We start from the raw sequence: 54,020 nt of genomic DNA, 5'->3' as shown, positions 1-54,020 counted from the left end.
AATATCCTCCGTGTAGAACACCAAATAATGCACGCAGAGCAGAATTAGGCCGATACCCACTAATTATCAAAATCCAGAAAAGAGCCGTTAAATTCTACAACCACCTAAAAGGAAGCGATTCCCAAACCTTCCATAACAAAGCCATCACTGACAGAGAGATGAACCTGGAGAAGAGTCCCCTAAGCAAGCTGGTCCTGGGGCTCTGTTCACAAACACAAACACACCCCACAGAGCCCCAGGACAGCAGCACAATTAGACCCAACCAAATCATGAGAAAACAAAAAGATAATTACTTGACACATTGGAAAGAATTAACAATAAAACAGAGCAAACTTGAATGCTATTTGGCCCTAAACAGAGAGTACACAGCGGCAGAATACCTGACCACTGTGACTGACCCAAACTTAAGGAAAGCTTTGACTATGTACAGACTCAGTGAGCATAGCCTTGCTATTGAGAAAGGCCGCCATAGGCAGACATGGCTCTCAAGATAAGACAGGCTATGTGCTCACTGCCCACAAAATGAGGTGGAAACTGAGCTGCACTTCCTAACCTCCTGCCAAATGTATGACCATATTAGAGAGACATATTTCCCTCAGATTACACAGATCCACAAAGAATTCGAAAACAAATCCAATTTTGATAAACTCCCATATCTACTGGGCGAAATTCCACAGTGTGCCATCACAGCAGCAAGACCTGTTGCCACAAGAAAAGGGCAACCAGTGAAGAACAAACACCATTGTAAATACAACCCATATTTATGCTTATTTATTTTATCTTGTGTACTTTAACCATTTGTACATTGTTAAAACACACACATATATGTGTGGGTAGCCTAGTGGTTAGAGCGTTTGACTAGTAACTGAAAGGTTGCAAGTCCAAATCCCTGAGTTGACAAGGTACAAATCTGTCATTCTGCCCCTGAACAGGCAGTTAACCCTCTGTTCCTAGGCTGTCATTGAAAATAAGAAGTTGTTCTTAACTGACTTGCCTAGTAAAATAAAGGTAAAATTAATATATATAAAATATGACATTTGTAATGTCTTTAATTGTTTTGAAACTTCTGTTTGTGTAATGTTTACTGTTATTTTTTATTGTTTATTTCACTTTTGTATATTATCTACCTCACTTGCTTTGGCAATGTTAACACATGTTTCCCATGCCAATAAAGCCCCTTGAATTGAATTGAATGGAGGAATGTATAACGCCCCACCCAGCAGAATGTCGACCAATCGCGTTCACTTCATCATGCTGCGTCATAAGGTTGTAGTGATGGTCATCCCGGCTCTTTCAGTGAGCCGGCTCGTTCGGCTCAGCTCACCAAAAAGATCCGTCACTTTTCGTTCCCAAACGGCTCTTTAAAAAAAATATATGTTTTGTATTTTTTCAAGTCTTGACTATGATTGGTGTTAAAACAATTCTAATGAAATGATTAAATGAAATCATACTCTACCTTAACCACAATGTATTTAAAAATGCATTGGTTTGTTATGAAGTATAATGCTATTAAACATTTGCATTTAAAGTATAACTTTTTAATGTATTGTAATGAAACAGGCAGGGAAGCAGGTCGCGAACCGTCAACCTTCTAGCCCGAAGTCCAGCGCGCTATCGACTGTGCCGCAAAAGCATGCTCCCACGGGCAGTCGATATCTGCGTTTATAAAGCCAGGGTCGTTTTTCTACTCCCTCCTTTCAAAGAGCCCGTCCTATAGGAACGCGCTCACTGGCCAAGCATACGCACTGTCGTGGAAGCAAGCACTTCTGACACCAATGTAATGAAACGGCAGAGAGCAGGCCTCGAACCCTCAACCTTCTAGCCTTACGTCCAGCACGCTATCGACTGTGCAGTAAAAGCGTGCTCGATATCCGCTGCATAAACCCAGGTGTCATTACAACAACAATTTGCAAAACTGCAGCATCCCACAAATTGAAATAAATGTAAAAAAAAGGATGCTATTACACATGTGCATTTAAAGTACAACTTTTTAAATGTATATAAACAAAGTGCATGTAAATATAACAATTCAAAACGAATACGATCTGAGCAACATAATAATGGAATATTGCACCATATCAAAAATAAATAAATAACAATGTGCAAAACTGCAGCATTCCACTTAAAACATTAAACTGGTCCCTCTTTTCTCTCTCTTTATTGCCATGTTATAACCAGCGGCACTCAGCAATGCTGACCAGATTTTGCTTTTATGGGAGATTTGCATACAAAAATGCAAGCTGCATCACTTTCGAGAGGCTGATGCGGTTTCTTCTCTCAGTAATTATTTGTCCCGTTTTCGAGAAGACCCTCTCAGAGGGAACAGATGTGACCACTATGCAGAGTCTCCCTATCATGACTTTAGTAAGCCGTGGGTAGACAGATGCCTTGTTCTTCCACCAGCTCAGAGGATCTGCAGATCATTGGAGGGGGGGCTCCTCCAAATAGGATCGGACCTCCATTATGGCATCTGCTGAGGGATTCCTTCGTGCTGCATCCCCAGTTGCTCTCTCGTCAAACAGCATCCAAAAAGCAGATGTTTGTGGCACTACTGCTGGTGCTTCTGCTCCATCTGCTCCCTCTTCTTCCTGTTGCCCTGGTGTCTGAGCCAGCTGACTGCTGGGGCTGTCCCTCCCAGCTGCTGAGTTTATTATTTGAAGAGCCTCATCAATCGCTCTGGCATCACTGAAGGCTAACTTCTTAAACCTGGGGTCAAGTGCAGCGGTTTCTGATAGCACGTGATTATAATCCATTCTGTGTAACTTTCTGTCCATTGATGAACATAGGGTGTCCATCAACTATGTCACATATCCTGTGGTTACATTTGCTTCTCTCTGGTGGCTGGCTGTGATTCACTGCAGACACTTACACAGGAGTATCATTTTTGAGGCTGTCACATAGCTGAAAAGAGAGAACAGTAACTTATTAGTTCAGGTTCATGTTTTGTCTACTTATACTACATTCTCATCTACTGCTCATATACATATATAATACTGGTTTAAATAATGATGTAGTAATAACTGCTTACTGTACCTCTCTCCACTGATCTTCACAGTGACCTGCTCAAACGGTTCCAGGACTGCACACCTCCTCCACCACCTTCCATTCCTCTTGGGTCAGAGCATCAACAGGTGCATTGACAATGGCCAGGGTAAAGATGATGGCATCCTTTGACTCAAGAAATCGCTACAACATATAAAATGTTGAATTCCACCATGTAGTGCAGTCTTATTTTGGCCTCAGCTCAGGCATCCCAATCTGGCGTTGTGTAGACTTTAGTTTTTCAGCATCTACTGTGCTCCTATGGAAGTATTCCACAGCTGCTTTCACTTTGTCCACAGTGGGCTTCATCACCTTCAGAGCATCTCTTACAATCAGGTTGATTTTGTGGGCAAGACATGGATGATGGGTCCAATTTAAAACTTTCATGGCTTTGGTTATGTTAGCTGCATTGTCGCTAACACAACATACCACTTTTCCATCTACTTACAATTCTCTTGCCACTCTCAAAAGTTCCTCTGCCAAGTTCTATGAGGTGTGTCTGTCGCTGAACTCAAAGCAGTCCAGAAGACAGCTAGACATTGAAAAATCTTCAATGAAGTGACATGTAACCGACATGTAATAAGTGGTTACCCCTGATGTCCAGCAGTCAGTGGTAAGGCAAACTGTAGTAGCTTTTTGGACTCTTTCCCGCACTGAAGCCTGTGTGCTGTCATACAGTTGTGGAATAAGTGATTTTAATTTTCCTGCTTGGAATTGTGTACATTGGATTTAGACTATTGCTATAATTTCTAAATCCTCTGTCCTCCACGATTGAAAATGGCTGGAAATCGGTGGCAATCATTTAAGCTAATGCAATATCAATTTGGCCTTGTTTTGCTACAGACATAGACTTTGGCATAGACTGGTGCATAGAAGACTGCGTTGCTGTGGGTCACGGAGTAGGCCTACTTGACTGAGTGGATACATCTCCATGTGTGGAGGTGCTGGCTCCACCACTATCACTAGCAGGCCCGCTAGTTTCTCGAAGCTCCGCTACAGTGAGCTTCACAGTTGGGTGCACAGTTTGCATATGCCGGTGTAGGTTGTGTGTAGAACCGGCTTTATATGAGATTTTGTTTTGGCAAATTCTACACTGTGCTCAAACATTGTCTACATTATTAAAATGCATCCAAATGCTACTGTGCTTCAGACTTATTTTCCAGCTGTTGTTTTCACACCTGTCCTTTCTCTCTCTCCTCGGCTGCTAAGTGTGTGACTGTGAATGAGTTGGCTCGGCCCTCCCTCATGCATCTTTGGTTCATTGGTTGACACTGCATGTCTGATTGACAGGAACAACAGATGAGGCTGTTATTCTGAGCAGACAGAACGAATGTGTGCGCTTGAGCATTTAGGCCTATATTATTTTATTTATTTTTTCATTCTTTGAATTAGTTAATTCTATTCATTGAAATCTTTTGATTATTAAATCTTCTGATATGTGAGCCGGCTCCCAACATTCACCTACAAGAAAGTCAGGGTATTAGTCGAGAAGTGTGCCTATTTTCCTCGAAAGTACGTAATGTCACGATTCCAAAACTATACAGTATTACATAAAAGTTAATTGCCTCACATCTCTGAAAACATTTGTAATGTTGTACTAAAGCTCAATTGACTCCCATTAACTCCTCGGTAGCATTCCAAACACTTAAAAGACACACCCTATCACCTCAGCCCTCAGATTAAATGGACACTTCTGATGACGTGTCATGACGTTTGACGAGTAGACACTTACAGAGCATGGGGTGAGGGAGGAAGGAAGGATTTTAAATGGACCACTATTTCCCGGAAATTCCGGTAGCTTGTGGATGCTTTATATGCGCTACAGTCAATTATGATTGCATGTCTACTTATATTAACTATATAATTATGAATATACACCTATTGTATGATAGCTAGAACATTAATTAGCTAACTAACGCTACCCTGCCTAGCTACTTCTGAAGAAGGAAAATGCTTTATTTCTACCATTTCCAAAAGCTTACCAAACACATACATAATTACATTTATGAAACGTGTTTGTGCATTAGTAGCACAATTTCTAACTTATTTACATTCAATTCTACTTACACTTGTATGTTGAGTCAATATTGACGTTGAGGTTTTGCAGACTTTTCTTAGCAGATGTACAGTCATTGCGAATTGAATTATGGGGTGTTTCAGGCTCCGAAGTGAACATAACGCTACACTCGCAATCTCCATTAAAAACGAGGGCTGAGGAGATTCCCCAAGGGCTGAGGGTTTAGGGCCGGGGTCTGTCTACTTTGAGTTTGAAACGCACCCGTTAAAACCTCTTTGGGATAGGGGGCAGCATTTTCACTTTTGGATAAATAGCGTGCCCAATTTCAACTTCCTGCTACTCATGCCAAGAATATAAGATATGCATATTATTAGTAGATTTGGATAGGAAACACTCTGAAGTGTCTAAAACTGTTTGAATCATGTCTGTGAGTATAACATAACGTATTTATGTAGCAGGCAAAACCCAGAGGACTAACCATTCAGAATGATTTATTTTTGAGGTCACTCTCCGTTCAATGGGTTCTCATGGGGAAACGATATTTCTTAGGCACTTGATTGCAGTTCCTACCACTTCCACTAGATGTCACCAGTCTTTGGAATTTGGTTGAGGTTATTCCTTTGTGCAATGAAGAAGTACGACCATCCTGAAAAGGGTAACGCTGTTGAGAGTTGCCAAGACTTGAAAAGTAGTGTTAGTTTCCTCTCGTCCTCTATTGAAAACAGATAGACCCATCTTCAATTTGATCGATTATTAACATTTAAAAATACCTAAAGTTGTATTACAAAAGTATTTTGAAATATTTTGGCAAAGTTTACAGGTAACTTTTGCAATATTTTGTAGTGACGTTGCGCAATTTGGAAGCTGTTTTTTTCTGGATCAAACACGCAAAATAAATGAACGTTTTGGATATATATGGACGGAATTAATCGAACAAAAGGACCATTTGTGATGTTTATGGGACATATTGGAGTACAAACAAAAGAAGCTTGTCAAAGGTAAGGCATGTTTTATATTTTATTTCTGCGTTTTGTGTAGCGCCTGCAGGGTTGAAATTTTATTTATCTCTTTGTTTACTGCTGTGCTATCATCAGATAATTGCTTCTAATGCTTTCGCCGAAAAGCCTTTTTGAAATCTGACAAGTTGGCTGGATTCACAACGAGTGTAGCTTTAATTTGCTATCTTGCATGTGTGATTTAATGAAAGTTTGAATTTTATAGTATTTTATTTGAATCTGGCACTCTGCATTTTCCCTGGCAATTAGCCAAGTGGGACATTTGCGTCCCCCTATCCCAGAGAGGTTTTAAAGGAGAGCGCTCCTTGCCCTAACATCACCCAGAATGCACCGCGAGGCCCGTTGCCATAGCATGGGCAATAATACAATTCCAATGGAGTTTCCCTCTCTTCTAAAATGTATCTGATTAATCGCGCCCATGTAGGCGTGTTTTGCATCAGCTAAAAGTTTAGTGCATTCGATTTGGATTCGGTCTCAATGCCACTAGATCTGACTACCTACAGAATTGGACTGACCGTCACAAATAACCGTTGCGGATGCTGCTTCTCTCCCACAACACAGGTGCCAAGATTACCGAGCTTCGCACCAAACTTCAGAAAGATTGTGAAATAAACAAGTTTACAGTCATTACTATTACTGTTTTTATTTGTTCATAAGAACTTTCCTGTGATTGGAATAAGAATTGGATAATTTGTTTAGGCATGTCCATGCGAAGTCGGGACAAAAAAAAGAAAGGAAGAAGCTAGCCTTTGTATTGCTAATCAACAAGAGAGAAACGCGCTTATAGACAACTGCCATAAATACGCTTTCCCTATGGATAATATCATGCTTTCGAATGCTGTTGAAAATGACGAATTCCCCTCTTTACCGGTTACTCTGTGCAAACCTCCACCCTCCAAAAAACCCAACATGAACTCTGACATCGTGGCTACCCTTACTCATCAAATCTGACGCCATTGAGAAAATGGAAGGCTCAAACACCATGGTTATCGAAAGCTTGAAAAAGACTGGAGTTTGCATGTGGTGAAATCAAGGATGTGAAAATGAGTGTCAAAAGTTTTAAAAAGTGTGGAAAAGGTTGAAAAGAATAACAATGTCTACCATAGACGTCTCACTGATCTAAAACATTACACAAGAAGATGGAACCTAAGACTCTACAGCGTGCCAGAGGTGGAGAATGAAGGTGTGCGAGGAGGGGCTATCCGCACCGCATCTGCCAAGTTGCAGATGTTATGCCTGCAGAGAAGAACAAAGTTGGTGAATCCATCGACGTTGTGCATCGCCTTGGCAAGAAGCAACAGCAAAATGATTCAAGACCGAGGGGTATCATCATCCTCTTCACTGCCAGATTCTACAGGGATGCTGTCTGGAAAGCTGCTAGGAAGAACGCCTTCCTCCAGAGCCATGGCATGCATTTCGCCGAGCATCTCAGCCCGGAGGACATAGACAGAAGGAACAAGTTGTGGCCATCGATCAAGAAAGCACGAAATGAGGGAAAGGCTGCTTACTTTGTCAGAGGACGAGGTTTCATCAATGGTTCAGAAATCCATATTTGTCCCTAAAATCTCACCAGAAGGAACAGATTGATGGTTTCGGCCATGGTATTCTCATTTTCCTTGTATTGTTTAACTTAACCTAATAAGCATCAGGTGACTATTTTTCGGAATACTCAGGTACTTCAATTTATTAGTTTGTTCTTGTATGACCAGAAGGCCTATTTTGTTTACAAACTTACGAAGAAGACTGAAAGCTGTATTTATTTTTTATGTATACAGTAACTAAGACACTGTTTTAAAGGGCATACAGGTCTGCTTTGACTTTACACGGTTATTGTTCTATTTAGTTATTAATACTTATTTCCAAGTGAAAAAGGTCTTAGGAACATTTATACGTAAAACATTTTTCATTCAAATTGTTTTTGTGATAAGTTTTCATATGCACTTAAAATAGTAGGTACCCTTTTATTTAAATTGTTATTTTGTATTTTATATCTCAGAATAGATCCTGATTACACTAAAGAGGGTTTTGAGTCTCTCTTACTACAAGAACCCTTGGTTGGGTCTTGAACATAATTTTCAGTTGAAAATTTCAAAAGCCGGATAACAAAGTTCAAAGTTTATGGAATAAGCTATTTTCACTTTAAATTGAGTTAAATGGTGCAGATCTCGGTTCATTATCGCTTACCTTCACTGCTCCTACGTTTCTGACTCATCCTACTACAGTTGATACTTTTATATAATCTTTGTTGTTTTGTCTTTGTCTATAGTTTCTCTTAATGCTAGGGGATTATGAAACAATGTGAAGTGCAAGGCCTTATTTTTAATTTGCTAAACAATTTCGAACAGATTTTTACTTGAGTCTCACTCAATTTCGGCTGATGCCAACTTCAGGAAGTCAAATCAAATCAAATCTAATTTTATTTGTCACATACACATGGTTAGCAGATGTTAATGCGTGTGTAGCGAAATGCTTGTGCTTCTAGTTCCGACAATGCAGTAATAACCAACAAGTAATCTAACTAACAATTACAAAACTACTGTCTTATACACAGTGTAAGGGGATAAAGAATATGTACATAAAGATATATGAATGAGTGATGGTACAGAGCAGCATAGGCAAGATACAGTAGATGGTATCGAGTACAGTATATACATATGAGATGAGTATGTAAACAAAGTGGCATAGTTAAAGTGGCTAGTGATACATGTATTACATAAGGATGCAGTAGATGATATAGAGTACAGTATATACGTATACATATGAGATGAATAATGTAGGGTATGTAAACATTATATTAGGTAGCATTGTTTAAAGTGGCTAGTGATATATTTTACATCATTTCCCATCAATTCCCATTATTAAAGTGGCTGGAGTTGAGTCAGTGTGTTGGCAGCAGCCACTCAATGTTAGTGGTTGCTGTTTAACAGTCTGATGGCCTTGAGATAGAAGCTGTTTTTCAGTCTCTCGGTCCCAGCTTTGATGCACCTGTACTGACCTTGCCTTCTGGATGATAGCGGGGTGAACAGGCAGTGGCTCGGGTGGGTGTTGTCCTTGATGATCTTTATGGCCTTCCTGTAACATCGCAAAAGCAAAACAATTAAATAAAAGACGACGATATCGACGAGATACACATGGATCTACCCGCAAAGGGGTAGCCTACGATCCACAAGCAGGATAAAGATAAGCACACCTCGACGATTTCCTGTCCTGGAGGGCAGGTAGTTTGCCCCCGGTGATGCGTTGTGCAGACCTCACTACCCTCTGGAGAGCCTTACGGTTGTGGGCGGAGCAGTTGCCGTACCAGGGGGTGATACAGCCCGCCAGGATGCTCTCGATTGTGCATCTGTAGAAGTTTGTGACTGCTATTGGTGACAAGCCAAATTTATTCAGCCTCCTGAGGTTGAAGAGGCACTGCTGCGCCTTCTTCACAATGCTGTCTGTGTGAGTGGACCAATTCAGTTTGTCTGTGATGTGTATGCCGAGGAACTTAAAATTTACTACCCTCTCCACTACTGTTCCATTGATGTGGATAGGGGGGTGTTCCCTCTGCTGTTTCCTGAAGTCCACAATCATCTCCTTAGTTTAGTTGACGTTGAGTGTGAGGTTATTTTCCTGACACCACACTCCGAGGGCCCTCACCTCCTCCCTGTAGGCCGTCTCGTCGTTGTTGGTAATCAAGCCTACCACTGTTGTGTCGTCCTCAAACTTGATGATTGAGTTGGAGGCGTGCGTGGCCACGCAGTCGTGGGTGAACAGGGAGTACAGGAGAGGGCTCAGAACGCACCCTTGTGGGGCCCCAGTGTTGAGGATCAGCGGGGTGGAGATGTTGTTGCCTACCCTCACCACCTGGGGGCGGCCCGTCAGGAACTCCAGTACCCAGTTGCACAGGGCGGGGTCGAGACCCAGGGTCTCGAGCTTGATGACGAGCTTGGAGGGTACTATGGTGTTAAATGCCGAGCTGTAGTCGATGAACAGCATTCTCACATAGGTATTCCTCTTGTCCAGATGGGTTAGGGCAGTGTGCAGTGTGGTTGAGATTGCATCGTCTGTGGACCTATTTGGACGGTAAGCAAATTGGAGTGGGTCTCGGGTGTCAGGTAGGGTGGAGGTGATATGGTCCTTGACTAGTCTCTCGAAGCACTTCATGATGACGGAAGTGAGTGCTACGGGGCGGTAGTCGTTTAGCTCAGTTACCTTAGCTTTCTTGGGAACAGGAACAATGGTGGCCCTCTTGAAGCATGTGGGAACAGCAGACTGGTATAGGGATTGATTGAATATGTCCGTAAACACACCGGAAGTCACAGTGGGGCAACGATATTTGGCTTTCTCATGGATCTGAACGCTCCGCTGGTGTCACTCAAATGAAAAATACCTTTGGTGGTAATATTCTACACTCGGAATGTGACCACTTTGGTCACTTTATTGTCTTGTGATCAGTTACAATGACATTACGCTCATTACTGTAAACTTCTATGGGTACAACACCAAACATGATTATGATGAGTTGCTTGAATCTATAGAGAAACATATACTTCATTGGTTATCTAAATTTCCGAATTCGTTATTATTGATAGGAGGGGACTTTAACATTACTATAGATAATTCAATTGATAGATGGCCCCCAGGTAGGCCAACCAATCAGAATTTGGGTTTAATACTTTTTATGGAATAGTTTGATCTTACTGATATATGGAGAGAGAGGTTCCCGGCCGACAGATCATTCACTTGGAGTAACAAAACAGGTTCCAGACAATCCAGAATATAATTTTGGCTTATATCTAAATGTATTGATAGTGTGTTACTACAAATATTTGTACTACTCCCCTCACAGACCATAGGGACATTTACATTGATATCAAAATATTTACCCCTGATACTAACTTTGGTAGACCATCCAACTGGAAGTTAAATAGCTCGTTATTAAATAATGATATAGTTAAGTTTGAGGTTAAAGATCTGCTTTCACACTTTTGGGAAAGGGCTTGTGAAGAAAAATCGTATTGCAAGAACAGGGAGCTCTTTAAATTTGAGGTGTCCAAATACCTTAGAAAATATGGTAGTAATCTTGCTGAGATCAGAAGAGCTGAGGAGGAAAAGGTGATTATTAATGTCACGAAGTACCAAGGTGGGTGGAATCAGGCATAGAGAGCAGGTTACAGTAATAGACAGTTTATTCTCCGATTTACAAAAGACTACAGTCAACCCAGCACACAGGGTGAATGATCCAACACAGGATCATGAACTGCCCGGAGAATAAAAACCACAAGTACTCCACCAAATGACATAAAGACAAAACAATCCCGCACAAAACAAGAGCGGGACAACCTACTACATATACAGACACTTATTAACAAAAATACACACAGGTGAAACCAATCAGACAAAACCAACAGACAAAGGAAAAGGGATCGGTAGTGGCTAGTAGGACAGTGACGACGACCGCCGAGCACCGCCCGAACAGGCAGGAGAGCCCACCTCGGCGAAAGTCGTGACAATTAAGGTAACTTCTCTTTCTCAGAGGTCCCCAGCCAGCCTCTCAGGGGAAGAGAAGATGGAACTAATTGAGTTACAAAATAAACTGGATAATATATATAGATTAAAAGCAGAAGGAGCCTTTATTAGATCTAGGAAAAAATGGATTGAAGAGGGAGAACAATTCTTCCTATTTCTTTAGACTTGAGAAATTTCACTAAAAATAACACTATCCATAAGTTAAACATTGGTGTTATTACAGATGACCAAAAATGAATCACTAAATACTATAGCAATTTCTACAGAAAATAATATAGCTCTACGTACTGTCAGGAATCCACAAATATGTTTTTTGACTCACTGAATATTGTTCACTCTATCAGTGATATAGAATCTAAACAGTCTGATGAACCCATCAACGTTGAAGAGATTAGAGTCGATCAAACATCTAAAGAACAATAAATCACCAGGTGCTGATGGAATTACATCAGAATTTTACAAATTATTTTCAGAGCAAGTTGGAAGGGAGCTACTTGAAGTATTTTTAGAGAGTATTAAAAACAATGTTCTCCCTCCTACAATGAGTCAGGGGTTAATAACACTGATACCTACAGTGGGGCAAAAAAGTATTTAGTCAGCCACCAATTGTGCAAGTTCTCCCACTTAAAAAGATGAGAGGCCTGTAATTTATCATAGGGACACTTCAACTATGACTGACAAAATGAGAACGAAAAAATATCCAGAAAATCACATTGTAGGATTTTTAAATGAATTTATTTGCAAATTATGGTGGAAAAATAAGTATTTTTCTCCATACCGGTTTATATTAATCACCCAACTTCTTACAAATTCTTTAAATAATAGCCCTATACAAGGTATTTCCATACCTGGTTAAGAAATTATTATAAGCCAGCTGGCTGACGATACTACACTTTTTCTGAAAGATGCTAACCAAATTCCCATAACGATCAATGTGATACAATCCTTTTCCAAAGCATCTGGTCTATATCTTAACATTAATAAATGTGAACTCATGGCTGTGACACCTTCATATTATGGTATTCCAGTAAAATAAGAACTTACATATTTAGGCATAACCATTACAAAGGCTCAGAAGTCTAGAGATTTACTAAATTTGAACTATTTTACTAAAAACCCCAGAAGAAGCTAAATCCATGGCTACAAAGGGTGTAAAGTGTCAATGTGCAGCAGGGAGAACGGAGTCAGGCGCAGGACACAGAACTGAGTAACAAAAGTACTTTACTCGTATAGATAAACAACTAATTCCACGCAGGGAAAAATACTCCAGCTTACAATAAAGGTGACCACTTAACAAAGAACAAACATGCACAAAACCATGTGAAAAGAGGGTTAAATAAGGAATAAATTATAACGTAATAGAACCAGGTGTGTACAATCAAGACAAAACAAATGGAAAAAGAAACTTAGATCGGTGGTCGTGACAGTTACCCCCCCACCCGACACCGGCCTCTGGGACGACCCAGAGAACGAGGCGCCGGACGATCCGGGTGGAGACGGTGAAATTCCTGCAGTAAGGAAGAGTCCAGAATGTCCTTCACCGGCACCCAGCGTATCTCTCCTCAGGACCGTACCCCTCCCACTCCACGAGTTACTGAAGACCGCTCGCCCGACGCCTTGAGTGCATGATGGCTCGCACAGTATACGCTGGGGCCCCTCGATGTCCAGAGGGGGCGGAGGAACCTCGCGCACCTCATACTCCTGGAGCGGACCAGCCACCACCGGCCTGAAGAGAGACACATGGAACGAGGGGTTAATATGGTAATCAGGGGGGAAGCTGTAACCTAACAAACGTTGTTCAGTCTCCTCAGGACTTTAAATGGCCCCACAAACCACGGACCCAGCTTCCGGCAGGGCAGGCGAAGGGGTAGGTTTTGGGTCGGGAGCCAGACCCGTGCATACACTGGGGTCTCACTGCGGTGGCAGTTGGCGCTTGCATCCTGCCGCCTGATGGCCGGTTGCAGGTGCACATGGGCAGCATCCCATGTCTCCTCCGAGTGCCAAAACCATTCATCCACCGCAAGTGCCTCGATCTGGCTCTGATGCCATGGTGCCAGGACTGGCTGATAGGTTAGTGGAGGAGTGGCAGAGGGAGTTTTGGGCTCTCTGCCCAGGGGCTGAAAACCGCCCACTCCCCCGGCCGGTCCTGGCAATAGGACCACAGAAACCTACCCACATCCTGGTTAACTCTCCACCTGCCCGTTACTCTCGGGGTGAAAACCTGAGGTGAGACTGACCGAGACCCCCAGGCATTCCATAAACGCCCTCCAGACATGAACTGGGGACCCCGATCAGAAACTATATCCTCAGGCACCCTGTAGTGCCAGAAGACGTGGGTGAACAGGGCCTCTGCAGTCTGTAGAGCCGTAGGGAGACAGGGCAAAGGAAGGAGACGGCAGGACTTAGAAAACCGGTCCACAATGACCAGGATCTTGGTGTTTCCCTGTGATGGAGAAAGATCCGTCACGAAATCCACCAATAGGTGTGACCGCAGCCGTTGTGGAACGGGTAGGGGTTGCAATTTCCCTCTGGGCAGGTGTCTCGGTGCCTTGCACTGGGCACACACCGAGCAGGAGGAAACAAACCCTCACGTCCATAGCTAAAGTGGGCCACCAGAACTTCCCACTAAGACAGTGCACTGTCCAACCAATGCCAGGATGACTTGTGGGCCAAACAGATCAAACGATCGCGGACATCAGACGGAACGTACAGACGCCCAACTGGACACGGGGTGGGAGTGGGCTCTGTACACAGCAAACTCGATGTCCCCGTCCATCTCCCATACCACCGGTGCCACCGGGCAAGAAACCAGAAGTATGAGTGGGATCCGTGGACCGCTCCTCTGTGTCATACATCCGGGACAGTGTGTCTGCCTTAGCGTTCTGGGAACCTGGTTTGTAGGATAGGGTGAAAACAAAACGGGTGAAAAACATGGCCCACCTTGCCTGGCGAGGAGTCAGTCTCCTCGCCGCCCGGATGTACTCCAGATTGCGGTGTTCAGTCCAAATAAGGAAAGGGTGTTTAGCCCCCTCAAGCCAATGTCAAGGCTCTGAAGGCGTGGAGGCAACAGCCAACAGCTCCCGGTCCTCCACATCATAGTTTCGCTCCGCTGGGCTGAGCTTCTTCGAAAAGAAAGCACAGGGGCGGAGCTTTGGTGGCGTACCCGAGCGCTGAGACAGCACAGCTCCTATCCCAGCCTCGGATGCGTTCACCTCTACTATAAATGCCAAGGAGGGATCAGGATGAGCCAGCACGGGAGCCGAGGTAAACAAAGCCTTCGGGTGCCCAGAGGTAGTACTAAATGCCGTCTTCCACTCATCCCCCTCCCGGATACGCACCAGATTATAAGCGCTCCTGACATCCAATTTTGTGAAGAAGCGCGCCCCGTGCATTGACTCGATCTCACTGGCTATGAGAGGCATCGGGTAACTGTACCTCAGTGATCTGATTGATACCTCGATAGTCAAAACATGGGCGTAACCCATCGTACTTCTTCACAAAAAAGAAACTCGGAGGCAGGTGAAGTGTAAGGCCGAATGTATCCCTGCCCCAGAGATTCAGAGACATATGTTTCCATCGCCGCATCTCCTCCTGTGACAGAGGATACACATGACTGCGTCTACAAGGAGATTTATCGCACAATCCCCCCCGTCGATGGGGTGGAAGTTGAGTCGACTTCTTACAGAAGGCGAGAGCAAAATCAGCATAGTCAGAGGGGATGTGCATGGTGGAGACCTGGTCTGGACTCTCCACCACAGTAGCACCAATGGAAACACCTACACACCTCCCTAAGCACTTACGTGACCATCTCTTGAGAGCCCTCTGTTGCTATGAAATAGTGGGGTCATGAGAGGCCAACCAGGGAAGGCCCAACACCACGGGAAATGCAGGAGAATCAATCAGGAAGAGTAATTCTCTCCTTATGACCCTCCTGCGTTTTCATACATAGTGGAGCAGTGGCCTCCCTTATCAGCCCCGACATTAAAGGACGACTATCTAAAGGAATGTACAGGGAAGGGCACATCAAAAGCAACAATCGGGATCCCTAATCTAAGTGCAAATGAACGGTCAATAAAGTTCCCAGCTGCACCTGAATCTACTAGCGCTGGGAATGCGGGGAAAACTCAGGAAATTCTATACACACACACGTGTGCAACAGGGAGCTCTGGGTGAGTCGGGTGCCTACTCACCTGGGATTATCCACCAGTGCCCTGCCTTCTGCCTCGACTCCCTGGGGAACCTCCCCAGCACCGACCAGCACCGACCAGCAGTGTGCCCTCCGACCAGCAGTGCAGGAAATGCCCCCCCCCCCCGCCCTCTGGTCACCCTCAGAGCAGCACCTCCGAGCTCCATAGGTGTAGGATCGGAGGTGCTGAGGGATGGAATGGACGGGCCCAAATCCGGACGTACGCGGGTGGCCAACAGGTTATCCAACCGGATGGATAAATCCACCAGCTGGTCGAGGGTAAGTGTGGTGTCCCTGCATGCCATCTCCCGACGAACGTCCTCCCGTAGACTGCACCGGTAATGGTCGAGCAGGGCCCTTTCATTCCATCCCGCGCTGGCTGCCAGGGTCCTGAAGTCCAGTGCAAAGTCCTGTGCACTCCTCATCCCGTCTAAGATGGAACAAACGTTCCCCCGCCGCTCTCCCCTCAGGTGGATGATCGGAGAAATCCTCATAGTGGACCAACGCTGCGCCTTCTCTACCCCATACGGCGTTGGTCCACTCAAGTGCTCTCCCCGACAAACAGGAGAAGAGGGCAGACACGCTCTCGTGGACGGTGGCCAGGTAGAGCACCAACTGGAGCAGGAACCCCTGGCACGTGGCAGCCGTCCCATCATATGCCCTCGGGAGCGAGAGCCGAATCCCACTGGGTCCAGGTGACGGAGGGGTGGGACAGCGGTGTGGGTGGTGGTGAAATTGATGGGGTGTGGGAAAACCCCCTCTCTCACATCACTCCATGGTGTGCAGCACGCGATCCATGGCTGTGCCAAGATTTTGGAGCATCGCTGCATGCTGCTGCACTCGCTCCTCCACCGGTAGCGGAGGACTGGGTGCACCTGCTGACTCCATATTTAGGTGCGTGTTTCTGTCAAGTGTCAATGTGCAGCAGGTAGGAAGGATTCAGGCGCAGGATATAGAACTGAGTAAAATAATACTTTACTCGAATAAACAACAAAAATAATTCCACGCAGAGAAAAATACTCCAACTCACAGAAATAGCAACCACTTAACCAACAAACTCACACAAAACCATGTGGGAACCAGGTGGTTAAATAGGGAAAAAATAATAATGTAATGGAAATCAGGTGTGTACAATGAAGACAAAACAAATGGACAATGAAACGTAGATCGGTGGCGGCTAGAAAACCGGTGACGCCAAACGCCACCTGAACAAGGAGGCACCAACTTCGGCAGAAGTCGTGACAATTATACACACAAACAGCCATCTTGGTCAGGGAGAAATCCAGAACCAGTCTAATTGGAATTAATGGCAGTGGATGCATAGGTGATGCTTTTACTTATGCAGGAAATTAAAAGTAAGGCATGTGATGTTTCAGAAATGTTGTAGGCCTAATGGAATTATAGTCAATGTAAAATATTGTCATATGATTATAAATAGTTCATACACATTGTCTGTATAAATATCCCCTAAAATATATGTAAACTGTCCATAGGGTTTAGTTTTCTTGGAAAAGTGTGAGTGCTACTATATTTATAGACATGATTTTATTCAACCTATATTGAACTAGGCAAGTCAGTGAAGAACATATTCTTATTCACAATGACGGCCTACCCCGGCCAAACCCTCCCCTAACCTGAACGCTGGGCCAATTGTGCGCTGCCCTATGGGACTCCCGATCACCGCCGGTGATGATACAGCCCGGGATCGAACCAGGGTCTGTAGTGACGCCTCTAGCACTGAGATGTAGTGTCTTAGACAGTTGCGCTGAAATCCGTAACTGGCTCAAATCAGTAGCCTACTTGTTGCATTTACAACTTGTTCTATTATCAACTGATTTGAGCCAGTCACTGTATGACTGTGGATTGACTGCATTGTTTGAATGGAATGTTTGCATTGGCAGTTCATTTGAAAAATGTATGGTATCATACCTCTAAAACTGGCTGGCTAGCGAACACACATACAGTGCAGATAAATTCTCCACATTCATTGTTTTACACTATCTTATCACACCACTGGTTGACCAAATCCCTGATCAACATGGCTGACCTTTCGACCGTCATAAGGTTCATGTCATTCTAGTATTCTAATTCACTGTAAATCGGGTCTAACAGTTGTCTCGTGTGGAACTGCACATGTGCAGGCCGTCAAACCAAAGGCACTCCTTCGATATAAAGTTGTTTGGCTGAAAATTAAAAGTGTCAGTTTGTCACTTTCATGAGGTTGGAGTACTGTTCATCTATTTAAGACATTTGCTCAAATCTAGGTTGCTTTTTTTAGATTCTTTGAAAATGAACAACTAAGGAAGAACTTCACTTCTCTCATTGACTTTTCAAACTCCAGAAGCAGACACTCCTGACACTCCTGTGACCAACCCATCAGTCTCCTCTCGGACCAGGAAATAACCTGGTTATGCAAACTCAATCAGGGGAGACCTAAAACAATGGGATGCGTGGGTGTGTCTATAATCAAGAAGGTGATCTGTTCTGAATGAGTGTCCTGGGTCAACAAAGAAATAGGAACAGTACTGCGATGTACGAGCCCTGTCCCTATTGGACGATTATCCAGGGCTCGAACCGTGCTGCTACACCTGCATTGCTTGCTGTTTGGGGTTTTAGGCTGGGTTTCTGTACAGCACTTTGAGATATCAGCTGATGTAAGAAGGGCTTTATAAATAGATTTGATTTGATCTGGAATGAGTGATTGTAGGAGAACCAAAGGAATGCGTAATGCAGTGGCCAGTGCCTATCTAAAAAAATTCCGGCAGCTCCGGAATCAATCAGAGCTAATGGGAGTGAAGCGCTAGAGTTCTGTCCCATGTTATAGAGACATTAAACAAGTCTAACACCAGACGTAATTTCCGGTCACAACTTGTAGACTTGTTTACGTGCTGCTGTGTGTTTTGTTGCTAACCTTACTTTGCTACCTGCCAACTTTATGGTTTTTACCTTTTAATTACCATTTATATTTTTAGTTTTTCCCCTCGCTCAACTTTTTCATTCAAGTTTTTCACTCCGGATGTTTTTCTGGACGTGGTTCGTCAGGTCCTCCACCAGCCGAAGCTAAGCAGTAACATTAACATAATGCCTTCTAATTGCAGTCTCGGTACTCATAATATACAGGAGAATGATCGCCTTATGGCGAGGATAGCTGTTCTGCAAGTCCTGCTTCAGACACAATCGTTGTCTAAGGGTAATTTAAGTGTTGGAAAGGATGAAACAGAGTCTGTGCCACCAGTAAGTACAGATAGTAGTATAAATTACCTCGCACAGTCCCCGCTGCCGTACAACTTTCTCATGGCTTCTGGAAGGAAATGCTGTAGGAATGCTCAACTGGTGTCGCTCATTCAGCCTACAGAAACTTTCAACTGCTTATCCCCACTAAGCAGCGAGTCAGAGTCTGGTCTCTACTCCTCCCGTTACGGTGTCTGAGATGCAGAAGCCTCCCACCATTAGCTCTGACAAATTGAAAACCCTAGTCATTTGCAACTCCATTACCCGCAGTATTAGAGTTAAAATGAATCATCCATCATCCAGTACACTGTCTACCAGGGGGCAGGGCTACCGACGTGAAGGCTAATCTAAAGATGGTGCTGGATAAAGCGTAAACTGGCGAGTGTAGAGAGTATAGGGAAATTGTTATCCACGTTGGCACAAACGATGTTAGGATGAAACAGTCAGAGGTCACCAAGCGCAACATAGCTTCAGCGTGTAAATCAGCTAGAAAGATGTGTGGGCATCAAGTAATTGTCTCTGGCACCCTCCCAGTTAGGGGGAGTGAGGAGCTCTACAGCAGTCTCACAACTCAATCGCTGGTTGAAAACTGTTTTCTGCCCCTCCCACAAGATAGAATTTGGAGATAATTGGCCCTCTTTCTGGGACTCACCCACAAACAGGACCAAGCCTGGCCTGCTGAGGAGTGACGGACTCCATCCTAGCTGGAAGGGTGCTCTCATCTTATTTACGAACATAGACAAGGCTCTAACTCCCCTAGCTCCACAATGAGATAGCCAGCCTGCCAGCTTAGTGGAGTCTGCCATGAGCACAGTCAGTGTGGTCAGCTCAGCTATCCCCATAGAGACCGTGTCTGTGCCTCGACCTCGGTTGGGCAAAACTAAACATGGCAGTGTTCGCCTTAGCAATATCACTGGAATAAAGACCTCCTCCATTCCTGACATTATTGAAAGAGATTGTGATACCTCACATCTCAAAATAGGGCTACTTAATGTTAGATCCCTCACATCCAAGGCAGTTATAGTCAATGAACAAATCACTGATCATAATCTTGATGTGATTAGCCTGACTGAAACATGGCTTAAGCTTGATGAATTTACTGTGTTAAATGAGGCCTCACCTTCTGGTTACACTAGTGATCATATCCTCCGCGCATCCTGTAAAGGCAGCGGTGTTGCTAACATTTATGATAGCAAATTTCAATTTACAAAAAACGACTGTTTCGTCTTTTGAGCTTCTAGTCATGAAATCTATGCAGCCTACTTAATCACTTTTTATAGCTACTGTTTACAGGCCTCCTGGGCCATATACAGCGTTCCGCACTGAGTTCCCTGAATGCTTATCGGACCTTGTAGTCATTTAATAAAGTCACAAAAAAGTCCACAGACCCATTCCAAAAGCCTTTCGGCGCCGTCATCGACTCAGTGGGTTTTGTCCAACATGCCTTCGGACCTACTCACTGCCACAGTCACACTCTGGACCTAGTTTTGTCCCATGGAATAAATGTTGTGGACCTTGTTTTTCCTCATAATCCTGGACTATCGGGCAACCATTATATTACGCTTGCAATCGCAGCAAATAATCTGCTCAGACCTCAACCAAGGATCATCAAAAGTCGTGCAATAAATACTCGGACAACCCAAAGATTCCTAGATGCCCTTCCAGACTCCCTCCGCCTACCCAAGGACGTCAGAGTACAACAATCAGTTAACCACCCAACTGAGGAACTCAATTTAACCTTGCGCAATACCCTAGATGCAGTCGCACCCCTATAAACAAAAAACTTTTCATAAGAACCTAGTTCCCTGGTATACAGAAAATACCCGAGCTCTGAAGCAAGCTTCCAGAAAATTGGAATGGAAATGGCGCTACACCAAACTGGAAGTCTTCCGACGAGCTTGGAAAGACAGTACCGTGCAGTATCGAAGAGCCCTCACTGCTGCTCGACCATCCTATTTTTCCAACTTAATTGAGGAAAATAAGAACAATCCCAAATGTAATTTTGATACTGTCGCAAAGCTAACTAAAAACCAGCATTCCCCAAGAGAGGATGGCTTTCACTTCAGCAGTGATAAATTCATGAAATTCTTTGAGGAAAAGATCATGATCATTAGAAAGCAAATTACGGACTCCTCTTGAAATCTGCCTATTCCTCCAAAGCTCATTTGTCCTGAGTCTGCACAACTCTGCCATGACCTAGGAAGACACTCAGGTTTTTTAATACTATACATCTTGACACATTGACGAAAATAGTCATGTTCTCTAAACTTTCAAGCTGCATACTGGACACTAATTCTATCTAAATTACTGAAAGAGCTGCTTCCTGTGCTTGGCCCTCCTATGTTGAATATAATAAACGGCTCTCTATCCACCGGATGTGTAACAAACTCACTAAAAGTGGCAGTAATAAAGCCTCTTTTGAAAAAGCCAAAACTTGACCCAGAACATAAAAAACTAATCGGCCTACAAAGAATCTCCCATTCCTCTCAATTTTTAGAAAAAGCTGTTGCGTAGCAACTCACTGCCTTCCTGAAGACAAACAATGTATACGAAACGGTTCAGTCTGGTTTTAGACACCATCATAGTACTGAGACGGCATTTGTGAAGGTTGCAAATGACCTTTTAATGGCGTCAGACCGAGGCTCTGCATCTGTCCTCGTGCTCCAAGACCTTAGTGCTGCTTTTGATACCATCTATCACCACATTCTTTTGGAGAGATTGGAAACCCAAATTGGTCTACACGGACAAATTCTGCCCTGATTTATATATTTTCTGCCGGAAAGACATCAGTTTGTCTTGTGGATGGTTTGTCCTCTGACAAATCAACTGTACATTTCGGTGTTCACCAAGGCTCCATTTTAGGACCACTATTGTTTTCACTATATATTGACGATGTCATTCGGTAACATAATGTTAACTTTCACTGCTATGTGGACGACAACACAGCTGTACATTTCGATGAAACATGGTGAAGCCCCTAAATTACTCTCCCTGGAAGCCTGTGTTTCAGACATAAGGAAGTGGATGGCTGAAAATGTTCTACTTTTAAACTCTGACAAATCAGAGATGCTTGTTCGAGTTCCCAAGAAACAAAGAGATCTTCTGTTGAATCTGACAATTAATCTTGACCTCGGCATTACTCTGGACCCTGATCTCTCTTTTGATGAACATATCAAGACTGTTTCAAGGACAGCTTTTTTCCATCTACGTAACATTGCAAAACTCAGAAACTGTCCAAAAATGACACTGAAAAATTAATCCATGCTTTTGTCACTTCTAGGTTAAACTACTGCAATGCTCTACTTTCCGGCTTTCCGGATAAAGCACTAAATAAACTTCCGTTAGTGCTAAACACGGCTGCTAGAATCTTGACTAGAACCAAAAAATGTGATCATATTACTCCAGTGCTAGCCTCTCTACACTGGCTTCCTGTTAAGGAAAGGGCTGATTTCAAGGTTTTACTGATAACCTACAAACATTACATGGGCTTGCTCCTACCCATCTTTTGGATTTGGTCCTGCCGTACATACCTACACGTACACTACGGTCACAAGACGCAGGCCTCCTTACTGTCCCTAGAATTTCTAAGCAAACAGCTGGAGGCAGGGCTTTCTCCTATAGAGCTAAATTTTTATGGAATGGTCTGCCTACCCACGTGAGAGACGCAGACTCGGTGTCAACCTTTAAGTCTTTACTGAAGACTCATCTCTTCAGTGGGTCATATGATTGAGTGTAGTCTGGCCCAGGAGTGTGAAGGTGAACGGAAAGGCACTGGAGCAACGAACCACCCTTGTTGTCTCTATCTGGACGGTTCCCCTCTCGCCATTGGGATTATCTGCCGCTAACCCTATTACAGGGGCTGAGTCACTGGGTTACTGATGCTCTTCCATGCCATCCCTAGAACGAGTGCAACACTTGAGTGGGTTGAGTCAATGACATGATCTTCCTGTCCGGGCGCCACTCGGCCTTGTCTCAGGTTCGTAAATTGGTGGTTGAAGATATCCCTCTAGTGGTGTGGGGGCTGTGCTTTGGCAAAGTGGGTTGGGTTATATCCTGCCTGTTTGGTCCTGTCCGTGGGCATCGTCGGACGGGGCCACAGTGTCTCCCGACCCCTCCTGTCTCTACCTCCAGTATTTATGCTGCAGTAGTTTATGTGTCAGGGGGCTAGGGTCAGTCTTATATCTGGAGTATTTCTCCTGTCTTATCCGGTGTCCTGTGTGAATTTAAGTGTGCTCTCTCTAATTCTCGCTCTCTCGGATGACCTGAGCCCAAGGACCATGCCTCAGGACTCCCTGGCCTGATGACTCCTTGCTGTCCCCAGTCCACCTGGCCGTGCTGCTGCTCCAGCTTATGTCAACTGTTCTGCCTGCGGCTATATAACCCTGACCTGTTCACCGGACGTGCTACCCATCCCAGACCTGCTGTTTTCAACTCTAGAGACAGCAGGAGCAGTAGAGATACTCTGAATGATCGGCTATGAAAAGCCAACTAACATTTACTCCTAAAGGTGCTGACCTGTTGTACCTTTGACAACCACTATGATTATTATTATTTAACCCTGCTGGTCATCTATGAACATTTTAACATCTTGGCCATGTTCTGTTATAATCTCCACTCGGCACAGCCAGAAAAGGACTGGCCACCGCTCACAAGCCTGGTTCCTCTCTAGGTTTCTTCCTAGGTTCTGGCCTTTCTATGGAGTTTTTCCTAGCCACTGTGCTTCTACACCTGCATTTCTTGCTGTTTGGGGTTTTAGGCTGGGTTTCTGTACAGCACTGTGTGACATCAGCTGATGTAAGAAGGGCTTTATAAATCAATTGGATTGATTGATTCTCAGGGAATTTAACAGGAAAACAAGGAGAGGAGAGGAAAATAGAGAGGATTTGACAGACAAAGAGAGGAGACCTTGCCTCCTACCTGGGATAGCGCACCTCCTCTGTCACCTCCTCGGCTCCTATGGGATAGAGAGCAAGTTGGGGAGAAAATACCACTTTCCCCACAATAGAAGCAGAGGCCCAGATTCCTCCTTCTCCTATGCTCTACCTCGGGCAAACGTGCCGAGCCCACCTAAGTCGGCTCTGGCCACGGAACAGGAAAACGGTGACCAGAGCCAACTCGTTCCAACCGGTGGAAGCTGCGATGGTCTGGAACTCCAGGGAGAACTCCAAGGCGGTCCTAGCTCCCTGGCGTAGTCGGAGTAGACGCTCACCCTCCTCTCATCCCTCCACAGGATGATCAAAGACAGAGTGGAAGAGGAGGGTGAAGCACTTGTAGGCCTCGACCTCGGGTCCACCCATCTCCCAGACTGCGGCACCCCAATCCAGAGCCCATCCGGTCAGTGCCGAGATGACGGTGGCAACCGTGTCTCTTCCGGAAACAAACTCAGCGTAGCGAGCGAGGTACAGGTTGCATTGTAGAAGGAACCCCTTGTATCTTGCTGGCGCGCCGTCGAAGCGCTCCGGGAGGGACAGTGGTATTCCGCGGACCCGCTCCGATAGAACGCAGGTAGGTCGTGGTGTGGGAGCTGGTACCGGAATCGGTGCTGGAGACTGGAGGGACTGCACATTCCGCTCCAATGCGCAGGATGGTTGCCAGCACACTGTCCATGGTGACCCAGTCTGGAGAGACAGTCCTCGTGGTGCTGTACTGTCCCTACAATGGTCGCAAGCTCGACCTTCCCTGCTGTCAATTATTCTGTCACGCTGTTATAAAGGATTTGGTGACAGGCACAGGAATACGTCACCTGGGTTTCTAATACACCCAAAACAAACACGTATACAAAAACTCTGGGCTGTACCCAAATAAAAGAGCGATGGTAAACCTGGTAGATCGACATGGGACGAGACCCGTAATACACAATGCACAAAACACACAGCACATGCTGAGACACCGCATAGGTACTCACACGACCAATGGACTTGGGAACAATAATCGACAGCCCAATGGTGAAATGAAGGGCACATTTATACAAACACAATCAGTGAGGAATTGGAACCAGGTGTGCGTAATGACACAGTTCAGTGCAGCCTGGAAGGCCGGTGACGTCGACTTCCTGAACTGGTGAACAGAATGAGCAGCAGTAATGGGGATCTGTGACAAATACACTGAAAAGATCACATTTTTAAATTATATGAAAACTTGGTGGTAAAACAAAAAGGTCCTGGGAATGGCTAGACAGACACCAAGGTAAAGGACAACAAGGACAGGGAAGGGAGCTAAAGTTCAAAAGGTGAGAGAGACTACAGAAGGCCAGTGCATGGAACAAGGTGAGAAACTGGTGTAAGATAGGCAATAGATAGAAGACTGCCTGAAGAAAAGAATATTGAAGGATAAAAGATTAAGCTAAGAATTCTGATGGACAGAAATCTAGTAGGGGAAGATTTATGCTTGTGTCACAATGTTAAGCACTCTTTTTGTATTTTAGTTGCTTAATTTGATCCACATCATTATAGTCCTATAGATTTTCCAATTTGAACTTAATTATGACTTCTATGTGGTATAGGATGTGGAGTAGGCTCAGTGTAGTTCCACACTGAGGAAGAGGTGAATAGATAAGTTTTACTCTGCCCAAACAGCCCACGAAGTGAGAAATTTTGATATGGAGGTCAGTAGCTAGGTTTCCATCCAATTGGCAACAGAGTTTCATGTGAATCTAATAAAATCTGCATAAAGAAAATATGCACATTTTCCCACAAGTGGTTTGTTTCCACCAAACTGACTTGTTGCTGATAAAAATGTGTGTGTGGTGACGTAGTACACACAAAATGTACATTTTCGCTTAAATAAAACTTTAATATTTTATGCACATTTACTAAATGAAAACCTGTTATGCATGTATATAATTGTCTTTAAAAAAAGTATTTGAACACAAAAGTCATGCATCTGTTACTTTCTGAAGGAGCACTAATGGTATCATTTTATACATATATTTATAAGATAGTCGAAGGGACCGCTCTAACGATGGAAATACAAGTCCTCAAAGATGGAAAGCAGGCGGGAGGAGGCGAGATCTGCTGTGACCATTCTAGCCAATGAGAGGACACATACACCATTTAACAGCAGGCCACAGAGAAAGATGGGACTCATCGGTGGCAGGTAGCCTAGTGGTTAGAGTGTTAGACTAGTTACCAAAAGGTTGCAAAATCAAATCCCTGAGCTGACAAGGTAAAATTCTGTCTTTCTGCCCCTGAGCAAAGCAGTGAACCCACTGTTCCTAGGCCGTCATTGAAAATAATAATTTATTCTTAACTGACTTGCCTAGTTAAATAAAGGTAAAATATAAATAAAATTGAGATAGATATAGGCTCCATTACAGTCTGTGATAACCTCAATGGAACTGCCCATGCTATCTCCGTTTTAAAGTGGTCAATCATCTTTTTCATTGGCTGATTGCTCTCAATTTATAGTAATCCCCACCCAGTTGACTACTTTAAAATGGTAGAATCCTTCAATGGCAATGTCCATGTTAAAACAGGTTATAGCCATGATGAGTCCTGTATCTATGACAACAGGAGATATCTCTATGACAACAGACACAACTCTGATATAGTCTATTTTTCCCCAAAGTTGCTGAAATGCCACATGTGGTCCACTTTTATCAGTGCATTCTTAACAACCTAACCATTACAAAACTTCTACTTGATCAAATAAGCCTCATGTAGCAAATTAGCAATTTAATTTTTTGTTGACTAAATTCGACACTCAATAACCACGTTTCCATCCACAGTTCTTATGCAAGTAAAGAAATAACAAAAGAAAAAAAATCACAACAGCTGTGATGGAAACAAGAAGTTTCAGTGCATTTTTGTAAATGCCGACAGATCATTTGTTTGTTCGACATGGTGGGATTTTACGTCGGTTGAATGGCGGTGGAAATGAAAACCATCGTATCGAAGTAAACTTTGAGTCACGCGATGATATGGTGTGTGGTCCGCCCACTACAACTCGGGAAATTATGCAGTTTATTAGGCTAAAGATTACATTACTTATGATGAACTTCACAGAATGGTGAAAGTGCACGGTGATCTAGATTAGATGCTCCCTTCCAAGAAATATCAAGGGTCTGATTCTGGTGACATGATGATGCTTGACTGCCATTTGACAAATACAAATATTCTCTCTCTTATTCATAATAATCTCATTATGTAGACAGGCCTACGCAAAGCCTTCCCGCACTGTATCTGCCAGCTGTTGGCTAGAGCACACGTGCCAAGACGAGTAGGCAACAGTTTTCGTGACAAAACTATCGGTAGAGTTAAAAATGTGATGGAAACACATTGAACTTTAGATTTTTTTCGGTATATGAATTTAAGGAGGTCAAATGTAGTTTTGGGGTGATATTTCATTGTTACAATAGATGACAATAGGCCCCAGGTGTCCGACAGAGACAAAACTGTAGTTATTTTAGAATTTGACGAAAGTCGGGGTTGCAACAATGAAACAGGTGGGCAATCTCATGCAACAGGGTGGTATAGCCAGGCTGGAAGTCCCAACAAAATATAGCTAACTGCAATCACGTTAATGTAAGGCTGGTTGGAGTTGCCTCCCCTCCCGTATATAATGTGCACATGTAAGCATCTTATCATCCGTGAAGGAAGGGTCTGTATCCATTACCTACCACTTTCACCTGCGCGCGTCAATCAAGCCGTTTTCCTGACACAACACTTCACCCTGGTTGGCTGTTCTGTTTGAGGGAGGTGACGCAAACGGCCATATTGACATCCCATTGGAAAAGACAGTGTGAGGCATTGGAGTGACGCAGTTTGGAATTCCCACATTTTCCGATGTTCACAACAGGAAAGCTGTCTGTAATAGAATACCAGGATATATTCGATCTAAAACGGTGAACTTGAATTGAAGTCCGCAGGGTAAGAACATGTCTAATATTAACTTTGGAAAATGTATTTTGTGTGGTTAACGCTATTGGAAGCGGTGGAGAGAGAGAGAAAGAGGTTAACTGTGGGAGGGATTGCATTCTGCCTTTGTTTACCATGGTAAACTGATCAAAATATGTTGCATGTGTCTACAAACATTTATTTCCTTTGAGTTTGGTGTCATGACTTCTACTCTTATTTCACCGCTCGCTGGAGCAAACGGGGACAATTCACACAGCTGAAATGTAAGCCTCTGGCTAAAAAGAGAACACGTCGTCCTGGTTTTTGTCGAAGACTAATCCAAAGCTCAGGTTTTGTTTAGCTACCAAGCTAACAACTAGCCTCCATCCTAAATTCCAACTGGATCTGACTTTTTGCTCATATCTGAACGGCACAGATACGATAGATGCAATTTAGGCTAGAACGTGAGGCCCTAATCAAGCAAGAATGAGATTAGTTTATTAGAAGCCCCATTAGCTCCTGCACATGCAGCGGCTACTCTACCTGGGGTCTGCATAAAAACTACAAATATTTATGTTAACCTTTTAAACTAGGCAAGTCGGTTAACACATTCCTATTTACAATGACAGCCTAGGAACAGTGGATTAACCGCTTGTTCATGGGCAGAATAACATATTTTTTACCTTGTCAGCTCAGGGATTCGATCTAGCAACCTTTCGGTTACTGGCCCAACATGTATGTAAAATTAAGAGACCACTGCAAAACTCAGTTTTTTACAAATTTCTAGGTATGTGTTTGGGTAACATGAGCATTTTGGCTTTATTCTATAAACTACTGACAACATTTCTCCCCAATTTTCTCCTGCCCCCCCCCCCCTTTTTTTTTTTTTCTTTTTTTTTGTCATTTAAAGCATTTATTTGCAGAAAATGACAACTGGTCAAAATAACAAAAGATGTCGTTTTGCCAGACCTCGAATAACGTTAAAAAAAAATGTTTTCAATGGGGTTCAGGTCTGGAGATTGGGCTGTCCATGACAGGGTCTTGAACCAAATTTCACAGTGGGTGTGAGACACTGGCTTGTAGGCCTCTCCAGGTCTCGCACCCACTGTGAAATTTGGTGGAGGATCAGAGATGATCTGGGGGTGCTTCAGCAAGGCTGGAATCTTTGACGGATGCATGATTCAAGCCATTTACAAGGTTGTCCTGGAAGAACCTGCTTCCTTTCGGCTCTGGCAATGTCCCCCAACTCTGAGGATTGGTTTTTCAAGGAGGACATGCTCCATGCCACACAGCCAGGTCAAACAAAGTGTAGATGATCACCAGATCAAGACCCTGTCATGGCCAGCCCAAACTCCAGACCTGAAATCATTGAAAACCTCTGGAATGTGATCAAGAGGAAGATGGATGGTCACAAGCCATCAAACAAAGCTGAGCTGCTTGAACTTTTTCGCCAGCAATGGCATAAAGTCGCCCAACATCAATGTGAAAGACTGGTGGAGAGCATGCCAAGACGCATGAAAGTGTGATTTGAAAATCAGGGTTATTCCACCAAATATTGATTTCTGAACTCTTCCTAAATTAAAACATTTATCGTTTAAAAATGAATATGAACTTATTTTCTTTGCATTATTTGAGGTCTGACAACACTACATCTTTATTTTGACCAATTGTCATTTTCTGCAAAAAAATGTCAGTAGTTTGTAGAATAAAACAAATGTTAATTTTACCCAAGCGCATACCTATATATGGTAAAAGAGTAACGTGTGTGTGTGTGTGTGTGTGTGTGTGTGTGTGTGTGTGTAAAAATACTGTTTACACACTTCATATGTACATTTAAATACAATGCAGTTTAAATTGGATCATTAGAAATAGGAGGCGCTGTGATACGATATGTTTTTAAAGCTAAACTTGCTTTTTGCCTGAGTAACCTCGTGCTAGACCATTCGGATGACATGGCTCTACACATAACTAAGCAATGCATTAAATCTGTTTTTGGCGTGGGTACTGTAAAGAAACCCGTAGTGGCGTGTATATGCAAATAAGTATATGCAAATAGATTATACAAAAAAAGATCCGTCTGTTTTTAAAATGGCCACTCCCTCTATCGCGATTCGCTAACTGTTTGCCAATGTTATCAATGTCTCAGGCTACATTTTTGCTATTTCTTACTTTTTGTAGGGCCTATAGGCTTTTGTGTAGGTTACAGATTACAATTATAGGCTATGCAGTCTTTCTCAATGGTTTTCGTAATGTTAAATTCTTCACTGTAGCCCAACAATTGACAATTTGATCTAATTCAATTTCTGATGTTGGTTTGAAAAATAATCACTTTTCCAATACCGTGGTATTATACTGTTGTGATATTTCTTGGTTCTTTAGGCCTATATGAATATTTTGTTCAATTGCATAATGGGAACACAGTGCAAGTAGGCCACAGTTCTAGTGGCCTATATGTAGATACTGCAGACATTTTTAAAACCACATAATGAGTTATTATTGGGTGATTCATAATGACATTTGTTACATGATTCAGTGAATCTCTTGTCCTCTGCAGAATAAGTTGTAGTTGCTGTGCTGAGCATCAAGGTGGCAATGTCTGACAGCAGCAGCACAGGCAGCAGCCGCAGTGGATCCTCAACCAACAGTTGGACCATGCTGTCCCCAGAGGTAAGATATACACCAGGGTTTCCCAACTGGTGGCCCGTGGGCCAAATTGTTTTATTTGCCCCCCCAAAATACAAATATAAATACGTTTTTGTTTCATAGTAGGACATAAGACTGCAATAACACCAGGAAATCAGCGCCAAGTGATTTTCATTTAAGAAATCTGTTCCCAAGTATTCCCATGCATAAGTGATTGTATACAAATAAGCAAGGTTTGAAATTGTTTTATGCAAACATTATACTGTATCTGTTTGGCCCTCTTGCAGTCAATTTGCAGTCTACAAATTATTTGTAATTGTGTTCCGGTCCCCCGACCATCCACTCAAGAATAAATCGGCCCGCGGCTGAATCTAGTTGATCCCTGATATACACCCCCTACCAACCTATGGTGTGCCAGCCAGACCTGGGTTTCAAATACTTAAATCTATTAAATACTTTGCCTGTTTGAGCTTGCCTTATTTAATAAATCAATAGTAAAGTCCCCAAACTGCAAACCCCACCCGACATTCCATGCCAGGTCTAGCTAAAATCTCTAGCCCTATGACCACTTAAACCTGCCCAAAAGGCCTGAAAACTAGAACATTTCTTTACACAGAGAGAGGTGTTGCAGCATTTATCCAATAAACCCTTTTTCCATAGCATTATCGAGCCAATTAGGAAAGAATATCAATGGAACTTGTAAGGACTTCAGAAGCCAATTTTGGTGTATAATTTGAAATAAATCCCTTTTCTACATGTGCATAACTACAGTGCATTTGGAAAGTATTTAGACCCCCTTCACTTTCACATTTTGTTACTTTACAGCCTTATTCTAAAATTGACTTAAATCTGGGTTGTCTCCTCAATCTACATACATTACCCCATTATGACAAAGTAAAAACAGGTTTAGAAATGTTTACAAATATATTAAAAATAACACTGAAATATCCCAAGTATTCAGACCCTTTACTCGGTACTTTGTTGAAGCACCTTCAGCAGCAATTACAGCCCCGAGTCTACTTGGGTATGACACTACAAGCCTGGCACACCTGTATTTGGGGGAGTTTCTCCCATTCTTCTCTGCAGATCCTATCAAGCTCTGTCAGGTTGGATGGGAAGGGTTGCTGCACAGCTATTTTCAGGTCTCTCCAAAGAACTTCGATCAGGCTCAGGTTGGGCCACTCCAGGACGTGTGTCCCTAAGACTCTCCTACGTTGTCTTGGCTGTGTGCTTAGGGTAGTTGTCCTGTTTGGAAGGTGAACCTTTGCCCCCAGCCTGTCCTGAGCAGGTTTTCATCAAGGATCTCTCTGTACTTTGTTCTGTTCATCTTTCCCTCGATACTGACTGGTCTCCCTGTTGCTGAAAAAAATCCCCACAGCATGATACTGCCACCATGCTTCACCGTAGGGATGGTGCCAAGTTTCTTCCAGATATGATGCTTGGCATTCAGGCCAAAAGGTTACATCTTGGTTTCATCAGACCAGAGAATCTCTTGTTTCTCAGGGGCTGAGTCTTTAGGTGCCTTTTGGCAAACTCCAAGCGGGCTGCCGTGTGGCTTTTTACTGAGGAGTGGCTTCCGTCTGGCCACTCTACCATAAAGGCCTGATTGGTAGAGTGCTACAGAGATGTTTGTCCTTCTGGAAGGTTCTCCACAGAGGAGCTCTGGAGCGCTTTGAGTGACCATTGGGTTTTGTCACCTCCCTAATGAAAATAACGTTAACGCTATATTGTCGCCCATACTGAAAATCTTAGCTAGGCAAGCAAATATTAACGTAACTAAGTTTGTAGACAAATTATCGACTTGTCAGTCATTATCTTCGCCGTCAGTGGCGCCCGTTCTATGTAATTTCTATTGTCAACAGAAAGGACGCCAAAGACGGCGAAGCTAAATAATCGACTGTCAGTCATTGGGGCACATTTACACCTTAACACTGAGGATAATAATCATTGTAACAGCATGACCTTGAGTGTGATGTTGCTTTTATACAACAGTTCTACAAGCGCCATTTATTAGTTGACAGTAATAAGCACCAAAAGATTTTATTTGGCTCCGCCAACAAGTTCCACAACTGGACTGGAGCCAAGCACCAAACATTTTCCTGCACACTAGCTTGCTACTTTCTGTAGGTCTACACGTTACCGTTTAATTTAACTCAAATGTTATTTGTGGGAATATGTTCATCTTTGCGGTGCGAAGTTTGTTACAATCTAAGTTAACGATCGTTAATGTAATTAACGGTTATTAGAACACCTGTAAAGCGGAGTGATACATGAATAGTTAAAAGTCTGTGCTGTTATACTCTACTCCAATCAAATAACTTGGTCGTATTATAAATACTTGTGAACATTCAGTTATTTACGCTCTTTTCATCGAAAGCAGTGGGACCGTTTTACTTGCTTTTAGTAACGTTCAAGATGCTTTGGTGGTGCGTTATCTGCTGCGTTTTTATTACTTTTTCATTGAAGCTGAGCCTTATCAATATATTGCACAGTCGCAGCCCTGCTTTCCAGTTGCTCTGTGGTATTGACGGATGCACTGAGGAATATAGAGTGTACAATTCCTTCTATCATGTAAAGAGAAGACACCTTCAACACCTACTTGAAGGCACCGGACCAGGTCAACAGCCATCGGCGGAAGTCCACTACCACCAGAACAAGTAGGTAGCTAGTTAGGATTATTTTTCTCCTGGATTTAAAAAAATATATATTTTATGAACTATTTGATAATTTCAGCTATAATTGCTAATGCTGGATTAATGTGAAAAGAATCTGATAAATGGGTGCAAAATACTTAAAGCTCTTGGTGAAACTAAATACAATTTCAAATAATAATCTCTTTGATATGTGGTACACAGGACAACATTCATCCCGATCAGCTTCTAGCTAACTCCAAACACCGGACTTGGATGAAGGGCAAAGGGGCATTGACCAACATGGAGCTGTCAGTGCAACAAGTAAGTTACTCGGTTGGTGGCAATCTACTGAAATTGACCATATTAAGTACTTGGCTATACTAATAGCATTCATAGTCTTCACAATCACTTCTGTCACAAACATTATACCTGTCATGAACTAGTAATGTCCAGCCTGCACATGTCAGGATTGAACATTCAATGTCAACTCTATTTTTTGGATCTGACAGCACATGCCACTGCTTTTGTGATAAATGCCAGAGCCAAGCATTGTCTCACAGGTAAGATGTTTTTTTTCTGAACAGAGCACAGCATTTGGTTAGTTGCATTATGCAGAACATTTTGTAGTGGTTCAGTGATGGTTAAGTTTATTCTTAGTGCTAGGTTGTCCACCTTACAATTGTTGATCCCTTATGTTACTGTCATAAGCAAAATCTGTATACATGGTGTTCTAACCTCCATGATTGATCTTTCTCTCTCACTCAGAAAGGCGTGAATGACATTGTTGCTGGGGTACAGCAGTATCAATCATCACTATTGGACAACCTCAGGAAGCAGGTGGAGGGAGTGCTAAAGTAGAGGTCGACCGATTTAATTCGGGCCGATTTCAAGTTTTCATAACAATCGGAAATCGGTATTTGAGCGCCGATTTGAAACATTTTTTCTATATATATATCTTATTTAATTAGGCAAGTCAGTTAACACATTCTTATTTTCAATGACTGCCTAGGAATGGTGGGTTAACTGCCTCGTTCAGGGGCAGAAAGACAGATTTTCACCTTGTCAGCTCGGGGGATCCAATCTTGCAACCTTACAGTTAACTAGTCCAACGCAATAACGACCTGCCTCTCGTTGCACTCCACAAGGAGACTGCCTGTTACGCGAATGCAGTAAGCCAAGGTAAGTTGCTAGCTAGCATTAAACTTATCTTATAAAAATAAATCATAATCACTAGTTAACTACACATGGTTGATATTACTAGATATTATCTAGCGTGTCCTGCGCTGCATATAATCTGACTGAGCATACAAGTATCTGACTGAGCGGTGCTAGGCAGAAGCAGGCGTGTAAACATTCATTCAAACAGCCCTTTCGTGCGTTTTGCCAGCAGCACTTCGTTATGCGTCAAGCATTGCACTGTTTATGACTTCAAGCCTATCAACTCCCGAGATGAGGCTGGTGTAACCGAAGTGAAATGGCTGGCTAGTTAGCGCGCGCTAATAGCGTTTCAAACTTCACTCGCTCTAAGCCTTCTAGTAGTTATTCCCCTTGCTCTGCATCGGTAACGCTGAGCCCAGGGAGCGAGGAGAAGGACGGAAGCTATACTGTTACACTGGCAATACTAAAGTGCCTATAAGAACATCTAATAGTCAAAGGTTAATGAAATACAAATGGTATAGAGGGAAATAGTCCTATAATAACTACAACCTAAAGTCTTACCTGGGAATATTGGAGACTCGTGTTAAAAGGAACCACCAGCTTTCATATGTTCTCATGTTCTGAGCAAGGAACTGAAACGTTAGCCTTCTTACATTGCACTTTTACTTTCTTCAACACTTTGTTTTTGTATTATTTAAACCAAATTGAACACGTTTAATTATTTACTTGAGGCTAAATTGATTTTGATGTCTAATTTTGTAAAACATAATACCACGACAGACTTCAAACCTGGCCAGAAAAAATGTTGAAGGGCTTTGTTTAAAGTCTTTGTGATCCCCAAATGTCCAGACCACGCCTGGTCATGGGCGAGTGACAGCACCTGCTGTCGGAACAACCACTTGACACACTTCACTCCAGTCACTGTTATGAGCTTCCCATTTACACATCAAAACTCCTGCTTCCATGAAGTAGGCGGTCTCCCTAGTTTTAGCTTCCTCAGTGGAAATTACTGAAGCAAAACACTTGAAGACTTGAAGACCCTTCTGACATTCAATCACCTTCTTGGGGGTGACAGACGATGTCATGTAATTGGTGCACGATTTCACTTTCCCTTGCCATAGTTTTTACGGGGGTAAAAACCATCAGCATTGCAGAAGGAATACTCAGTGCAGTGTCTTCTACCTCAACATTCTCAAAAATGGAACTAGACAAATCCACCACATCTCCCAGCTTGTGAGATTGTGCCCTTGTTAACACACAAGCAGGAAAAACAGGGAAATGCTTGAACCAATTTATCGTCTACTACCTAACACAGGAGTGACGTTACCACCAGCGATATCGTTCTCTAGTAGCAATGTGGGAACGCAACACCCTGCTACACTTAGCTCCCTGTGGAGTGAAAGTAGTATGGGATTGCAGGTGCGGGTAAGGATGGCAAAGAACTTTACTGTTACCAGGGAATGTATTTCCTTCACACGGTAATTTGGGAAAGGGGGCTGGATGGAACCAAAGCAAAGAAAGTAAATGTTAGTCCTCTACCTTACCTGCCTAGCCACTACTTACCTAACCTTAACGCCACCTGGCGCGCTAACCAAAATACAGGGGGTGGTCTGCCCAGGTCTTACGTAGTGTGCATAGACAGAGTACACACTACGGGTATATGTATGCCCGCAGGCTTCTTGCCTAAGCACACCCAAGGTGCCTTCCCCTTCCCCCCTGGGAACAAATGAAATAATTAACTTTAAAGTGAACAATTTCAATAATCACAAACAGTCCTTTTGGCATACGCATACCTCAGTAGGACTGGCTATAAAATCCTTTACAGAACAACAACGAAACACAGGACATACAAAGAAGCACTCTCCTTCCTAACAAAGGAACACAGGCTTTTATCCAGCTGCAGAAGGAGTTTGTAATTTCCAACAGCTGGATCCCCTAACGAAAGGGTGGGATTAGACCTCCACTCTGCAATGGGGCCAACCAATCAGCTGCTTGGGGGAATCCAGGAAGCCATTTCCTGAAATACATACTGGGGAACATAACATATGCACACATACACAACTGATAATTGAGCTAATAGAGATTGTACAGATAGTATTTGCAACTGTTCTTTCCATTGCGACTGTGTCTAGGTTGAAGTTACTCATTGAAAGTCATTTGAAGCATTGGAAGGAGCTTTTTTCAGACTGCAATGTTACACCTAAACAGCATTATATGATACATTTGCCACCACAGATAGTCATTGGGTCCAATGGTAAGACGTGTATGCGGTTCGAGTTTAAACATTGTTTCTTTAAACAATGCACCTCCAAGCTCAATTGAAAAAATATTTTCAAGTCTTTGATCAATCAGAACCAAATATATGAAGCTGCCAAAGTGTTGACAGTTCAATGCAACCATTTTTTTTTTCAAATGAAAGGGAGGTGGGACCTGTATCAAAGGTTGAAGAGCTTTGGTTGAAGATCTATTCATGTGGAACATTGAGTGACTTCCTAGATTTCAATGAAGTAAACCATGCTGTATCTGTCATGGCTTGTAATAAATACATAACTCAGAAGTCCATGATCTTTGCTAAAGTTCTGAATTCCACAATTTGGACTGGTCAAAAACATATTTCTTGTTGATTCTGGGCTTTATTGTTTGGATTATCAACCATATCAAATGATATGCTTTGATAGAAACATGGCTTGTCAAGTTGAGGTCCAACACCTTGCACAGGCCACTGAGTTAGCGGATGCTGAAAAGCTGGTTGAGTTTACCTCCTATTACACAATTAGCAACGAGCCAAACTTTATGTACAAGTCAAATACCATCTTGGGGATGTAATAGAATTGTACAACAGTTCAAATGACTCTGTGTTCCCCAGATATGAAAAGTGTACTGTCTTTGTTCTGTACTGTATTTTGCCTACATGATTGCTGTGCTGTGTGTAAGATTGACAATAAAACAGTGAATTCTACTTGGTTATTATTTGTTCTTAATATGTGAAGAGATGAAAAGGATAAGATGCTTGAAATAAGAAATTCTGACTTTGACAAAGCAGTTTTGTATTTGTCAGTGTTGATCAAACAGCTTTATAATTCTGGAAATTATAGTTTCGAGCATTTTAAGTTACTCAGAACCAGTAATACAATCTCAGTAACAAGTTATATCTTATTAAAATAATTAAGGACAAAAAAGCTTGAAACAAGTGAATTGCTCTAACATAACTGCCTGGTAAGAAGACATCTTGTCAGACCAAAAATCAAGCATATATTGTCTTGATTTAAGATATTTGATCTTACTTAGGTTTACATTTTTGAGGTGTATACAAACTGTTATAAATGGCTTGTTTGCCGACCCGAGAGACCCCGATAGGCCAATATGTAAGCTGAATGATTTAGCAGCTTGCTTAGTTCAAATTGACAGATTCATTTATTCAACATGAATAGCAAGGCGGTTTTGAGGTAAGTGTGTGTCGCACAGTAACCTGCTCGTATAGGCTACTGAGGATGGTGTAATTTTAATCAAATATAAATAATATGGCGAGGAACTGAATTTGCTTGTCAACAACAGCCAGTGTTTTATCATTAAAAAAAACTGTAACCTAATTTGACTGTTAATCTAATTGTTTTCTAACAACTGATCGGCAAATGCGATAGAGCTTTGATGACTTCCAATTTAATTAACTAAACATGGCCATCAATAATTGCATAATAACGAAGGGCTACAACAACAATACACTGAAGTTATAGACTATTTAAATCGGTTTGCCATGTCCAAGTAGGCTACACATGAGGCACGCATTGATTTGAGATGGCTCAGGTAATGGCTTCATTTTTACATTTATTGGATCAAATGATAGGCTCAAGTAGCCAACAATGGCATATAAATTAATAGGCTACAGATGCAAATGTACAGTGGGGCAAAAAAGTATTTAGTCAGCCACCAATTGTGCAAGTTCTCCCACTTAAAAAGATGAGAGGCCTGTAATTTATCATAGGGACACTTCAACTATGACTGACAAAATGAGAAAGAAAATCACATTGTAGGATTTTTAATGAATTTATTTGCAAATTATGGTGGAAAATAAGTATTTGGTCAATAACAAAAGTTTATCTCAATACTTTGTTATATACCCTTTGTTGGCAATGACAGAGGTCAAACGTTTTCTGTAAGTCTTCACAAGGTTTTCACACACTGTTGCTGGTATTTTGGCCCATTCCTCCATGCAGATCTCCTCTATAGCAGTGATGTTTTGGGGCTGTTGCTGGGCAACACGGACTTTCAACTCCCTCCAAAGATTTTCTATGGGGTTGAGATCTGGAGACTGGCTAGGCCACTCCAAGACCTTGAAATGCTTCTTACGAAGCCACTCCTTCGTTGCCCGGGCGATGTGTTTGGGATCATTGTCATGCTGAAAGACCCAGCCACGTTTCATCTTCAATGCCCTTGCTGATGGAAGGAGGTTTTCATTCAAAATCTCACGATACATGGCCCCATTCATTCTTTCCTTTACACGGATCAGTCGTCCTGGTCCCTTTGCAGAAAAACAGCCCCAAAGCATGATGTTTCTACCCCCATGCTTCACAGTAGGTATGGTGTGCATTTGTGTAAGAGTATTGACAGCTAGCGTAGCATTTAGCGTAGCATTTAGCGGGCAACATTTTCACAAAAACCAGAAAAGCAATTCAAATAAAATCATCTACCTTTGAAGAACTTCAGATGTTTTCAATGAGGAGACTCTCAGTTAGATAGCAAATGTTCAGTTTTTCCTGAAAGATTCTTTGTGTAGGAGAAATCGCTCCGTTTTGTACATCACGTTTGGCTACCAAAAAACCCCGGAAATTCAGTCACCAAAACGCCAAACTTTTTTCCAAATTAACTCCATAATATCGACTGAAACATGGCAAACATTGTTTAGAATCAATCCTCAAGGTGTTTTTCACATATCTCTTCATTGATATATCGTTTGTGGAAGTCTGCTTTCTTCTCTCAATCACATGGAAAAATACTTGCAGCTGAAGTTTACGCACCAATTTCGACGCAGGACACCGGGTGGACACCTGGTAAATGTGGTCTCTTATGGTCAATCTTCCAATGATATGCCTACAAATACTTCACAATGCTGCAGACACCTTGGGGAAACGGCAGAAATTGTAGGCTCTCTCCTTGCGCATTCACAGCCATATAAGGAGACATTGGAAAACAGCGCTTCAAAAATGTTGCTCATTTCCTGTTTGAAGTTTCATCTTGGTTTCGCCTGTAGCATCAGTTCTGTGGCACTCACAGATAATATCTTTGCAGTTTTGGAAACGTCAGAGTGTTTTCTTTCCAAAGCTGTCAATTATATGCATAGTCGAGCATCTTTTTGTGACAAAATATCTTGTTTAAAACAGGAATGTTTTTTATCCAAAAATGAAATACTGCCCCTAGAGTTCCAAGAGGTTAATGTTTTATGGAAAAGGGTTTGGTAAAAAAGAGGTCTCCATAAGGACAATCTAAATGTCCTACAACTGGTAAAAAGTTGTCACAATTGCACGCGTTCTGCTCTGTCTTCACACACTCGACTAGTGCACTCAGCTGCCTGCTGCAGCGCTCTCAACACACTCTGACACCCCTCCAGCCCTCCCCATCAGGCCCACACAGACACCGCAACAGCCTGCCTCACTGCCTGATGGTCAACAGCATCAGGTCACAGTGAAATAAAAACATTTTTAAAGAGAAATGTCATAGCGGCTGCAGTGCAACTTAGAAGTAGCCCAAAAACCCGCAACCAATACAATTTCACCCACAGCATTGTTTTTCAAAGTAGCCCAATTTGTGGAAAACCGTGGCCATGGCAACTCTGCTCCAGGCATACCCGAGCAAATGCTCAGTATTTGAAATTGAGGTCTGGTGCTGACACCTTGCCAAATGTTATGATGAAAGAATAGGCTGATCACCCCAACACAGCATTTGATTATAGATTGGTATTCAATGCTGTGAGTTTTAAATTACATTTCCACTTTACCCACATTCTGTGGCAGTGTGAATGAATGAATGGTAAGGTGAGGTGAATAGACAAAGATTGAGTTGACCGTGAGAACCCTATGCCCTTAGGAAGCTGCTGAGTGCGTGGGTCCAGTGAATGATGGGACTGAGAGTCTTTGTGATGTCCCTAGTCTGTCAGAGGAAGTCACAGGTACCTGATCTCAATCTTTCGATGATACGGTTTCCCTATGCTTTCTGTGTGGTGTATTCTGTTGTTGTCCAAATGTATAGATGTTGCATAAGGAACTTGTGTGGATGTTGTTCATGTTATGTTATTAATGTTTTGTTGGATGCTGTTCCAGGGGCCACTGTGGAGTCTAAGCCAAGTGACCCGGAGACTCCAGTACAAACAGTTCTGTCAGAGGAGGGCCAACAGGTCTGTACTGTGAGTCCCTGATGAACACAATGCTTTCTGAGGGTATCGTTCTCAAAGCATAATCTTTTATAATACAATGTTCAAAATGGTGTCTTATGTTATGTGGCATATGATGTCTATGTTTATAACTCATTATTACCAATTACTATAAAGGTTTGTGCTTTTATTCTCCTCTGATTCCCAGGTTTGCCAGGAAACAACTCCTGATATCTGTGAGGGCCCTGTCCCCTCCATCCCTACCCTGTTAAGCCCATCCCCGTCTAGCCATGCGCCCCTTGACCCTGACTTGGCGAGTCAACCTGAACCCCCCATTATCCATGATATGGTAACCAGCTCCCCCACTGACAATGAGCAACTTGCTGCCATGCCCTTTGTCACTCATGTCGACATGGTTGTGCCACTGGATGTTCCCTTCACAGAACCACCCCCCTCAGAGGTTGAGCCTGAGTTAAGCCCTGTCCCTGAGAGCTCCACCCTTGATGCTCACACTGTTCCAGGCCCTGTATCTGAGAGTCTTGCCCTAGAAACTAGTGCCGAATCTGACATAAGCGTTCACACAGACTCTCTCACCCCAACGGACTCCCAATCTGACACTGTCACTGATATTGGCCCCCTCCCAGAGAGCTCTGAGGAGCCTCTAAGCCCTGCCCCAGAACCCCATGCTGTTCCAGAAAGCCCAGACCCTGATGGTCCTCCTCCAGAGACCATTGGTTCAGAGGAGGCAGCAGAAGATCCAGCAGTGGAAAAGGAGGAGACTGAATTGCCTGAAAAAGTGACTGATATACCAAAGGAAGACGGTATGGATTTGTACACTAGGTTGGAAATCAGTAAACATTTTCTGAGATATGGCATACAATTAACCCTAGAACAACATGGTTTCTCATCCTACAAGTACCTGATAAAGAATGTTGTCTGGCGTCTCCTTTAGTCTACGCATCAGATTCACCTACTGGGTTGTAATCAAACTAAATAAATACCATTGTACAAAATAATCATTTGATTGACTGTAGTTGTCTTAAGAATATTTAGTTTATATTGAATATTTGTATATTTTTAAGTACATAACATGCACCTACAAATGTGTTCTTTATTATTCTACAAAGGTCTACTGCAACACATTTTATTTGTACATTTGATGAGTAATAGAATACAATCCCGTTAAAATTTTGCCATGAACACCAATGGTTGATAAATAATGCAAAACAGAAATGTGAAAGAAAATCAACATCAGAATCAGATGAAGACCTCACATTGTCATCGCCATAGTCGATTTCAGGATCAGTATCCGGTCCTCCATCCGACTCCGGCTCATCCAAATTCAAAAAACGCATGGGTGTTAACACACCCCGACTCATTGAACAGTTACAAAAACAACATTTGCGCTAGAATTACACACAAGATATATCTACATTCAGAGCATTCTACCATCTAACACGTTTGTATAAAATGTTCAATAGTTTTAGTGCATGATTTTATTTAATTTAGATTATCATCGTTCTTTCTGTTATTCTTGTCTGTTCTTCTGCTAGAATCTCCCAGTAGCTTTGACTTTGGAAGAGCTGACACGAGTTCTGAGGAAGGAGTTGCTCTGAGGAGGAGATATGTGGCACCAGAAATGACATCGGAAGATGAAGAGGTGGAGTTCAAAATGGCAGAGAGGAAAGAGAAGGGCTTCTCTATGAACACATGCATTGTGTGTGCCCTTGTCCTGCTCTGTCTAGGGTCCCTCTTCCTCTCTGGTGAGTTCAACCTAAACCAGATTTTGAGTGTAATCTTTTTCCATTTCTTTTCTTATGGAATGGACATTTTTTAATACATACACACACAGACTGAACAATGCGTCAATTTCATTCTTATGATAAAATGTATGACTTAATGCATTCGGAAGTATTCAGACCCCTTGACTTTTTCCACACTTTGTTACAGCCTTATTCTAAAACTGATTCAAGATTTTTTTCTTATCAGTCTACACATCAATACCCTATAATGACAAAGTGAAAACAGGTTTTTAGAAATGTTTGCAAATGTTTTAAATATAAAAAACAGATACCTTATTTACACAAGTATTCAAACCCTTTGCTATGAGACTTGTAATCCAGCTCAGGTGCATCCTGTTTCCATTGATCATCCTTGAGATGTTTCTACAACTTGATTGGTGTCCATCTGTGGTCAATTCACCTGTCTATGTAAGGACCCACAGTTGACAGTGCAAGTCAGAGCAAAAACCAAGCCATGAGGTCGAAGGAATTGTCTGTAGAGCTCCGAGACGACAGGATTGTGTCAAGTCATATATCTGGGGAAGGGTACCAAAAGCTTTCTTCAGCATTGAAGGTCCCCAAGAACACAGTGGCCCACATCATTCTTAAATGGACGAAGTTTGAAACCACCAAGTCTCTTTCTAGAGCTGGCCGCCCGGCCAAACTGAGCAATTGAGGGAGATCGGCCTTGGTCAGGGATGTGACCAAGAACCCGAAGGTCACTCTGAAAGCGCTCCAGAGTTCCTCTATGGAGATGGAAGAACCTTTCAAATAGTCAGAGATTGTGCCATTGACCAAATAACTTCCCAACAATGTTATGCCCTGGTAGAGTAGTTAAAAATGGGCTTTGCCTTTTGGATGATCAAATATATGCAGGTGTGTTGATATATGTTACATAAGTTTGGAAAATGTGGTTTGATGTACTGTTTTCTTTTTTGACAGATGACTCGGATGAGCTGAGTGGGAAAGAACAAAACCAGGTCTGTTGCTCTATCCTACCTTCTCGGTCATCGTCACTTTCAACGATGTTGTATTGGGATGGAAGTTAAAGGAACTGGACAAACTTAAGAGATAAGAATGTGTAATGGAATGATATAAAAAGGGGCATGCCCCGGGATGCTGCCTAGACATCAACAATGTCTACACTGTATTTCTGATCAATTTGTTATTTTAATGGACAAAAAAATAGCTTTTCATTTAAAAACAAGGACATTTCTAAGTGACCCTAAACTTTTGAATGGTAGTGTATATAATGCTGTGTTGATTGTCTGTGATTTGTATTCTGCTGGACAGGACTGGCTAAACGATCCTCAGGAGATGAAGGAGCATTTGGATAAACTGGCACAAGAAAATCTGAAAATCTCCCAGTTAGAAACACAACTCCAGGTCAGCCCATGAACCATATAATTTTTTTCGAAATGGCTGTGGAACCCGACTTTTTCAGGATCTCCAGTCCGCTGGACTAGAAGATCCGGATCTTCTGACGCTTCTGTGCATGTGTATATTCTCTACTTTTACGGGCAGAGAACAGGCTACTCGGGCGAATGGTGCGTGTTTTAATAAAGTTGGATCAAAGCTGAATCAATGTCTGCAAGATCACGTTCTGATGACAGTATTCCACATAACAGAATAAATCATTACTATTATATTTGTTTCTGTTTTGTAGAATACTGTGATCATTATGTGATCTTGCAGACATTGATTCAGTATTTAACGAGCACCATTCACCTGAGCAGCCTGTTCTCTGCCCGTAGAGAATATACACATGCGCAAAACATGATCCACACATCAAATCAAATTTTATTGGTCACATACACATGGTTAGCAGATGTTAATGCGAATGTAGAGAAATGCTTGTCACACGCAGAAGCTTAGGGAAGCTCCGGATCTTTGGACTAAAAGATCCTACCTTACTAAGAATAAAGCAACGTTTTCCCCTCTCTGTTACAGGCCCATAAAGAGAAACTTGACAAATTACAATTCAATCTATTTCAATCCCACTTCGTAATGCAACATTTTTCAAAAGTATAAGCTCTGTATCTAGTAATCATCTGCAGACGTCATTGCAACAGGGAGTTCTGTTTTGTCCTGCAGCGCAGAGGACCTGAGGTGTAACACAACTGTAAATGTGTTAATATTTTGAAAACTGAGATGAGACCAGTTGAGAGCTGACACATGACCATTCAAGATCAGGAATGCAATACAGACCGCAATGCCTTCAGTCTTTTTATATTGGGAATCAACTCTTTAGTCAAGTGCCTCGGCGCCTGTCGGGCCTATACAAAGACTTTGAGGCTCTATGGCTAAGATGTGTTCTACCAACAGGTTTTTTCTCTGATCTGGATGACTAGGTCAGGAGAAAAGTAAGAAATGGCAGTGTTAGCTTTTATGATTGCTAATTCTCACTTGCCAAAGGGAAAATCCTGTCTCACCCTTGAATACTGTGACCATTATGTGATCTTGCAGACATTGATTCAGTTTTGATCTAACTTTATGAAACGAGCACCATTCGCCTGAGTAGCCTGTTCTCTGCGCATAAAGTAGAGAATATACACATGCGCCGGAGCTTCGTAAAGCTCAGGATCTTTGGACTAAAACATCCTGAAAAAGTCTGATCCACAGTCTAATTATTTTACATTTAAATCTTTTTAGAGTCTTTATTATTATGTCCTACCTTCCAAGAAATAAAGCAACATTTTCCCATCTGTTACAGGCCCATAAAGAGGAACTTGACTCCGTCCTAAATGCAGGATCCGCAAAGGGTAATGAAAACGGAAAAGGAGATCTGGAGCAAGAAAATGATATGAAAGAAGAGCTGTCATCCCTGCCTGGCCTGAAGGAGGAGCTGGAGTCGCTGAGGGCCAGAGTGACCGAACTGTCCCAAATCACAGAAGGTACAGTGAACACATTGTTATTCATTAGTCTTTCTTCCATTGATAATATCCATCATTTGTTTGATAATCTATAAATATGTCAGTATTTTGGTTAATTCGAGTAAGGCAGTTCATTCAGGAAGTAAATGGACATTCCAGTGACTTCTAAATAAACTGAAAACTAGAAGCAATTTATTTCAAAAGTTTAAAATGTTTTATGTTAAAAACGTTTTATTCAAATCAATTCCTAAATTGACTGCCTTCAATTTGAATTTATCCCAACCCTGATCAAAGTGAACTTTATGGTTCAGTGGAGGTTTAATTACTGTTGTGAATCTCTTCAATAACATGCATGTAACATAATTCTCTGATATAGTAGCTGAATGCTGTAACTGTAACTAATTCACTTTTGTACATTGCGCTGTTCTGTACATTTGACCTTTATTTTAGCGCCCCCCAAAAACGTAATACTTCCAGGTCAACTGTAATATGAATACCATTGTAAAGCACAATTTATCCCCTTTCCGGGTGGGGAAGCAAAAGCTACTGCGTCATAGTGAAAGGGGGAGCTTTGTCGTGTGGGGAACCGGCTTTTTTCACAAGATTTGTCCAACTTATCACCTCTAAAATGTAAATAAAACACTATATAAAGAGTTTATATAATGTCTCATTACATACATAGGGCGGCGCTAAATGTATCTTCACAATTAAACTGGGTGTCATGGTTTTTGAGTCATGAAGGTTCGCAGTGGTTACGTGAAAAATTAACAATTGATTGAATTAACTATTGATGAATTCAGAAGTAAATAACTTTACACTCACCATTTGATCATTTCTTGTTTTTAATCTGCGAGAGAAGCGCTACACCTGGTGGAGAGAGGCTGTATGACACAGAATGAGTTGCATTATGCTGCTGTACGTTACGTCGTGACACATCACACTTTAACGTACAGCATCAGAGGGGTCAGTTAGTATTGGTCCATTACCATGTCAATCAATGCTGAATCCAAACTTAGTTCACACCCTGGATTTTGATGCCAACATTTGCTACAGTCCCATTAGTTTTCATTGCAGTCTTTTTTGAATGCCGCGATTGCCCTCATATGTATGGAACGGAGTTAGCTACCGGTAACTCACTGATTTCTGTTCTGATATGTCTACCTCAGCCAATAAGGAAACACCCCCACCTCCCTCAAGCTCAACTCCACCCCCTACTGGTCAACCTGGGATTAGCAACCAGAGTAGCACCACAGCAGGGCCCGAAAAAAAGAGGGTTCCGAGAGAGGGGGCCAGGGTGAAGGAAGAGCTTCAGAGGCAGAAGGTGCTGTTGGAGGAAAGCAGGAAGAGACTGGAGGGGATGAAGAAGGATGGTGGGTATAAGAAGGATGGTGGGTACCAGAAGACGGTGAGGGAGAGCCTGGCTGAGATCCAGAAGAGGCTCAGTGAGCAGGTGGAGAAGATGGGGAACAGGATTGAGGGCAAGAAGAAGCCAAGGGAGAGCGGGAACAAGAGGGACGGGAGGAAAGCCAAGGACAACAGCAAAGACCACTGGAAAAAGGAGAAGAAGGAGTGGAAGGGAGAGAAAGACTGGAAACACTGCAAAGACAAGAATGCGTGCGGATGGAAAGAGAAAGACAAGAGGAAGGACAGGGACTGGAAGGCAAACAAACAAAACTCTCATAAAGAGGCCTGGAGGAAATCCCAGGATGAGTGGGAGAGAAAGAAGAATGAGCGCAGGATGGACAGGGATAAAAGAAAGCAGGAGAGGCCCTGGCAGTCCAGGAAAGACTACAAGAAAGAGTCCAATCACCATCATCAACAAGACTCCAACCATCAGCAGCAACATCACCAGACCCACCAGTATGACCACACCAGCTTCTGGAAGCACCAGGAGGAGAAACTTGGACGCAACGTTCGCCCCCTGGCAGGCTGTAGCGGTGTTGAGGACTGTGCTAGCCAGGAAGGGCTCTTTCCTGTGGAACTGTCTGAATTCGAGGAGTTATTAGACGGCTACCTGAGCAAGCTGGAGAGGGCTACGCCGGACAGCAAAGCCGAGATTCAGAAGTTGGTCGGCATGTTTTTTCAAGACGGTGTGTTCGTCCATGACAAAGTTCTCTTCAGTGACTTCGCTGAAGATGTGGCGGACATTTTAGAGGACATGGCAGACATCTTGGAGGTTGATGGGCAGGATGATGAAGCCCTGGAGGAGGCGATGGAGGAGTTTGAGCGAGAAGCTTTGTGGAAGTTTGCAGCCACTGCATAGATAGAAATAAACCAGACAAATGGAACACCAAGATACAGCAATGGTATTACATGGTGGTTAACAGCAGGTGTTGTTGCCTTTGAAGGGATTCCTGCATGAGAAGGAGTGATCTTGCATCTCGTAAACATGTCCCTAGCTCTGCATCTAATTAGCTGAAGTCATTCTTGTCTGTTGGGAATCAGTTGTTACCTACCTGTGTCATGACTTCAATGTCAAGGCCTACATATTGACAGTTGTGTGGAGTTGATTTACCTATAGTGTTTGGCACTTATAAAATTGAATGTCACAATTCAAGATCAAAACATAATCAGATTCACAGCAATGTGAACTCTTTGCTCCCACAACTGAATCCTGATCAGTCTCTTCGCCGTTGTTATGGTTAGGATCAGATCTAGTTGAACCGGTTTTGTCGGCTCTGTTAGCTTCTGTTGTATCAGCTCTGCAAATATACAGTGCTGTGTAGGCGCTTGGCCCTTAGTGCTCGGTTTCTGGTTTTCACTAATTGTCTTACCCTTTTGAGTATAACTGTCAGTGAAAGCAGAACATTCTGGAACAATTTAAAGTTTTCATGTCACATGCACAAGTACAGTGAAATGCCTTTCTTGCAAACTCAAAACCCCACAATGCAATAATCAATAACAATGTATTATTAGAAAAAAACAATAATAGGAAATATGAAGTACACAATTAAGCAAGCATACTATATACAGGAAATATTTTAAAGTCAGATCCAATACCATATTTTACATGTGCAGGTATACTGGAGGAATGGAGGTATAGTGGTAAGGGGACTCGACATCAGGATATAAGAAACAGATTAGCATCAGCTTGTGTGGGTGTGCGGGTGTGTAGAGTCAGTAGAAATTTATTTGTGAGTGAGCAAATCATGGAGTGAGTGTTTGCGTGTGTGTGTAGAGCCCTGTGAATGTGCAAATATTGAAATAAAAGGTCAATATAGATACAAGGTAAACTCAGATACTACGTGTAGCTATTTATCAGTCGTATTGCTTGGGGATAGAAGCTGTTCAATGAGCCCACTGATGTCAGACTTAATGCACCGGTACTATCTGAACAGACAGGACGGTGGCCCAGCGCTACTGCCTCAATCTTTTTGACACAAGCAGTAGTTCTTACTTCTTATTAACGCTGAGACCATGATTGTGCTGTCCTAATGTAGCATGAATCGATTCTAATATATTTCAGTGTACTATGTGGTGCTGAGTTAGCCATGCATGGACTTATACAGTAGATGGAGTGCAAAACCATATTGGCAATTTGACATATCTGAACTATTTGACACGTTTTGATCATTTGGATTTTCAATGAGCACTGTTATCGGTTGCATTTTCCTCTTTAAAGTTATTTTGGTTACTGTGATGTAACCTGGAAAATACCCAATAACACGATTGTTGGATGTGTCTATATAAGAAAGTGGTGTTTAACTGGTGTTATATCAAGCAATGCCATTTACATAGAGTTTATGCCAGATTTCAAAGCCAAATTAAGTACATGGTTAGGATATTAGTACATATTACAAGTCATGGGTTGGTACTTTACAAGAGAGTTGAATCTGTACACATTTCAGGAGGACTGTTTCCCTTGTTTTCATGTTCATCTGTTGTAACAATCACTATCAATTACATTAGGTGTGAAGTGTTTTGTTATCCTGATATTTAATTCTGGTTTTCATAGCTTATTTGTGTTTTAAAGAAACATAAAACTCGTCCCTAATTTTGCTTGTCCTGGCCTCAACACATTTATGGTTTTAACATAAAACCAACTCTAGCTGTTCAAATGTCATGTGTCTGTCCCAGACAGTATATATTGTGAAAGAAATTGCTTGAAAGTCTCTACCATTTTCTTTAGTGAAGATTTTGTTTCTGCCAGCAATTTGCCTTTTATAAATCAGTTTTCACACTTGGTTTCAGTGTTTGACAGGCAACTAAATTGATTTGATTCTGTAAGCTTAAGAATTCATGCTATTTTTAAACTTGATTGGCTATGGTCTGGTTATTTTATGGTATTTTATGAAGAGAGACAATGTAGGTTACTCCATTTGGGAATTTAATTAAATATAGTATGTCATCTTTGTTTTTGGTTGAATTTAAAACCTGTAAATGTTAATTAATTGTTAAAGCTTTTTGACCAAAGAAGTCTAGCTAATGTGGATAAAGGCTTAAAAAAGCAACTTGAGAGATTATAAACAAACTGCATAAGCTGAGGAAATTAAGTTTAACTCCCCAAATGCACACAATAAAATGTTAAGAGTATATTTAAAAAAAAACAAAAAAAATGTTTTTTTTGGTATTCATTCAAGTGGAAGATATATATTGTTTTATCAACATTTTATTTTACAATGCCCATATAATTTAGGAGTCAGGACATATGCCAGTTTAGCATTTAATTGATACATGTAAAGAAGTCCTGAATCCTGTGACAATTTTGAGTTAAACTGAATGAGTCGTCTCCGCAGCCATTTCTCCTTTATAGTGGGTTTGTGTTGGACTTTCAATTTTAAAAAATCTAAATCTTGAGTGATAATATATGTGGTCATTTTTGTACGAATTATATATTTTCCTCTGTCTAAAGCCTTGTTCACACTGGTAGTTTGAAGTGACTCAAATTAATTTGGGGGGAGTATTAAAATCTGTTAATTTTCTTGCAGTCTGAACAGCCAAAAAGCACATGGAATCTGATATTTCAAGCCACATTTCAAAACCACCTTTGTAGGTGATTTGAATTCAGATATAAATCTCATTCCTGGCCAAGCGACTTGTCTAAACGGTCAAATCTGATTTATTTGCCGTCAAGTGGTTTTTGGACTCATTTGTAATTTCTTGTTGCTTGCTAGCTACTCTGTTGGGTTTGACAAGAACATGGAGGTTGTAGCTAACTAGCTTGTTAATTGTTTACAAACTAAATGAGTGAATGTGCCAGAAAGCTAAACAGCTACCTAGCTATAGCTGACTGCTGTGACTTGCCAAAAATGACTCCCTTTGAAAGTTTGTGTTCTTACACTATGATTTTGAACATTCAAAGCAACTGGGAAACGTATAAGGTCGGCAGTGTTGTCACCTTAGCTTGCTACATAACTTCTGAGGAATAGGAAGCACGAGCACCACCAATCAACATGCACCACTGCACATACACCTGTCGTTATGGCTACGCTATGACAACAAGCGTAGCCATGTCAGCAAATGACTGCTGTCTGAACACATCTGATTTGGTCACTTGTAACTTGCTGTTTGAACAATCAGCATTAAGGCCTGTAGTGTGAACCAGGCTTAAGTGTGTGTCACTTAGGCTACTGGCAGAGGGGGAAGTGGGGAATTCATATTTTGTTGAGTCCATATTACTAGACAAAAGTATTTATGACACAGATTAATCCCTTGTAAGTAATAGTAAAACCTTGTAAGAACCTCTAAGAAGCATGCACACAAAGACATGTCCACACGCAGCACACATCAGCACTGTGACTGCTTCTGAAATGGCACCCTACAATTCCTTTTATAGTCCACTACTTTTGACCTTTTGGCTATATGGGTAGTCAGCAGTGTAAAGCACTTATGTAAAAATATTTTGAAGGACTACTTAAGTAGATTTGTTTTTTTTTTGTTTTTTGGGGGGGGGGGTGGTTCTTTACTATCTATATTATTGATAACTTTTACTTCACTACATTCATGTTCCCTTACCCAAAAGTACTCATTACATTTTGAATTCTTAAGCCGGCCAGGAATACATCCCTGGTCATGCCTCTGATCTGGGGATTCACTAAACGCACATGCTTAGTTTGTAAATTAAGGCTGAGCGTTAGATTGACGTCTGGTTTGCTTAATATAAGGAATCTTAAATTATTTAGACTTTTACTTTTGATACTTATGTATATTTTAGTAATTACATTTACTTTTGATATTTAAGTATATTTAAAACAAAATACTTTTACTTTTACTCAGGTAGTATTTTACTGGGTGTCTTTTACTTGCGTCATTTTCTATTAAGGTATCTTTTTATTTTTACTCAAGTATGACAATTTGGTACTTTTTCCACCATTGTGGGTAGTAGTGGTCTATACAGGGAATAGGGTGCCGTTGGGGAGGTAACCTATGCGTGACTGAAGCAGTGAGTCTGTACCAGTCCTGATTAGATTAACTGATTAGTAAAGCTGTCAGTAATGATGGATGGTTCCTGTCCAACACTTTGAAGCTGTCATACCTAACATTCTACATCTCACCAAACAACTGGTCAAGCAGAAGCTTTATTACTGGGCCTCCCCACTAGGCCTAGATACATAGTGAACAGGCCTCCCATTTTAAAACCTGAGGAAACACCACCGCACAACTTTTCTCAGAGATGCATACACACACACACCTTCTCTCTCTCTCGTGTCCTCGCTCTCTCTCTCTGCGATATGCATACATTCGTGTGCAGACTTACACTCCTGGATCACTATCATTTGATGATACAGCATTTTCTTCAAACCATTTTGTCATCAATGTAGGGTTTGAGAGATGTTATGTATGAATGCATCTATGCTGATTCAGTTTTGAGTCAGGTTCCTGATTAAAATGAGCTGACAGAGATGTTATCCTAAGTCCACAACACTGCAAGGAAACCAACTGAAATAAATTGTCCTGTCAGCAATATTGCAGGAGTTATTTGCTGACATTTGATCAATTGTTTATAACAGATACTACAAATACTACAGAATAGTATTGAATTGGACTGTAGTAAACTCCCATCGTATCAATTTATTTGTTTATGTCCAGCGGTATGTCAAATTTGTATGTGCATTTGGGTCTGGGGGTGATTGTGTGCCTTCCAGAAGGTGTGATGGAAAATTAGAAAGCTAGATAAGAATATCCTTATGGAAACTTGTTGGTTTTCCGCTGACGTCTGCATCATCAAGGGGGGATGGAGACAATAAAAGAGGGGAAGAAAGATTGGAAAGACAAGACAAGGTTCTCCATACCTGCTGCAACCAGACCATACCTCATCAGGTGAGACAACATATGACTGGTTTTCCTTTAATGCTGTTCTGTCTGTCTTCTCTCTGAATCTGATTTCACATGATTTTCTGGTTTTTCATCATTTAGTTGCTGGCTTTATTTTAAAGTCTGCTTCAACAATGTATAAAAACTTTATAATAACATTTATTGACAATTCATAAGCAGACTGGTTTCTTTCTCTTGTCATGTATTTGCAGTCAACTCCTTCATACAGACTCACTACAATGGAATCTGCCATCAATGTACTTGTCTCCCAGTTCAAGACCTTTGCTGGAAAGGATGGATCCTCAAACACCTTGAGCAAAGGGGAGTTCAGCAGCCTGGTGGCCTTTCAACTACCTACTTTTGTCAAGGTAAATCTGAGTCCCAAATGGCACCCTATTTTATATGTAGTGCACTTCTTTAGACCGGAACCTTATGGGCCCTGGCCAAAAGTAGTGCACTTACACAGGGAATAGGGTACCATTTGGGACATAGCCTTAGTCCTCTTCAGCACCCACTTCATACTTGGCATCAATTTCGCAATAAATTATCTAGAGCCGTGAGTGAGTGGCTGAGTGACGTGATATCAAGCATCATATACGTTAGTGATAGCAAGCCAAATCCTTTTCTGTACCACTTCTATTGCTCTCGGGAAAAAGGGTGCCATTTGTGATGTAAGTCACTGGTATTTGCTCTGTCATGCTCACCAGGTGTTATGGCATAAACCTCCTTCCATTTTATTCTGCAAAACAACACTTTGCAACCAAAGTTTGTGGAACTCAGACTCCGTGCCATTTGTTCTATAGTACTGTACTATTATTTACTATTAGATTGCAGAGTAGCCTTAACCATGCAGCTCATTGTTAACCCAGTCTGGGCCTGAATGGATCACTGTCCCCTTTCTCCTCTCTGATTGCCTGCAGAACGCCAGCGATCCAGCCGTGATCGAGCAGCTCATGGGCTCGTTGGATGAAAACAACGATGGGGAGCTGACATTTTTGGAGTTTTGGCAGCTGATTGGAAAACTTGCCAACAAGCAAGGGGGCTTTTAGCCAATAAAAAGACTTCATGGGAATCTGTTGGACTAGCATTGTGCATTAGGCTACAGTCCAATGAAATTATCCCGAATGTAGCTGTGTGGTAAACTTTTGATCTGAATTGACATACACAATTCTTTAGTTGATCATTTTCTAAAGCAGGTGACTTTGAATAAAAGGATTCATTGTCTTAACTCGCCTTCTGTCTCCTATGGTTCACTGGCCTCAGTATATGACATATATTACTTAGGTGGAAGCCTAGAGGGGGGAAAATGGGCCTGTGTTAGAAATGCCGGGCTCAATCTCTGGTCCCAGTCTGTCTCTGTCCACCCCCTTCTTGTGTATTCTCTCATTTAGTGTGGCTGTATTACAACCTTGATTTAATAGCATAATTGGATCATAACCCTACACTGCTCCCACAACTACACCAGGTACAGCAAAAC

At 42.2% G+C, this 54,020-nt stretch overlaps 2 protein-coding genes and 1 long non-coding RNA gene across 4 annotated transcripts; all 3 read left to right on the top strand.

Annotated features, from left to right (window-relative positions):
• Positions 1-27,745: 27,745 nt before the first annotated feature.
• LOC135550161 (pre-B-cell leukemia transcription factor-interacting protein 1-like) lies at positions 27,746-50,086 on the top strand. 2 transcript variants are annotated; one of them, XM_064980710.1, is made up of 10 exons: positions 27,746-27,870; positions 30,392-30,504; positions 40,353-40,434; positions 40,586-40,659; positions 40,844-41,456; positions 42,189-42,398; positions 43,359-43,396; positions 43,710-43,802; positions 45,130-45,310; positions 46,456-50,086. In XM_064980710.1, exons 2-10 carry the CDS (start codon positions 30,430-30,432, stop codon positions 47,550-47,552), a joined length of 2,463 nt encoding a protein of 820 aa, XP_064836782.1. In that variant the 5' UTR covers positions 27,746-27,870; positions 30,392-30,429; the 3' UTR covers positions 47,553-50,086. The 2 variants fall into 2 exon arrangements, with proteins under 2 accessions (XP_064836782.1, XP_064836780.1); XM_064980708.1 differs by having other exon boundaries at positions 40,586-40,668.
• On the top strand, positions 30,520-37,215 carry LOC135550162 (uncharacterized). The gene is made up of 3 exons (XR_010457080.1): positions 30,520-33,434; positions 33,623-33,673; positions 33,879-37,215. It is a non-coding gene; the product is annotated as an uncharacterized LOC135550162 (long non-coding RNA).
• A 2,354-nt stretch (positions 50,087-52,440) lies between the features above and the next one.
• On the top strand, positions 52,441-53,776 carry LOC135550160 (protein S100-A11-like). The gene is made up of 3 exons (XM_064980707.1): positions 52,441-52,549; positions 52,756-52,911; positions 53,464-53,776. Exons 2-3 carry the CDS (start codon positions 52,783-52,785, stop codon positions 53,590-53,592), a joined length of 258 nt encoding a protein of 85 aa, XP_064836779.1. The 5' UTR covers positions 52,441-52,549; positions 52,756-52,782; the 3' UTR covers positions 53,593-53,776.
• The last annotated feature ends 244 nt before the right edge of the window (positions 53,777-54,020 follow it).

The sequence above is a fragment of the Oncorhynchus masou genome, chromosome 12 (assembly GCF_036934945.1).
Source record: "Oncorhynchus masou masou isolate Uvic2021 chromosome 12, UVic_Omas_1.1, whole genome shotgun sequence".
Classification (NCBI taxonomy): Eukaryota; Metazoa; Chordata; class Actinopteri; order Salmoniformes; family Salmonidae; genus Oncorhynchus; species Oncorhynchus masou.
Note: the sequence above shows the minus strand (reverse complement) of the source record. Positions and strands in the feature narration are given on the sequence as shown.

What these genes read in the sequence shown, in the direction of transcription:
- LOC135550161 (XM_064980708.1), top strand. Translation starts at nt 30,430, where the DNA reads ATGTCTGACAGCAGCAGCACAGGCAGCAGCCGCAGTGGATCCTCAACC. An exon ending in AGGGCCAACAGGTCTGTACT is followed by an intron (nt 40,669 to 40,843) that starts GTGAGTCCCTGA and finishes TCTGATTCCCAG; the next exon opens with GTTTGCCAGGAAACAACTCC. An exon ending in GTGGGAAAGAACAAAACCAG is followed by an intron (nt 43,397 to 43,709) that starts GTCTGTTGCTCT and finishes TCTGCTGGACAG; the next exon opens with GACTGGCTAAACGATCCTCA.
- LOC135550160 (XM_064980707.1), top strand. Translation starts at nt 52,783, where the DNA reads ATGGAATCTGCCATCAATGTACTTGTCTCCCAGTTCAAGACCTTTGCT. An exon ending in AACTACCTACTTTTGTCAAG is followed by an intron (nt 52,912 to 53,463) that starts GTAAATCTGAGT and finishes GATTGCCTGCAG; the next exon opens with AACGCCAGCGATCCAGCCGT.